The 72,089-nt window shown below is 36.5% G+C and overlaps 3 protein-coding genes across 4 annotated transcripts in view; 1 reads left to right on the top strand and 2 right to left on the bottom strand.

Moving 5' to 3' along the window:
- Nucleotides 1-5,109, top strand: part of LOC308684435 (uncharacterized protein) — a 6,557-nt gene extending 1,448 nt beyond the window's left edge. Inside the window, exons 1-3 of one of the 2 annotated variants that reach the window (XM_081355643.1) lie at nucleotides 654-723; nucleotides 984-1,036; nucleotides 3,944-5,109. In XM_081355643.1, the coding sequence (XP_081211769.1) occupies nucleotides 3,949-4,920 (972 nt within the window). In that variant the 5' untranslated portion in view covers nucleotides 654-723; nucleotides 984-1,036; nucleotides 3,944-3,948 and the 3' untranslated portion in view covers nucleotides 4,921-5,109. Of the gene's footprint in view, nucleotides 1-653; nucleotides 724-983; nucleotides 1,037-3,943 lie in introns of those variants that run through there. The other variant, XM_081355644.1, reaches the window with a different exon arrangement.
- On the bottom strand, nucleotides 3,977-5,488 carry LOC308684436 (phosphatidylinositol N-acetylglucosaminyltransferase subunit Y). The gene has a single exon (XM_081355645.1). It carries the CDS (start codon nucleotides 5,341-5,343, stop codon nucleotides 5,128-5,130), a length of 216 nt encoding a protein of 71 aa, XP_081211771.1. The 5' UTR covers nucleotides 5,344-5,488; the 3' UTR covers nucleotides 3,977-5,127.
- A 10,732-nt stretch (nucleotides 5,489-16,220) lies between these two features.
- Nucleotides 16,221-70,596, bottom strand: galnt18a (UDP-N-acetyl-alpha-D-galactosamine:polypeptide N-acetylgalactosaminyltransferase 18a). Its single transcript, XM_081356909.1, has 11 exons — nucleotides 70,263-70,596; nucleotides 45,172-45,364; nucleotides 44,582-44,748; nucleotides 41,959-42,142; nucleotides 40,058-40,255; nucleotides 39,133-39,247; nucleotides 34,786-34,971; nucleotides 32,040-32,177; nucleotides 29,170-29,265; nucleotides 20,828-20,992; nucleotides 16,221-18,039 (listed from the first exon to the last, which is right to left on the bottom strand). The coding sequence occupies exons 1-11, from the start codon at nucleotides 70,501-70,503 to the stop codon at nucleotides 17,893-17,895; spliced, it is 1,830 nt and encodes a 609-aa protein (XP_081213035.1). The 5' UTR covers nucleotides 70,504-70,596; the 3' UTR covers nucleotides 16,221-17,892.
- Nucleotides 70,597-72,089: the final 1,493 nt, after the last annotated feature.

Below are 72,089 nucleotides of genomic sequence, written 5' to 3'. Positions count from 1 at the left end.
CATATAAAAATCACAATAAATAAATACATTAAAAAAAGAAAAGTAAATGTATTTTCAAAAATTCTGCGAATAACCGAATCCAAATTTATGTCGTTTCTTATGCGAATAAACCTTGAACTTTGTGACCTTTTCTAAAGAAGTGACGCTGACTGAGTCAACCTTACTTGCCTTAAGACGTTAGTAGCGCATTTAATGCACGTTCACATGAGATATTGCCATTGGACCGTAAAAAGACTGGCAGTAAAAATCATTTTAGCTGCTGTTTGATGACGCCATAGACCACGGAAGCCATTTCTTACAAGAAAAGCTACAAAAAGCGCCCTTTATGTGAGAAAGGGATTTCTCCAGCAGTGAAAATAGTTGCCTGACAGGCCGAGTGACGCACAGAGAAGTGATGATTATTCATGAATGGACTCAAGATATAAAGGTTACGTAGCTCTTCGTCTCACAGCAACGGTGTGATTTATGAAATGGCACATTTTCAGGACACACTACTGTGAACAGTTTTTTATGTCTTTCTTCTTCAGTGTTTTTCATACGTCGTTTTTACAAAATAGATTATTATGTTTAACGATAATTTTGTTGAGTTTTTCGAATTTATTTAATAAAATAGCAGCATGCTGTTGATAGTCGATGCTTACTGAGCATGCGCAGTGGCGCACTGCACTGAAGCAGTAATTGGCGGAAAAATATGAGAGCGTATTTTGTTAATTGACAAAACAGGTAAGTACATGACAGTTTTCCTGTTGATTTTGGGCCAAAACAAAAAAGTACATTAAATACTTTTTAAATTTACTGCAATGTCAAATATTTAGTCGCTAAGGAGGAGACGTTGAACAAGTTGCTTCCTGCATCAATGTTGCCGAAAATCTGTGGAAAATGACGTCGCGTTACATTGTAGAAGTCAACTTTAGCTACAGTGTTTCTCATGTTTTACAGATGTTTTACAAATGTAAACTCAATAATGCCCTTGTACTTTTAAGGTCCATTTCTCTGAGAGAAAAGGTGACCAGCTGAATCCTCAGAAGCCTGTCAGGTAAGAGGTATACACGGTTTGGCACAAAGTAAAATTGGATTTCATACAATTTAATTAAATGCATATCATAACATCAACAGATGTTATTGGGGGGAAACAGGACAAATAGGACACATTAGAGGTATACACGGTTTGGCACATAGTAAAATTGGATTACATACAATTTAATTAAATGCATATAACATCAACAGATGTTATTGGGGGGAAACAGGACAAATAGGACACATTACTTTAATGAAGCATGTGAGTATTCACTAACAATTATACTAAAACTTGGTAGAGCATTCATGTTTTTACATCAGGTTACATGGTGGTTTATGGTTACACTTTACAATAAGGTCAAATCGTTGGTTATTGCATTAACTAACATGAAATAACAATGATAAATACATTGGTTATAGCATTTATTAATCTGTTAACGTCAGTTGAAAATACAACTGTTCATTTTTCATATTAACTCAGGTCCATTTACTAATATTAACAGATACATATTTTGATTTTAATAATGTTTTGGTTATTGCAGAGGTGTGAATACTACCTGAAAACCATACTTGAGTAAAAATACAGATACCTTACAGCAAAAATTCCAATACTACTTGAGTAAAAGTAAGGATTAAGCCAGGATTAGTTTAATTAAGTAAGTAGCTTTTAAAAAACAGTCCTTAGAAAATAACATTACCGGTGTGCATCTTGAGACAAAACAAAGTTGCTTTCAGTTAAAACAGCTCAAACATGCAATTTAGTCTGGGACTAGGCTTAAGCCTTGTCTGTGAAATCGGGGGTTAATGTTTCTGATTTTAACAGTACTTAAGAATTTTACTCGTACTGAATGTAGGCTCAAAGATTCACTGCAATATTGCAATAAAACAAGGTTGACACAACAGCTTCTTAAGGGATTGTTCACCCCAAAAATAAACATGTTGTCATTATTTACTCACCCTCAAGTTGTTCCAAACCTGTATGAATTTCTGTCTTTTGTTGAACACAAAAGAAGATATTTTAAAGAATGCTAGTAATCAAACAGTTGACGAAAGCCATTGACTACCATAGTATGAAAAACATACTATGGAAGTTAATGGGGTCCATCAACTGTCTGGTTACCAACATTCTTCAAAATACCTTCTTTTGTGTTAAACAGAAGAAAGAAACTCATACAGGTTTGGAACAAATGTCTACTGAAACTTAAGTCTCAGTTTAGCTCAAGTGCTCAAAAAGGGCATAAGTAAACCAATATTCTTACAAAAGATCTCTTCTATATAATGGGTAAATAAAATAATGTTAAGTAAAGTTAAATAGTGAAAGCCTACTTGCTCTGGACGTGCTGGTTTCAGCCTCATCACCAGCTGCAGCCATGTCCTCATCTCCAATGAAACATCTGCGATTCACATACCTGCTAATGCACTCATAATCATGTAAAGTACTTGCCTTGTTGACAAGTTTGTGCGAGTAAGCGCAAAATACATATGGTGAGATCACTTATTTTTTAGCAGAAATAAACTGCTGCAGAAAACGTAAGGTGTAACAAGTCATTGCATTACTCGTCACAAATGTTTTGGAATAAAGAGTGCATATACTTATAAAGAGTGCATATACTTATTCAAAAATGTAGTCAAGTAGAGAGAAAAAGTTGCTAATATCTTTGATACTCAGTAAAACTACAAAGTACCCAAAAAAGATACTTAATTACAGTTACAAATTACATTTACTCAAATACTTTAAACTACTGAGTAAATGCTGAAATTAACATTAGTATTTTTCATTGTTAGTTCATGGTAACAAATGGAACCTGATTGTAAAGTGTTGCACCAGGCATATAGAGCATGTATGTATATAGATATAGATATGTATTATGTAATTACATATTTATATTTATACAGTTATTCACATCTGTACATAGGGATTCTATGGATTCCCTAAAGGGACATGGTGGTGATAAAAATCTGGGATGGACGAAAAACGAGAGTTTTTTGAGTTCTCTAGTAAAACTTTTGCGTTCCCTCGCTAAGATATTTGCGTTCTCTCGCAAAACCTGTTTTGAGCTTGGACAAACACTTCCTGTTTAATGTCCCACTGGCAGTGTGTCAGACAGCTCCGTACGTTAAATATCCGGACTCAAATATAAAGAAATGCGGTCAGTGCTTAGTTGTGCTCGCATTGATGTGCCATCCTGGATGAGCTGCACTACCTGAGCCACTTGTGTGGGTTGTAGACTCCGTCTCATGCTACCACTAGAGTGAAAGCACCGCCAGCATTCAAAAGTGACCAAAACATCAGCCAGGAAGCATAGGAACTGAGAAGTGGTCTGTGGTCACCACCTGCAGAACCACTCCTTTATTGGGGGTGTCTTGCTAATTGCCTATAATTTCCACCTGTTGTCTATTCCATTTGCACAACAGCATTTGAAATTGATTGTCAATCAGTGTTGCTTCCTAAGTGGACAGTTTGATTTCACATAAGTGTGATAGACTTGGAGTTGCATTGTGTTGTTTAAGTGTTCGCTTTATTTTTTTGAGCAGTGTATAAAGCTCGTTTTGAGGAAATTAACAATGTTTAGCTCACGAGTTATTAATCCGGGAAGTTTGAATCTGTGAATATATTGCCAACTTTACGGAACTCCTTAAATGAAGAAAACAGGAAGTATTTGTCCGAGCTCACAACTGATTTTGCGAGAGAACGCAAACATTTTGAGAGGGAACGCAAAAGATTTGAAAAATATTTCTTCCTCCCATCCCAATTTTTGTCCCTTTAGGGGCTCCGTAGGATTCTGCTTAATCTCTAGATGTGTATTTCTTCAATTTTCTACAATTTCTTTGTGTGTTTGTGCACACTTCTAAATCTAATTCTGATACTTTGCATCTTTCAAAATTTTGGTCCCCTATTCATTATTGTCACTCTCTGATTTTGTAGAGGAGATGGCTTCGTTCCCAACAAAGAGGATTTTTCCCATTGTTGAAAATGCTTTTAAAGCATCCAAGAAGCATAAAAACAAGAAAGTGAAGAAAGAAAAAAAGGATAAGAGCAAAACCAAGTGTGCGCCCAGCTTCTTGTTGCATGATGGCTGCTGTGAGACGGATTTTCCTCAAACGCAAGAGACTAAGAAAAGAAAAAAGGCCAAGAAGAAAAACAAACGTGAGGAAGACTTCCAGAAACCTAAAATCAAAAAACAGCCCAACAAACCTGAAGATACGCAACAAATTCAGCCCATTATCTTCATCTCCCCTGATCAGGAGACAAAACGACAACATTCAACTGAGAACGATTGTCACAGAAGAGTGAAAGAGACAGGGAAGATTAAAAAGAGAGTCATCTTCAACTTGCCAACTGAGACAAACCAACCTGCAAGGACAAATGAACTCGGAAAGAAGCAGTTTGTGGGCGAAAGCAGCTTGGAATCCAGTACGGCCGAAGAAATGAACAGCCAAGATCTGTTTATCACACAGAAATCCTTCTTGGATCCATACGTGGAGATCTCCAGCAGCTCGAGCTGCAATGAAGCCACTATTGTGAAGGGTTCACCAGAGAAGAGTTCACGTAGGTCAACAGCTGAAGCGACCACTCAAACCGAGAACTTCTTCACCTTCCCAGCGCTCTCCAGCTCTCTCAGGTTTCAGCAGCAGCAGAACACGGCCATGTGCTCGGAGGAACCGGTGGACCTGAGCTTGCCGAACAGAACGAGACGAACGTGCAGGTCCGCGAACCCAGACACGTCGAGCGAAGATGGTGATGCGGGATCCAAGAGCAAAGGTGATCTGCTGCAGCTGAAAGTCGTTCAGACTCGCTTGAACGAGTCTTTCTTTTTTAAGGTGAAGGGCGAGGATTCACCAAAGCCCATGTGCCCTTTGATGAGGTTCACGGAAAGTGTTGAGAAAAGAGGGAAGAAGTGAAATCGGTTACAGATTCGTGAGTTCTGTGCACATTCAAACTAAGACACAAAGCTTTGGTATTTGCAGTTTTATTCGATATTTTTACATTGTTCGCAAGTTAAATGTTCCTGAATCTTCAATGTCTATCGTTTACAAGCAAACATTGTTCACAAAAATGCATAACATTAAAATAGTCTCATGTTGTGTGGGAAAAAAGGAAACTACAGTCTAATTGTGTCTAAATAATTTGATTCCCATCCACTTCCAAAGGTGAAAGAAAACATAAACGGGAATAGTTACTGGCAGCAGGAGGCTGTAGAAACACACACTGCTTGCACTCGTGCAGCCTTGCGGGAAATTTTCATCCACTGTCGCCGAGTAAAACAGTCCAGTCAAGGATATCAGCGGCACAAGAACAGTTACAGTAGACAGGGAGAAAAACATTGTGGCAGAAAGCTAATATTTGCTTTATAAACTCAAGAATCAGTGGGTTTTTCAGTCGTATGGATCATTCGTGCATCCTGTGGGATCATGTTAGGAATACCATCAATGATAGGATATGCGATGCCGAGCTCTTCGTTTATTAATTCATTGCTCCTTTCGTCATACCTTGAAAAAAAAAACAATAAGAAGAAAATACATGTATTAGTATTACAGATAATGATAATATGAACATCCCTTTTAAAAATTTACCACGTTAAAAGAAGGTAATGACAAAATACAGTTATTATAAAAGCATACTTAATAATGGGATCTCCATATAAAGGAGATTATATTATACAAAAATATAAAATATTTGTCTCTATTTTGGAAGTTGCGATTAATTAAAATGACAAATTAATTGTAAAATAAATGATAAATATTTAAATTACGCTTATTTGAACAAAACAGTCATTATAACATGATATTTGTTAGTCGCAAGGAAAATTATACATCAACACAGCTATTAAACTCCTATGATAACTAGCATTACATGCTGTAATACTATTATGCATGATAAACAATCATACCTCAAGGGGTTTTTGGACAGTGGACACACAAGAAACTCGAGGAGGGACACGTCAAACGCCTGACTCTCACTGTCCTTCACTCCATCACTCCGACTCCTCTGTTGTCCTCGGGCCTTCACAAGACGCAAGAGTGGCTGGGCGCTTACAGATCTCTGCACGCTAAAAACTCCAGTGGCAAGTGTCCTTAATGCATGAGACATATCCTAAGAGAGATGAATGTCTGGAAAACTAAACTTGTTTCACCCTATGGTTTCACCCACTTGACAGATGTCAACAATGAACCGGAAGCGCTAAACTTCGCGCGCCTGTAAACGTGTCCCCTGATCTTTTGCATTCGTGAGAGGTTCCGACGACGAAATGATGCACAAATTAGTTTTTTAAAAATGTCATACATGCAAGATAATAATCGTATATGTGGTTTCACGGCACAAAGAACATCCTTTATTTATTATAATAAAATATATGGATATTAGTAATAATAATAATTCAGTCGGCATTGAGCCATTAATCTAGATTTAGAACAGACATAATTTCCAATAATTGTGAAATAATGCCATTGTTATACAACTTTTTCTTTTGCATCACTATTATTATTATTAACTGCACTGATCAAAGTAATAGTAAAAAAGTCAAATTTGGCAAATACGATAAATGTAAATTAATAATCTAAACTACTACTACTACTACTACTAATAGTTGCCAGTGAGCTATTAATTTAGATTTAAGGTAGAGTATTTCACAATAATTGTGAAATAAAGCCACTATTACATATTTTTTTCTTTTGAAGAACGTGTATTTTATTATTATTATTATTTACATTGATCAAAGTAATAATAAAAAGTAGATGTAATAGTATCATATATGTAAATTAATAATCTAAACTAATAACAAGACTAATCATAAAAATCATAATCAAAATAATTTCGATTTTATTCAAAGAAAAAATAAAAATATTGTGCAATAGTGGCATTATGTCAAATTAAATTAAAGGCTCATTGCAGACTGAATTAAATATAAATTCTATCAGAAACAAATCTAGAATGATAGAAATAACGTGTTGGTTCCAAGAAATCATAGTGAGGGGAATGATTGGGAAAATTGATTTATTGGATAGAATTGTGACATTTTATGCCTCATTAAACAAAATAATTTCATGAAACCAGTTTGTGGCGCTCTTGCCTAACGCAATACAAAACAGAACCCCAACACGTGACACTGAAGAGATTTCTCATGACCAGCAGATGTCGCCAGTGAACCGTTTGTGAAACATCACGCACTCTTGCAGCAGTGAAGAAACTTGATTTTTAAGAGCTTGTTGTGAAAAGAGCGGTGACTTAAATCCTTGGCAGAAGCTTCCAGGGGGGTATTGCACAAAAGCAAGATAAGGGATTAAGCTGGGATTTTCCAGTTATCCTGGCTGAATTTAGCCCTGACTCGGTTGCATGAAGGGAGGTTAAATTAATCTACATTAAGTTACTATGGAGATTTACACTTTGCAGCTAGCCTGCTCCGGAGCAGGCTAACAACCAGGCTAAATTTAATCCTGGTGATTTATCGGCTAGTTCCTCCCTAAATCCTACTAGATATTAATGTGTTTTAGTCACTTCATGGTCCTGCATTAAAATACTAGATATACTGTCATTCATCCAAGTATGCGTACTGTTATTTTAGTTATTATTGAAAACCGCTGTTCATTTCAATGTCAGAGGTTTGATGAATAGCCTATTATTCGAGATTTAAAGCATTTATTGTCATACACCCAGTGAGGAAAGCAGATTTTCCTGAGGAATTATTACTTTACTGTCCACAATGAATGCCAACACAGTGCAAAAGAACTATACAATACAATATGAGAAATAGAATATAGTATATTAGTATATTAGTACTATATATGCAAGTATAGAGTAGAAATGTACTGTTGAATGAGAAAAAATATCAATATATTATTTTATTGCAGTTGATGAGATACACTGCTATGCATAAGTTTAGACACCCATGCTAAAGTTGACTAAAAAGAGGAATAAAAAAATCATCTTTTGGAAATTGAACTTAATGCCTTAATTCGCCTTATTCACCTCGAACGTTCCACCGAGCCTGAGGGGTACACTGACCACTTCCGGGAGTTCTCACAACGCGATTTATCTCAGTGCAATGGCGCCTCACGGCTGTGTTCCCCAATGTAAAAAAAATATATTGCATTACAATAAGTGTGTTGGGATTGTCAAAACATTTTTAGTAACTAAACTGAATTTTATTAGGTTTAGTGACAACATGTTACAATGTTTACATGGTAGCCTACAATTTCTGGTAAGCTACGCTTTTTTATTATTTCAATTCAATTAGTGTGATTTGATTTAATATTGACTCATTTGGATAAATATTAGGTATTCAAGATAGGCATTACATTTTCTAAAGAAAAAAACAACTCCCCTAATGCTGTAAACATACAGCTGGCAGTATTATTTAAGGTTAAAATAACTCAAATTAAATATAATGCGTTTTTTTATTATAATAACAACTTTATTTAATGATATAAGTACAAATATAATAAATATGTAATATAGTAGGCCTACACATATTTAGCAAAATACTCTCTATAGCTCTTTTTTTCTAGCCAACTAACGTGCTATAGCCTCGACAATGGATAATACACATCAGAAGGCATCCTGGTCGTAATTTTAAGGTTAGTTTTATTATATGTCTGGAGCTGCTGAATCTTCCATAGAAGATCGTATGCGTCGGAGTCAAACTTCCGGGTTTGTGTACCCCTCAACGGCGTTCGAGTTTTCAAAATGGCCGCCAGGTGAATAAGGCGAATAGGCTCTATGCACGATCGCTTCCGCGTTTTGTCTCTGCCCGCCCAGTTACATCCGGTGCTGCGTCAGAAGCCGTTTTTGCATTAGGTGGAGATAATGGCAAATTACACTCTCTGTTTACTAGAACTTCCAGCGGTTAACGTGAATGATGTTAACAATATTGTGAGGCAGTTAACTGTCACAAATATGAGTAAGGAAGAGAAGTTCTTTAAATTAAAAATTTCGAGCTACATCGTCAACTTTAAGGGTGAGTATTCTCTCATATCACGCGAAATTCGACTAGCGAATCAGTTTCTAAAATCGTTGTCTCCGTTTCTGAGAAAATGAATTTTATTAAAGTGAATTGTCCTATAGAATGCGCTATGCGGAAGTAAAGACGCCGGCTGAGATCCTACCGGAAATATGTCAGCAGCGTTCGTGCATAGAGCCTAGTAAAAAAAATAGGAAAAATCCAACCTTTAAGGACACCAATTTTCTTTGTGAATGAATAATGTATCGTAAATAAATGTTCTTCCTTAAAATACAGGGTGCATAAGTCTGGACAACCCTATGTTAAATTCCCATAGAGCCAGGCAGATTTTTATTTTTAAAGGCCAGTTACTTCATGGAGCCAGGATACTATTCATCCTGATAAAGTTCCCTTGGCCTTTGGAATTAAAATTGCCGCACATCATCACATAGCCTTCACCATACCTAGAGATTGGCATGGTTTTATTACAGTTAGCCTAATGATTTGAATTGAGAGATGATCTTATGGAAAGAACTCCATGCCAATCTCTAGGCAGGGTTCTCAAGTCTCACGCATTGGCCGTGAGACACACGCAATTCAACCAGTTCACACGCTCACACGCCACACCTTGTATTTCTCACGCTGAAAAGGCAATGCCAACCAAGTTGTCCTACAAGCTTTATATATAACGTTGTATAGGAGGCGCGGGCACACAAAGTGAAGGTTTCTGCCGCCAGCACGTATCTCGGCCAGATTGCGTTCGTTAATAGGCAACATAGATGCGCGAACTCACGGAAGTTGACGGAACATTCTCGGCCACCGTACGTTCGTTACTAGGTAACCAACAACATCGCGCGAACACACGTCGTGATGATGGAGAAGGTAAGTTGGAAGAAAGCTCGTCTAACATTTTAAGGCTAGAACATTTAATATATAGCCCATCGTTTACCTTATTATTGATGCAGTCAAAAACTCTACAGCTACTTTGCAACCAGGCCAGAAGCTTTGGCTCAGTTTGGCTAGCTTACGTTATCTGAAACTAAGGGAAATGTTTGTGGGTATGGGAAGGAATGAAGATGTATTTCTTTTTATTTCATTTTATTTTAAATAAATTTAAATGTATTTATTTTATTTTATTTTAAATTATATATTATACTGTATTAATAGTATTTCTAGTTACATTAAGGCTACATACGTATTAAAGCAGAGTGCTCTGGGTAATATATATCCTGTCAAAACATACATTAATCATTGCCATTGCATTTGTATTTTTCAAACACTTACAACACAAAACACATTTCATAAGCTGGAGTGTGTACTCTTGTGTACACACACACACACACACACACACACACACCTTAATAATACACTAATATGTCATTTGTTCACAATGTCCCACCACACAATAAATCATTATGCCGTTTCAACTAGACACATTCAAAATGCAAAAATATTTGTTTTTCCAAACTGTTTGGAGCAATTTGTTAACTTATTTGTAATTTTGAAATATAACATTAAAGAGTATATTTGATGTGATGAATTGCTCTGTCATTTATAAGATTTACTAATTGTTATAATTTCAATTTGTGCTGGTTAATTATGAACAATGGGTAAAATTGGGGGGCGGGGACAGGTGGGGGCGGGACTCCATTAGGCTCCTCCCCCAACCACATGTGATCTCACTCCAAGCTTTTGATAAAACTTGAGAACCCTGCTCTAGGTATGGTGAAGGCTATGTGATGATGTGGGGATATTAGATGGATAAAAATAGAGCAAATTATCTGATTATAGATTACATCAAATCAATTAGAAACAAAACCTACATACAAATTGATAAGAGTAAAAAGATTAAACAGATTATTGACATAAAATAAATTAAATAGATCAAATAAATACACATAGTGGGTAGGTGTTTGCAATTATTCTACATGTTAAATGCATGTCCACTGGTCACATTTAAGGCAAAGTTTACAATTATTTTTGAAAATGACAAGTAGGGCCTAACTCCTTGAATTGTAATTATGAGGGTTTCAGTGGAGCACTGGTTATTTGGACTAGGCCCTACTTATGCATTCAATCGGTCCGCTATCGTTTGCCAAGCATTCTCTCTTTGCTTTATTACAGCAGCTGTATTGCCTTTTTTTACATATTATATGTTTCACTTCTTCATACGTTTCCATAAGAAGCTGTTGCTCATTAGTCGAAAAGTGCCACACGGGGTTTGTCCATTTTTGCATCGGTGATTCTGTGATCGATTTCGTGATCTTTTTAAGAATACCGTGAACGCGCATTTATCCAAACTATATACACCCGGCTTGACATATCCGCGCGTTCTCATCCTGGCTCAGCAAACGTGCAACAGATTAAGCCAGAATGCACTGATTAAACTAGGTCAAGCCGCGACTGTTCTGTTATCCTGGCTTTCTTAATTCTACTTTTGTGCAATACCCCTCAGGAGTACATTTAAAAGTAATACCAAATATAGTATACAAAAATATTGTATATTGGCCATTTGACTGAGCTCTCAGAAGCCTTACTCACACAAACAACAGCCTCAAGCAAAAGTCAAGCGTTTGACCAACCTCTTGATTTCTAGAGGTGACCAGAACCTCATAAAGCTTTTATGAGCTACTCTCTTGTAGAGCTGTGGTTCTCTCGCCTATCAATCCTGTTTGTTTTCTCAAGACTCGACCAGGTTTTTATCAGCCAAGCCCATTCATCTTTTTGCATGTGTTGTTGAGGCAGACCTCTTGCGGCTCGAGGCAGATTAGGTGTGCTCGATGATACGGAGGAGGCCCTGTTGACCATGTTTGCCAATTGCATGGATTTCCATGACCACTGTAAACATCAATGGTACACACTCCCCCCAATATCCCTAAATATCAAAGCCGTTCCTTGTCAATATTTCTGCTGTTTTGAGCTGATGGTGGAGCAAGAGGCTCAGGAGCTCCACAGAGCTCAGTTCACCGACCTGCCAAGCATGTCAAATGAAACAAACCCGCTCAAGGACAGACTGGCGCATTCTTTGTTGCATTGAATGAATCGATTGCCTCTGCTATGTGAAATCTCACTAGGCCTTTACTCTCTCGCTCTTCCGAAGATGTTTACTTCTGTGTCTGAGAAACAAATATAGGCTATAGGCTAAAAAAATATATAACATTTTCCTTGTGTAGGTTGGTGCTTAATTACTGCTAAAGTAAGATATTCCTTGTTAAAAATGTCCTCGATGGTTTGGAAAAATGTTTTGAAAGTATGAAAACCTAAAGTCAGTAATGCAAATGTCTGTGTAAGCTGAAAGGTTCTTGCCTTTGGCTGGGATTTTTTATCTCCATATTAAACTGTGTCAGTGATGTCTGCTTGTAATTCTCTGGTGAGGTCTTTTCAACTAAAACAGTTTGTTCTTCATCAACCGATGACAATTAGACAATTTCTCTATTGCCTTCTGTAATGATTTCCTGCCAGCAACCTTCACAAACGGTTTCACAGTTGCTAGTGAAACCATTTAATCAAGCTTGAACTCTTTTTTGCTCCATTATCCACCACAGCAGGAACGCTGAGCAACATATGATTGCATGTACTGTCATTATTTCCTTTCTTTTCGGTTTCCGTTAATGCAGATGGTGCCAATAGCAAGATTTACGATTGAACAGCAATATGCTTCTCAAAATGTGCGAGTGGGCCAGCACACACCAGATGGGACTGGCTAATTTCTCGCACACCAAAGAATTAAAAACCATACGCTTTTACCTCATTTAATTCAGCTGAATTTAAGGATTCTTGTTTTTTAAATAGGAAACATCTTCATTTATACACATTAAGGTTACACATTTAAACACAGTGATAACACACATACCTAATAACACATTAAAAACTTAAGGTATATTAAAAGTGATCTCAATTGTTTTAATATTTTGGCATTTGGAATGAAATGAACATTTGCTAATGATCCATTAAGCAACATAAGGTAATATATTAGCTAATGTTCTTAATCTTAATCTTAATTAAAGTTATTATAAAGTGATACTGAGAAAGTCTTGTTTTTTTATAGGAATTTTTAATAGTGGTCCATGGACTGATAGTGGAGCGGCTAAGTTCTTATGTTTGGCAGAATCGTTCAGTTTAGGATACAAGCGTGAAAATTGGCATGAGCAGTCTCCATGGGTCACTTGACAAGAAAATTGTCCGAGCCACTTGAAATTTCAAGATGGTGGCCATTTTTCAAGATGGCCGACACCTTAGTGGAGCAGTTAAGTGATATAGTGGTTTATTTGGTGATACAAACATGAAAATTGGCATGAGCAGTCTCTGATGGTCACTAGACAATAAGCCACCCACAGCTACTTGAAATTTCAAGATGGCGGCCATTTTTCAAGATGGCTGACACCTTAGTGGAGCAGTTATTGCCATGAGCCTAATTGCTCCACTAAGGTGGTGGCCATCTTGAAAAATGGCCGCCATCTTGAAATTTCAAGTGGCTCGGACAATTTTCGATTGTCTCGGCTTATTGTCTAGTGACCATCAGAGACTGCTCATGCCAATTGTCATGCTTGTATCACCAAATAAACCACGATATCACTTAACTGCTCCACTAAGGTGTCGGCCATCTTGAAAAATGAAAAATCTTGAAATTTCAAGTGGCTCAGACAATTTTCTTGTCAAGTGACCCATGGAGACTGCTCATGCCAATTTTCACGCTTGTATCATAAACTGAACGATTTTTTTGTCTGGAGTTTTTTTTTTTTTTTTTTTTGTCTAGGCCTACTGAAACTACCGAAAAATATTTTCACAGTGTTTCATCAGCAGAACAATCCAAAACATTAAATAACAGTACAACGCACTGAAGAATATGTCTATCCCTCACAGCCTTGCTTTCATTCCCGTAAAAAAGAAGAAAGAAAAAAAATTCAAAGATGGCGCTGCTGTGAAAAAGGTCTATTGCCGTGATCTCATAAAATTCAAAGATGGCGCTGCTGTGAATAAGGTCAGAGACAAGGTCTATTGCCGTGATCTCATGCGAGTGACAGGTTGTCCTGCCCTCACGCCAGTACACACATCTTCAGAGAAGATAAAAGATGTCTCTGTAAGAAGAGGGAGGGGGGAGAATGCGAAAATAAAAGCGAGGCTGACATCTCTTCAGTGTAGGCTACTGTTGTTTTTGGATTGTCCTGCCGTTCTACATAGATTTTTTCTTGTTTGAGAAGCCGTTAATTTCCCTCGGATATAGGCTACTGTACGTCACAATAGTGAAGAAAAGTCGATTGTAACTTCCATTTCATGCCTTCTGTTTATGTGGTGTGATGTAACTGGCAAAAAATAAAAAATTCCCTGTTCATTATAAGGTTGAGATAAACAAAATTTCTCCATGTTCAGTATTCTATTGTTTGCCCCATTTGAACAACACTTGCAGAAGCACTATAGCAGATAGTGGAAGTTTCCTTATGGGAGAATAGAGTAGGCCTAATTGAATAAACTCAGAGGGTTTGGCTTCTCAGCCTGTGGGATTAAGAAGTTCAGAAGTGCTAACCCCACACTTTTAAGACCTGATAACAAGCTCTTGAAATGCTCTGGGCTTCTCACACTTCTAATACTCTCATCAATGAGACAGTGAAGCGGGGACAGTTCTGCCTTAATACCTTTGATTAATGACCATGCTCAGAATTTATACTGCTAAATTAATTCTTCTGGTTACTCAGCAGTAAAATACCGCAGGGGAAGGAGAGGGTTTATCATCAAAGCCAAATTTATGGATGTATTACACCATTCACTACAGACTACGATGTTATTACATTAGTTTTACAGTCTAAAAAAATGTTGAATAACACAAATAGCAAATCCTACCTTCCTTCACAAATGTGCTGAAATATTTTTACCAAACTGCATTCACTCAGTCTCAGATATACATTTTTGACATCATCGTCTTCCATTTCCATTCCAGGCCAAACAGATCTTGTAAAGAACTTTTGTGTACAGCCATTGTGTTTCCAGACATAAATGTTCATTTTCCCGCCTCAGAAGGTCAGTCGGAATAGGAGTTTTATCATCTTAGGAGGCAAACTGACAGGTCTGGAAGTGCAGAGAGAAATAGAAAGAAGATGAGAAATTGTTTCATATGATCGTCTCAGTGTTGATGCGTGTCTTTTTTTCCCTTCTTTTAAAAAAAAATCAATACAGACTATTTCAAGGATGCAGGTATATTTGAGACTTCCTGACAAATGCACTTCTAAAACTAGATTTCCTATCTCAGGGGATGTAGGAGATTCATTCAAGTTGCTTTACCAAAAGATTGTCACAAGAATGTTGAGACACTTCTGTGGCTTAAATATAGCAAGCCATGATCTTCAGTTCCAACCCGATCTCACGAGAAGACATTATTTTACAAGATCGCAATTTCACATGAAATTGCCTGTAAACGTGTGGTTTTTAGAACGAGCATTTTTAGAAAAAGCATGATGGCCCACTCCAAACCACTAAACCTGTGTCAGTGTCAGTGGGGCGTTAGCAGATTGAATGAATGAGATTGTGCAAATTCATGCAAATTAGCCACCAAGTCACCAAAATGTAAAATAGTCGCATTTTCATATAAATGTGTTTGATTGTTAGGAAAAATAGTAAGCATGAAGGTCCACCAAGTCACCAAACAGAACGACTCGTGAAACTGTTGTTCCTTGTTAAAGCAACGTGTGTGTCTGCGCTTTAGAGATTTGAGGGATTTGGATAGCTCAGAGCTCAAGTGAGTTTGTCAAGTGTTCCTGACTTTGATTAAATGGGTTTTGTCCCATGGTAGTAGATGGTAAGACAGAAAATAAAAGTTTTTCTCAAAAGCAGAAACTGTGAATGTGGAAATGTAATTTCTGTGAATGCCAGAACTCTCTTTAAATGAATAGAAAACCATATGAATAGAGATTTCTGCTTAAACCTAAATTAAGTTTTTATGCCATAGCATACGCCATTTTTTCACCATAGTTACTTTGAAGCTTTAGGTGGTTAGATGGTCTCCAAGAAGGTTAGACTTGTGTTTTAGAGGTTAAAAACACTGAGGCTAAACCAGCTTAAACCAGGAAAAACGTTTGTTTCATATGTAAAACTCAAGCATGAAGAGTTAAAAGTTTTTAATATTATTTATAAAGATTATTTACATTTATAAAATATCCTTTTCCACATCAAATAATCACAACCATCATTCACAAACTTGAGAAAAAGAAAAACACTTTAAATCAGTGCTACACAGTAGCAAAATAACTAAATGCTTAAAGACACAAGCGCCAATCATACAGAAGAACATCTGAACAAATTTCTGTCATTATTAACTCATCATTAAACCCTCATGTCAATCCAAACCTGTATGCCATACTTTCCTCTGCAGAACACAGTATTTTTAGTGTCATTTTTGTTTCTCCATTCAATGAAAGTCAATGGTCAAAACTGTTGTTTACCAAAATGATTCGAAATGTCTCCTTTTTTTTGGTTTGCAGAAGAAGGAAGTCATGTAACGTTGTAACTTGCTGCTTAACCACCATAGTACGGTACATTGTTGAAGAAATTAACTAGCCAGTTTCCCGAAACTATATTGTCACAAAATGTGTCCTTCAACCACGTTGGTTAATGATGTCACGCAGGTGGTGGAGTAATAACTTCTTTTAATTAATCAGTTTGAGATCGAATTAATGCCAATTTTTGCCATAAAGTATAGCCTGGTTAAAACCAGACGATTCTCAGTAGTAACTGAGTTATGGTCTGGCAAAGCTTCATTAATAACTCATTTCCAAAGGGGCGTCACCAACGGACGTCGCTCAAATGCCTCTGGGCGCAATTGGATAGACCTAAAACCAATCAGAGCGATCGTCATCGTGTAAAGCCATATGCTGCGTCCCAATTCGCCTTAAGTTACACTATACCATAAAAGTATGTACTCTTTTTGTGAAGAAAAGGTTTTTACTTTTGAATGTGTAGCAAAAAAAGTAGGCAAGCTTTGGGACATACTACTTCGTCATCTTTATCGGACGGATCTGTCGCTTGCATCCTGTCACGTAAACTGCCCTGTCAATCATCTTGTCACAGTTAAAATCTTCTATTAAATCTAATTTAATTTCCTACCGTTTCGGAGAGAAATGTAGTAGCACGTTCATCTGCCAGTGGGTCTTTCATGGAGACTGTCCTCATGTGTTTGCAATTTGAATATAATAATGCATTTAAAAGTTGCTGCGCTTCACCAACGGACGTCGCTCTATGGGCGCAATTGGATAGACCTAAAACCAATCAGAGCGATCGTCATTGTGTAAAGCCCGCCCCAACGTTTCTGATTGGTGCCGCGATTTCGACGGATTAGAAATGGGCTTGAATGAGCTCTTTGCCAGACTACTTGCAGAGCAAATCTAAATTTGCCGGAAGTTGTCTGGGTTTTCCCAGGCTACATAAAGTATGGACATGGCATCATGGCACATGCACACTCTTCAAAAACACACTTTAAATCTCTTGACAAACTAAAAGACGTAAATGAAATTTGCATATATTCGAAATGAAAGATAGATTGTATTGAATGTCAGCATGTTTATTTTACACAACTTTGCGATGCTGTTTGTGAATGCTCGTTGGAACTATGGTTTCAGGAAACACAGACTCGCTGAACTATGCTGATAGCAACGGAACTTGCGACCATGGTTGGCTAACAACGGTTTTGGGAAATGCGCCCCAGGTTTGGAACAACATGAGTAAATGATAAAAGAATTTTAATTTTTGGAGAACTATCCCTTTAAGCATCAGTGTTTCTAAACCAACAATCTCTTTTGGTCAAAATGAAATTCAGGAGACGTTCCATGAAGTCTTTGAGGTCCGGCACAAGACATGAAGATGTTTACAGTGTTAAATAACAGAGAACAGCACCCTGTCCTCCAGCTGATGACACAGCATATCCAGTGATATGTCCCTTAAGACACTATGCCTATAGAACTTTCCCAGGCAATATGTTGGTAATTGTCCATTTTTGATTGCTGCACTTCTGAAGGGCCAGCTGAAATCCATGATCCACTTCCACGCTTTCCACCAATTCCAAACATCGATTCGACTTCGTATTCTGAATGGAGCCTCCCTGCAAGACACAATACACATCAAAATGAGTGAACAATGACAAAGTTGTTTCAGGACCAAATAGGATGTTGATTTAGGAACATTAAGCAGGATACTTCTCAGAAAAAAACTGGTTATATGATTCATGAATTCTTAAATCCCTCAGACTTAAAAGCATTGCAGAATCCAAGTGACTCTTAGGTGAGAAATCAAAGCTACATTTACACCTGAAGAAGCATTCTTCTTTTAGCCAGTAAACACAGTATGAAACGCAACACTAAAGCCCAAAGCCTTTTAGAACAATGTCAAAAGGAAAGTGATGTTCCTAAAGTGGTTGCATCTGAAGAAGAGCCTCAAGGATTCGGAGTCTTACAGTGTTGAAGGAGGCTCCGGAGACAGCTGAAACATGAAAGAGGACGCCGTGGGCAAAGTGTTGGCCTCGTCCAATCATCTGCTACCGTATGAAATCCAACTCAGACAAGTTGAATAAAACGCCAAATGTCTCGCTTCACAGGTTAAATCACATTATTGAAGATACACAGTTGGGATATTTGGTTCTTTTGTGCCGCTTTATTAAGTTATGGAAGTTTGCCATGGTAAACATTTTGAACAATTTAGCCGGTAGAGTACAAAGTGCATAAATATGTCCAACTTTAGACACACTATAACAAAAAAAACCTATATACTATTGAAACTATTGAAAGTAGTATAACAAATTCACGTAGATTATAAACCAGGCATTATTAAGACGGCTGTAATTATAAAAGAATCTGGCATTCATCATTTAACAGGTGTGCGTCACCGATAGGGACCACTACATCTGCTTCAATTATGTCCCTGAAATAATAATATCACTGTTTTTGCCTTGACTTCTGGTGGTGCCAAATGCCCTAAAGAGCTAAATGATATATTTCAGCTGGGTACATGTGTCAGGTAAGCTTAGCGGCGCATTAATTCACGACCTGCCAAGCGGTATCCTGGATACAGACAGATTGTCAACAGACAATGTGAGTCGATAAAGACTTAATTAAAGCCATTTCTGATGCTCTCCAATGAGCCAAAAGCCAGTTCACTCTTTCACTGGCTTTGTCATCAATTATTCATCACATCTAAAAGGCCACAATGGATTTGGTGCACCTGATTCCATTTTAAGAAACTCCTGGGGAAAAAAAAGGTGGCCGCCATAAAGCCTTTATCCCACCGAGCTCATCTGAGACATAAAACCACGTCCCGAGGGTTTGTGTGAGAATTGATACCGTTCATACTCTTACACTTTTCTCTATAGCGCGTTTGTTCATCTACTTCGACATCTCTCCCAAGGGGTTAGCATTACCCTTTCCTAATAACCTGTTCTGACATTTCCATCACACTTCAGCTTAAACCTTTTAGATGACACTGCCTGCTGTGACATATATTAATTCATCCACCTTTTAATAGAGACGCATTCATTACGCGGACCGTGTGCAGATGAAATCAAGATGTCTGCTACAATTCAGAATGATGCTTGAACTGAATTAGGAGAGCTTTACAGCACACACACACACACACAACTCACACCTCTGAATTATTAATGCTCAATATCCAGAAAGCGTCCATTGCAGTCACACAGCCGGAGGGCTAACAGATGCTGCAAATTGACAGCGAATTTTAAGGGAAAGTTTTGGACTAGTACTTAAATGTTCACAGAACTTGATAAAAACAGTTTTGACATAGGCTTTAAAGAGGACCTATTATGCTTTTTTACATGTTCAACTTTCTTTAGTCTGTAATGTTGCTGTTAATGTCCGCTCCAAAGGGAGTTATTCTCTATATTAGTAAGCATTGTTTCTGAACTCCCTGAAACACGAATGAACACATCAATATTCCTCATTTAAATAATTGTAGCATATGAAAAAATCTGCGGTCTGGTTGAGTTGGGTTAGTAGTGTAGTGTGTTGAAACTCATGGTTAAGGTAAGGCGGTGACATTTACAAAACACACTGAAAGCGGTTGACCAATCACAACACACTGGTCCAGCTGACCAATCAGAGCACATTGCGCTTTTCAGAAGGAGAGGCTTTATAGAGACAGGAACTAAACAGAACGTTACTGACAGACTGGAAGAGAGGTGCTGCAACAATGTCAAATACGTGAAAAATTATGTTTTCAAGTATGAAAGTCGACTCCAAATCAAGACTTAGAAAAGAGGCATAATAGGTCCCCTTTAGTTGTGCTGTGCAGTAAGGTCTATGTGCAATAAGCTTTGTGTAGAATGTAATGTCACACTATAAAAAAGGGAAGCTCTTAAAGGGATAGTTCCCCCAAAAATGAAAATTCTGTCATCATTTACTCTCCCTCAAGTTGTTCCAAACCTGTATGACTTTCTTTCTTCTGCTGAACACAAAAGAAGATATTTTGAAGAAAGTCGGTAATCAAACGACTGATGGACCCCATTGACTTCCATAGTAGGAAAAAAAAATACTATGGATGTCAATGGGGCCCAGCAACTGTTTAATTACCAACCGTCTTTAAAATATCTTCTTTTGTGTTTAGCAGAAGAAAGGAAATCATACAGGTTTGGAACTTGAGGGAGAGTAAATGATGACAGAATTTTCATTTTTGGGTGAACTATACCTTTAATGAAACTTCATTCAAAAACAGCACAAACTGACCATACTCATTTAGACTCATCTAGGCACCAACCAATAGTTAGCATAAAAGAGTAATTTATGTAATAATCATACAATTCATCTAGCATATTATTACTTTACAGAGCATGAGAATAAAAAAGTTTTTGAGCGTGTGATTCATTGTTTCCTCTGCATGTATACCTGAGTGAAGAGCCAGGAGAGCTTCATGTGCTTGTTGTTGGCGTAGCTGCATTCCAGCAGTCGCGGCCGGCCGTTCACGTCCACCAGGCACTTGTTGTCATCGTCGTCGATGGTCGGACTCAAGCCTCCGACATGCAACTGCTGAGAGCTTGAGTAGTACACATTCTGAAACAACAGAAGAGAAAAACAACTTTTAAATTATACATGTAATGTATAAAAGTGTATAGAAATATGTATTAGAAATATGCTAGGCTAATATATATATATATATAGCCAAAAGTTTCCATGTAAAATTTAATGGAAAAGTAAAATACAATGCTTTAGAATAACAGAAAATTCACAAATGGAAAGTATGGGAATTATACAACTTCAAAAGTTTGGGGTCAAAAATATATTTGAAAGAAATGGCTATTTTCTCAAATATTTTGAAATTTTGACAAAGATTTCTATTTCAAATAAATGCTGTTCTTTTGAGCTTTTTGTTCATCAAAGAGTCCTGAAAAAAAATCACGGCTTCTACAAAAATATTAAGCACAACTGTTTTCAACATTGCTAGCGTTCCATGATCCTTCAGAAATCATTCTAATATTATCAATGTTTTTATCCAGCTATTTTAATGTGCATTTTGGGATATCACATAAATGAAAATGGAAAAATGGAAACGCCAAGTTGCACATAAATTCCAAAAAAAAAAAAAAAACTTAAATTGAGGAGGATACATTTTTTATCCAATGAGAATACATGCGCATAAACTACGATAGAGACACATTTCCCAAATAAATCCCTCGATGCGCAACAAAACAAACTCATGACATTTTTTTATTACAGAAATTTTGCACCAATTTCCCAAAAAGTGACTATATTGTTCACATTGGATAGAAATGGTGCTTTATTTGCAAATGTTTTACGTGATATTCTAATTTTGCACACAAGTTAAATTTACAACTTTGGATGGAAACATAGCTATTGAAGACTGGCAACTGAAAAAATGGTAGTAATATTTCACAAAATTGCTGTTTTTACTATATTTTTGATCAAATAAATGCATATAGGACTTATTTTAACAACATTATAAAATCATACCAATCCCAAACTTTTAAAAGGTAGTGTATGGCATCAGTTTCAATTGTTTGTACAATTAACATTTTATAAAAGAAAGTTGTGTAAAAAAAAATTACACATGAACACTTTTGTCAACAAAATTTTAAAATGTTATTTTATTAAAAGCATAGGCCTGAATCGCATTAAGAAAGTTGTAATGCCATGACATGTTTCACCATTTGATTAATTCATTTGGGCCGTCTGAATGTCTGTTTGTAAATCAAGCGCTATTCAGCTCTGTATTACACAGGCAATAGAATGAATTATTCATGTTTGTTAATGGTGTCTTTCCTGTGAAATCTCTAAGACGGTGTGGCTCAGTTCCAAATCCCAGTGTTGAAACCTAGTATTGCATCTTAATGGGCTCAATAGGGAAGAATAACTTTTTTTAAATCAAAAGACTCTCATTTGTTAATTTCATACACCGTTCAAACATGGGCTGAATGCCAAATGGCCACTTCTACAAAGCACTTAAAGTGTGTGTACATCACTGGCATGTAGAAAGAAAATCTGCAAGTAATGTGACATTTTACTATTGCGCCTTGATAGCACAAACCTCTTTGGCATGTTCTGTTTGCACTTCTACCTAAGTATTAACACTAGATAAATACATTTCTTAACTAAAATGAACTTTTACTTTTGGGTTTATACATTTAAAACTCCTCTTTGGTAGTGCAAGGGTTTGTATTAGCTAACATTAGCAAAAAGCATGCACCGACGCATTCTTCACAAGTGCACTAGAAAAAATACACCACCTTTAGCAAGCTATTTTCATCATAAGATGATTTGGTATCCACTAATCTCAATAATATTATAAAATATGGAAATTATTCAGCCCTGATTTTTCACTCTAGCTTATTTTCATTTATTTTTACCTACAGCAGGTAACTGACGTTCTGACGTATTGTGAAAATAAATGTTCTACTTACAGAAACATTACATTCACAATTTTTTTAAATGAATTTATTCACGTTTACATCACTGTTTGATGGCATGTGGGGCAAATGGAAAGAACTCAGACAAGCAAAGTCCCTGATTTGAATAACTAATGCACATTTTGTTGGAGCAAGTCCTAAATCAATAGCCCTGATACTGAAAAAACAAGCATTTTCAGAAAGAATTCATTTCATGCAACATGCCCACAATTTTTCTTCAGGGTTTGGATGGATTGATATTTCACTTCAAAAGCCAGAGCTTGGAGAAGTGCTAACAATATTATTGATTAGATATCTCATGCAGTGCATCAAAGAAATGCATACTTTTCTCAAAATCTGAGTGTGAATTGGTTGTTTACCATCTAGAGCGATTTTGGTAATCCAAACTTGTCAGTTCTAGAATATCAGATGCAGAACTAGGCATTTTCCTCTTCTCTTCAACGGTCTCTTGGTATTTTTATGAGAGCTACCATTGCTTTGTGTGTGTCGATACTTTTTTCTCTCTCTTATTTTTCTGTAGTACACCTGAGCCTACAGTAAAATGAAATCAAGTTGTTTGACTTTGGAACGGCACCAATGCAAAACGGCTCAAACTTTTGTGAGGCACCTTGAAATGAAAATCTCTGTGAACACAAAGGCTGAACAGGCAGCAAGTGCATCTCCACGGACATGTAAAACAACTAATCATTCATTCACAATGGAAACAATGCATATCCTTCGGGATCCTTTGATGAGCACTGGAACTGTGACGGGATGGAATGGAGGGCTACAATGGGACGGGGAATAATGTAAGAGAGATGAAAAATAAGGACTCAACTTGCAAGGGACCCATTTAGCACTGTTTCTGCTTGAAAAACCTTGCTTTTTACTGCTTGGAAGATTTATGGCTGTTGTATGGGAACAATGTTCCTTTTGCTGAATGAATGGGAGATAACGCACTGAAAGAAAGAGTAAGCATGTCTATGCTCCATTTCCAACATGCTCAAATCCCCGAGCAACTGCCACAGTGTTAATACGCTTAGCTGAGGTATTGTCTACCAGCCCATTAAAGATAAAACAAATCCAGCACCACAAGTACAGAGACGGTGATATCCTATCAGAATGCTTGAAATTAGTTTTAGTGTGCAAATAGACATGAGATGCACTGTAACTCAAGCAGAAATATTCTGGCTGGGGGAGAAGTTAAATGTGTATACTGTATGTATGTATACATGTGTACTGTATATACGCTGTCAAACATTTAAAGGGGTGGTTCACTGCCTTTTTTCTTTGCTTGATTGTGTTTATGGGCTGCAATATAACATGTCTTCGTGTTTCGTTTGTTAAAAAACGCCTTATTTTTCATAAATTTCACCTTTATTGTAAGCCGCTTCCTCCTCTGTCATTTGAACGACCGGTTGACTTCCTGATTCTATGAAACCACTCCCTCAGAAAGAGGCAATGAGCTCAGATTGGTTAGTTCGGCCGGTGTGTTGTAATTGGCTAAACTGCGTCCGGAATCTTCACGCCCATTACCTTTACGGGCGACAGTTGCATGTGCTCCGGTCAAATGTAATGGTGTCAATATTGCCTCATCAGTTTGAGCCAGAATCAGACCCAGAGAGCGGTGATGAAGAGAGTCAAGCAGAACCTCCGCAAACACGGCTCTTACTAAACGTTTCTGAATGGTAATTTATTTTATTTTATTATTATTCTCTCAAAGAATTTCCATACGCTGTTACTTGAAAATGCTACTGCTGTTTGTTAGCTTTTGAGATACGCTTTCCCCCTGATTAAACATTTAATATAACTGAATACATGACTGAGTAATACCGTTTTTTAAAGATATTGTTTTATTGATAGAATGAACAACCGTTTAACTATTCACAAAGCTTAGTTTACTCAGTTTGTCGTTTTCTTTAGGTGTACATGTGATAGCAGCTGAAGTTTGCTGTTGCGATAATTTTTTGAAGTTTGTACACGTTTGTCTTATACACACAAAATAGCATCGAACTAACTAGCTACTATAAACAAACAGCTTTGGCATTGGTTTGCGTTCTTGATCAAATCAAAAAATTACGTCATAAAGTATACATGGAAAATACGTTTACAAAATTTGTACATATTACAAATTCGGGTCCAAAATGTTTGTACGCGTTTGTCATATACTAAAGCCAGCGCTGGCATTTTTTTACATCCTTGATAAAACTAAAACATTACGTCTTAAATTATACAGGCAAATACATTTAAAATGATTAAACCTTACTTGCAGGTTGTGGCCTCTGGTTTTAAAGCTGTAACTGCTTCATGTTGGAGTAATAGTTTCTTGTTGAATCCGGCATTGAACTCGTGTAGATTCTGGAAGCTGTCTTCCGTTTAATGCGCAGCACAGAGAGCTAAACTACGATTGTAATTGTCAGGAACATAACCAAACTTAAATTTTAACCATTGTTGACGAACTACAGCGTCTGTAGGAAGCCTGAACACAGAAGACCTGACAGCTACAGCTCTCCACTATAACTCCTCCTCTTTGACAGCAGAACATGTTCCGGAGGGAGGGTGGATGTAAATGTATGGGTTAGTTACGTATAAAACCCGGGAAGTATCTCGTTGTAGTCCCATTCGAGACGTTTTTGTAGGCATTAAACTTACTGATTTTTAAAAGACAATATCTCCGCTTACGTTGAACTTTAAGCGCAGCAACTTTGCAGATACTGTTCATGCACCAACAGCAACATTACACAGTATTTAAAATGAAAAAAGTGAAATAGCAATCAACCACCCCTTTAATTTATTTAAAATAAGTTATGACAAATATTTGCTTATAGTGGAGCGGCTAAGTGCTTATGTTTGGCAGAATCGTTCAGTTTATGATACAAGCGTGAAAATTGGCATGAGCAGTTTCCATGGGTCACTTGACAAGAAAATTGTCCGAGCCACTTGAAATTTCAAGATGGCGGCCATTTTTCAAGATGGCCGACACCTTAGTGGAGCAGTTAAGTGATATAGTGGTTTATTTGGTGATACAAGCATGAAAATTGGCATGAGCAGTCTCTGTGGGTCACTTGACAATAAGCCACCTACAGCTACTTGAAATTTCAAGATGGCGGCCATTTTTCAAGATGGCCACCACCTTAGTGGAGCAATTAGGCTTAAGAAATCATTTAGTTGGTGATACAAGCATGAAAATTGCCATGAGCCTAATTGCTCCACTAAGGTGGTGGCCATCTTGAAATTTCAAGTAGCTGTGGGTGGCTTATTGTCTAGTGACCATCAGAGACTGCTCATGCCAATTTTCATGCTTGTATCACCAAATAAACCACTATATCACTTAACTGCTCCACTAAGGTGTCGGCCATCTTGAAAAATGGCCGCCATCTTGAAATTTCAAGTAGCTGTGGGTGGCTTATTGTCTAGTGACCATCAGAGACTGCTCATGCCAATTTTCATGCTTGTATCACCAAATAAACCACTATATCACTTAACCGCTCCACTAAGGTGTCGGCCATCTTGAAAAATGAAAAATCTTGAAATTTCAAGTGGCTCAGACAATTTTCTTGTCAAGTGACCCATGGAGACTGCTCATGCCAATTTTCACGCTTGTATCATAAACTGAACGATTATATCACTTAGCCGCTCCACTATTATAAGTTATACACAGTTCAACTTAATGTAATTTAAGTTCAAATGACTTTAGCATCCAAGTTCATTGTACTTAAAAATTTAAGCCAGCAACTTTTTTTTTAATTAAACTGACTTCAAGCATTCTGATAGCATGTGACCAGTACATATATACATATATAATTTATTTTATTGTAATTTTAACAATATATACATATAAAAATAATTATTTTTAGAACAATTATATAAAAAACATCCATTCTCCAAATTGCTTATCCTCTGTAGGGTCGTGGGAATTATATAAAATATTTTATATTATTATTAATAATAATGTTATTATTTAAAATATTTGATATATATACATTATATATGCATTATTGTCACAGTGGCTGTAATGATGCGCATGACGAAGGAGTAGACAAACAAAAAACTTCAAAATCAATAAATCCTTAGTAAGCGCAACCACTTCTAATATAGACAATACCAGACAATGAAACACAGGAAACTGAGGGCTTAAGTACACAGAGGATGATTGACTGAAACAAAACATGAGTTATCTAATTAAGAACCAAGGAGATTAACCGGGAACTAAGGAAAACAGGAACAGTATATTATATTATATTACGTATATTATATTATAACATTGTACAATAATAGCCGTGGAGCCACTAAAATGTCCTATAATTAGCAATAGTGTAATTTTGATTTCCTCAACAGATTCTAGAAAGTTTTGAATCAGCAAAAATAGAAACATTGCTGCATTTCTTGGCACCATTGTGTCGTTTCCAATAAATAAGGAGGAAGCACACACGGATATGATTTCAGCAGGTGTAAGAGGCCTAACTAAGTAGTTAAAATCATGCTGACTGTGCTGTTCTCTCTCTCCCTCCCTCCCTCCCTCCCTCCCTCCCTCCCTCTCACCCTCTCACTCTCTCTCATTTATATATCTCTGACACACATTCACATTCTACAATTCTTCCTCACCTAAATGATGCCTGTGGTGGTGAAACAACCCTCCCTGCTTGTGTTCCAAGTCATTGCTCTTTATTGAGATTCATTATAGTGACTATAGCCCTGGAATCTGTCTAAATCTGAAATCCCCCGGTGAGTCGATGCTTTATGGAGAAAGCTCCCTATTTTTACAGTATTTTTGCAGGATATCATTTGTTGTGGAACCTGGTGGTGTAATACACTAGGAATATGAAGAAAAAAAAATCCCAGACTGGATTGCCTCAAGCAGCCCAACTGCTCGAAAATTCATATTTCGGGCATCAGCACAAAATAATGAAGAGGTTTTATGCAATATAATGACTGTTTTATGGGTTGCAAAAAAAATTGACAGTCTATCACTGTGAAACTCTGAGCTCAGTTGTAACGGGAAGATGGGAAAGCACAAGCCAAGATGCCGAAGCCAAATCTTCATAAAAGAGAAATCTTCATAGAGGAAATGACTCACATTTTCACCATGAATTAAACAACTGAAGTGTGCAGAGCCTTTGTACAGTAGATGGGAATAAGGATGAATGTCTTTATATTTTCAGGCTTTTGATATCTCAATATTTATGTATTCCCTCTGAAATGGTTTAAGATATTATTTTTTTCAACAGCCGTTGTTGTCAAATAGATTCAAAGTTTTTAACCCAAGAGCTAAAATACGGTGAAAATGTGTTAAAATGAATCAAGACACTATTTTCACAAAATAAACTGAAGGAAGAATCTTTTTAAATATTTATATGTAAATTTGGTAACACTTTAAGTTCCATTAATGTTAGCTAATGCACTAACTAACAATAAGTAATACATTTGTTGCAGTATTTATTATGTTAACATTAGTTAATAATAATTTTAGTTCATGTTAGCTCAGGTCCATTAAATAATATTAACGGATACAAATTTTGACTAAGATTAAAAAATGTTTTACAAGTGTTTTTCATTGTTAATTCATGTGAACTAATACAAATGGAACCTTATTGTAAAGTGTTCCTGAACATTTTAATGAACACTTTTTGATTTAAATTTTCATTCGATTCATTGGAATGGACAGTTTTAACTGACCCACATAAATTAATTCTTTATATTTGAAATCCGATAACCGATATATTGGCTGATAAATCTAAATCCAAATTTTTATATAATTTTTGAGAGCGTGATTACAAAAACAAAAGTCTCACCATTAAAAGCCATGTCCCTAGCACACATTTATAATGTTCTCATTGTAATTTTATGTAGCCTATATGACTAGACTTCTGCACTGCACATGAAGCACTTAACTGTATTTTCCTTTTTGAAGTGATTCCAATCATATTTCAAGCAATTCAAAGCCATCATGTAGAACAGCGTGCATCTGAAGTGTCTCAGCTCCAAGTAATAATACATTATTTATTGGCTTTAATATATTGACCAACTTTTCTTATCGGGCCAATAACGATAACATTAAAAATGAACATGTATCGGCCGATACCGATATGGTCAACTTGTTACATTTCCTGATCCTGTTTAACACATTATTTCCTGTTCTGGATCTCTAGGCCAAAAATAAGATCTTAAAGATGTTTCATTTCACATACTGTGCTGACATAGTGAGAAACATGGAATGACAGAACAGGAGACTGATGGAGTCAGACATGAGCACTTATAAATGAATTACACACACTCTGAGGGCTGAAAAGTACGAAAGCCAGAAGGTGCAGTGGACTGGACACTAACCTGAGGCGTCAGGCCGTGGCAGATGTACAGGATGGGAATGTTGTCGGAGTCTGGACCTTGATCCACACACAGATCCGGCCTCAGGCTGTTCCTCAGCTACATGCGAATACACACACACACACACACACACACACACACACACAACAAAGATGAATTAAATGGACCGCAAAAACCGCAGAGGAAAAGATGAATTAAGATCACAAAAACCATCTTTCTTCCTCTGTCTGCTAATGGCCAATGTGTGTGAAAATGGCCTGGAGCTCAGCTTTCTTTTATCTTCACAATGGAGCTGTTAATTATGCTATTCCACAAAAGAATGCCAATTAGGAAAACCACTCTGTTGGCCTCGCATTGTGATAAATGATGAAACAGCAGGCCATGATAAAGAAAAATAATACTCAGTACAAACTATTTCTATAACTCAATATTATGAGAAACAACGCCATCTATCAGATATAGTGATGTCATGTCTCTAAGTGCTAATAAACTGCATTGTGTTGTGTCAAGCTAAATGAATAAATTTGACTATGTTGTTATATAATTATGCCGTCAGAGCGGTAACCGAGTTTTACAGTTTAATTTGACATTACAAGCCTCGTGAAATGACAAGATGTCTCTTAGAAAAATAATTTAATGCTTATATTTATACAAATATCTACCCTATGTAAAATTATGGTAATATTTTTGTAGATATCGTATAACCCCCCCTAAGATATAAAGATAAAATATTAGTGAGACTTGTCTTAAAGTAACTGTATTCTATTTTAATATATTTTAAAGGGGTGGTTGATTGCTATTTCACTTTTTTAATTTTAAATACTGTGTAATGTTGCTGTTGGTGCATGAACAGTATCTGCAAAGTTGCTGCGCTGAAAGTTCAACGTAAGCAGAGATATTGTCTTTTAAAAATCAGGAAGTTTAATGCCTACAAAAACGACTCGAATGGGACTACAACGAGATACTTCCCGGGTTTTATACGTAACTAACCCATACATTTACATCAACCCTCCCTCCGGAACATGTTCTGCTGTCGAAGAGGAGGAGTTATAGTGGAGAGCTGTAGCTGTCAGGTCTTCTGTGTTCAGGCTTCCTACAGACGCTGTAGTTCGTCAACAATGGTTAAAATTTAAGTTTGATTATGTTCCTGACAATTACAATCGTAGTTTAGCTCTCTGTGCTGCGCATTTTACGGAAGACAGCTTCCAGAATCTACACGAGTTCAATGTCGGATTCAACAAGAAACTATTACTCCAACATGAAGCAGTTACAGCTTTAAAACCAGAGGCCACAACCTGCAAGTAAGATTTAATCATTTTAAACAAATTTTCCTGTATAATTTAAGACGTACGTTTTAGTTTTATCAAGGATGTAAAAAAATGCCAGCGCTGGCTTTAGTATATGACAGATTCGTATAAACATTTTGGACCCGAATTTGTATATGTACAAATTTTGTAAACGTATTTTCCATGTATACTTTATGACGTAATTTTTTGATTTGATCAAGAACGCAAACCAATGCCAAAGCTGTTTGGTTATAGTAGCTAGTTAGTTCGATGTTATTTTGTGTGTATAAGAAACGTGTACAAACTTCAAAAAATTATCGCAACAGCGAACTTCAGCTGCTGTTATCACATGTAGCTGCTACACCTAAAGAAAACGACAAACTGAGTAAACTACCGGTAAGTTTTGTGAATAGTTAAACGGTTGTTCATTCTATCAATAAAACAATATCTTTAAAAAACGGTATTACTCAGTCATGTATTCAGTTATATTAAATGTTTAATCAGGGGGAAAGCGTATCTCAAAAGCTAACAAACAGCAGTAGCATTTTCAAGTAACAGCGTATGGGAATTCTTTGAGAAAATAATAATAATTAAAAAAAAATACCATTCAGAAACGTTTAGTAAGAGCCGTGTTTGCGGAGGTTCTGCTTGACTCTCTTCATCACCGCTCTCTGGGTCTGATTCTGGCTCAAACTGATGAGGCAATATTGACACCATTACATTTGACCGGGTCCGGAGCACATGCAACTGTCGCCCGTAAAGGTAATGGGCGTGAAGATTCCGGACGCAGTTTAGCCAATTACAACACACCGGCCGAACTAACCAATCTGAGCTCATTGCCTCTTTCTGAGGGAGTGGTTTCATAGAATCAGGAAGTCAACCGGTCGTTCGAATGACAGAGGAGGAAGCGGCTTACAATAAAGGTGAAATTTATGAAAAATAAGGCGTTTTTTAACAAACGAAACACGAAGACATGTTATATTGCAGCCCATAAACATAATCAAGCTAAGAAAAAAGGCAGTAAACCACCCCTTTAATTATATGTAATGGTAAATCTGAATTTTCAGCATCATTACTCCAGTCTTAAGTGTCACATGATCCTTCAGAAATCATTCTAATATTTTGATTTGCTGCTAAAGAAACATTTCTTATTATTATCAATGTTGAAAACAGTTGTGCTGCTTAATATATTTGTGGAAACTTTTTTCTGGATTTTTTTATGAATTCAAAGTTCAAAAGAACAGCATTTATTTGAAATAGAAATCTTCTTTCATAAATGTTTTTACTGTCACTTTTGATCAGTTAGAAACATCCTTGATAAAAGTATTAAACTTCTTCAAAAACAAAATCTGATCAAAATATGCATTTTTGCAAATACAGCAAAGGTAAGTAGGAAACACAATTCAATGAATATATTCTAAAATTATAAATATAAAATGAAAATAAAAAAATAATGTATTTTTGTTGATATGTTTAGAAAATTGCCATCATCTATTCATTGGGTAATATTTAAACATACAGTATATACGAGGGACACAAATGACACCGGTTTTGATGACTACTATTAGAAAAGAAGTGAATACATACTACACCAAAAGCGATGGTGTCTGTGTAGGTTCTCATCTCAGAATAAATATTCTTCAGGAACCAGCTGAAGGGTTTACAGCGGAGTCTCTCTCTGAGAGCTTTTCGGTCTCTGATATCACCAATATCGATCCCTGAGTCCTGCACACACAAACACATGCAATCGTGAACATACAAGAATTCATTTATAGAGTTCAGAATCGAATTGCTGCTAGAACATGAACTCTCATGGATATCTATCTCAGCCCTTCAGGTTCAGGCACTTACGCTAACTTTAGTGAAGTGATTCTATATGAAGCTGCATTTCAATGCGTCATGTACAGCTCAGAAGTGAGAGCTCATTAAAAAGCCTTAACGCCTACTCTGGCTTAAATTATTCACGGTCATTACATCACAACCCATTACATCTTAACTCAAAATGACAAACCAGCATGTGTCCTTTAACATTCATCACATTCATGTGCTGATATAGAACTGTAAGCCACTCAAGGCCGTGTGTCTCCGAAACTCTGCCATGGTTAATGTGTGTTGTTAGGAGCACAGGCGCAGAGTGCCTAAATAATCCCCTTTAACCATAGTAAATATCAAAGTATAGTCTTTTCTTTGAAGAGGCCTTTTCTTTTAATAAAACAGTGACTAATGAAATATGATAAAAACAATGTGCAATGGATAATTACATGTAACTGCATGCTATGTATGGTTGTAAAGCAATTTAGCATATTAATAATATACAATATACAGCAAGTGGAAATTGTTCTATCCTGCATTTTCCTATTTTATATACTACTATTCACAAGTAGTATTCACTTCTATACTATTTTTTACTTTTAATAAATTAATACTAGTGCTATAAAATCGATTAATCGCATCTAACATAAGTGTTTGTAAATATATATATATATATATATATATATATATATATTATATATATATATATATAATTATTAAATGCTGTTAATTGAAAAGTGCATATTGGTTTCCACAAAAATATGAACCAGCACAATGGTTTTCAACACTGATAATAATAAGAAATGTTTCTTGAGCAGCAAATCAGTGTATTAGAATCCTATTATGCTCTTTTAGGAAGTCTTGATTTTGTTTTTGGGGTGTACTAGAATTTGTTTCATGCTTGATTGTTCAAAAAATAAATTATTTTTCACATATTTTACATTATTACTGCTCCTCTCTCCCCAGTCTGGTTCGAACACATCGATTTCGATGAAGCCCCTCCTTCCGAAATACCAAATGTGCTGTGATTGGTTAAATGGGCCAGTGTGTTGTGATTGGCAGCACTTAGCGCGTGTGTTCGGGAAATGTCCCGCCCCTCCATGTCTGCGAGGTCTTCTCTAGTGTAAATATGAATAAGGATGGCGTCAATTTCAAACCAATTCAGACCCTGACAATGTTATCAAACGAGGATCATGCAAAACGGATTTCATGCACAGACTTTGCAAGTACGGATTTCACAGGACGTATCAGAGTGGAATGTTTTTTTTTAATTTTCTTATACATTATAGATACAACGTTATTCACCATTTAATTGTGATATTTGTCGGAAAAACAAAGGTAATACAAACAGTAATCGATTACAAAAGCTACAGAAAACAGGTTGTTCTCCTTAAAATGTGCAGCGCACAGATAAGCGTTGGGATTATAATGATCAGAAACAATGTTTAAAATATGTTTTAAAAGATATTCAGGGCTTTGTCCCTTTTTTGCATATTCCGTAGGTGGGGATTATTTAAATGAGTAACATTGTGACTTTATAAGATCTGGAAAAAAACGCATTGTAGTCCAAACGAGTCATTCGTTGTAGTTCTTAAAGGAACACTCCACCGTTTTTTTCATATTTAACTATGGTATTCCCTTAACTAGGACGAGTTGATACATATCTCTCTCGTCTCAGTGCGTGCACTCAATCGCTCTGGCGCGCGGCGACACTTTGATAGGACTTAGCTTAGCCCAGTTCATTCATTAGGGACCAAACAGAGATGAAGTTAGAAGCGACCAAACACCTCCACGTTTTCCCTATTTAAATACAGTTAAACGAGTAGTTACACGACCAAGTATGGTGACACAAAATAAAACGTGGCGCTTTTCTAAGCGGGTAAAAAGGATAACTATAATGTATGGCGGAATAGCACTTGGGAGCACTTAGACTCGGCGCAGTAAAAAGTCACGTTGGTTCTAATGACAGAACGTGAGAGGGAGAGGGGGAGAGGATTTTTCAGGAGTGATGATATTACTCGGAGTCGAAGTGCTCCCAAGTGCTATTCCGCCATACATTATCCTTTTTACCCTCTTAGAAAAGCGCCACGTTTTATTTTGTGTCACCATACTTGGTATGTATCAACTCATCTCATCTTAGTTAAGGGAATAACATAGTTTAATATGAAAAAACGGTGGCGTGTTCCTTTAAAAAGTGGATTCTTTTAAATTAAAAAAATCTCCCTTAGGAGTGGACTTTGAGATTTGTAACCTTGCAGATATTTTTTATGCTCAAACAGCAATATTACACACTAACTAAAGTTGAAAAAGTGGAAAAGAATAATAGGACCCCCTTTTTTTTGGATTAGTGATTGCAGACTCTTAAATAGTTCTTGTACATTTTATATAATATGGTTTCTTTTAATTCACTTCTAAAAACGATTAGTTTATTTGATATTTATTTTATCAGTTTATTTTAAATCCCAGATTTTCAAATTCTTTAAACGTGGCCCATCCAGTCAACTATTCATAGGTTTAGTACCTGTTGTGGAACGTTCCAGGCCATGTAAACGTGGCTCTTGAACTCGTCCATCCAAACCTCGGCCACTCTCAGAGCGTTCCTGCGTACGTGAGTTGCCAGGTCCTCCGTGTAGGGCTTGTGGGCGCGCTCGATATGAGCTATTCTGGAACAGGGCATGACCTCCACACTTCCTCCGCACAGCCATACCTGATTACACACACATGAATGGAAGGACGAAGAAAAATTAGCTCTGTAAAATGCCCTTTAACATCCATTAGGCACTCTACAAAAACAAATACGCCAAGTTCTTAAGATTCATTATGTGAGTCCATTTAGCAGAATAATCCAAATTACTGAAAAACCCCCCCACATAAATCAAACTCCACAAGGAACAAAAAGCACTTTTGTATTTAATTAGAAAATTTAAAAAGGGCTTGTAGAAAAAATAAGCTACAGTAAACAATACACTTCAAATCAAGGATGCTCATCTCCTACAATTATCATCTAAAGGTTACTCATTTCCACACAGCGGAGCTCTTTGTTCAAACTAAACTCACTAAACTGCTCTTCAGTTAAAAAACAATATAGAGGCTTTCTATCGAAAAAAACCTTTGAAAGCTCAAACAGACCATTTCATTTGTTATAATTGAACATATTTCCCTGACATGCTACTGACATTGACACAGTGCAGTAACCGCCTGTTGTGTCAGTAAAGATGGGAGAAAAACCACAAACCGCTGCTGTTTTCCTGGAGTGCTTTCATATACAGTGATAAACATTTGTTCAATGATTTACCCTCAATGAGTGCGTGTTATGCAGCTGAAAATGGAGAGTGGCAGCTTATTTGTGTGCGTTGGTTTGATTCCCTGTTTTTTTGCACCCACTGCACTCACGCAGAGCTTCTAAACCGGGAGCATCTCTCTGTGCTTTGTACATCTCTCTAGTAAATCTTCACTCGGGATTATATAGGCCACATGCCAGCATGCTGCACTTCATTCAGACATTCACACCCAAACACTTGCATTCAGGCCCGGTTTGGTGAAATATGAAGTGCAACATCTGGCTGGCACATATGTCAGGGTCGTTTCAGTGCAGCAAGCTATTTGAACACGTGTTGCGTATATTTAAATTCATCTAATTTGCATCAAACAAAAAGTTGGTTTATCAAGAGACCCTGGTGCCGTATTTTGAATATGATTATTTGTTTTAAAAGGAAGGGGGGTATCACATTTGCTCTGCCTGATCTGCTTGTTTGGCAGGCTTTTAACGCCAAGACTGATTGGGTGGGATTCAACAGGAAGTGGACAGATGTGTGTTGTTCCTATTTGCCAGGAGAATGATTTATATGCATAATCATTGACAACAATCCCAATGATCCATGACTGAGCCGTCTGTTCTCCCAAAGCATTAAAAAATAATTTCTCACATTTGCATACAATACCTGCTGCAGACGGAGATATTCAGACCGTAATCGCACTGAGGCAAATTTTGAAAGCATGAAATGAGAATCAAACCGGCTTTATATTGTCTGGGAGACATTTAAGACTTGGTCTCTTTCCCAAATTTGTTTTACCAAGAGTGATCTAAAACGAAGAAGAAAAAAAGAAGCTAAAATGTATATTTAATATTCTTGTTTTATTCTTTTTTTAGACTAAAAATATAATAATTATTCTTTTCAAAAATAATCTAAATCAACACTGGGTTAAAAACTGTACATAACTGATAACATTTTTTATAATAATATTATTGTTTAAATAACAACAACAATAAAAATTAACACTAGGTGAAAAAAACTTATTTCATGATATAACCTATTCTCTGAAAAAAATATATATATATTAATATAATAATAATAATAATAATAATAATAAAATAAAAATAAAAATCAACACTGGGTTAAAATACTTATTTCATTATATATTTTCCAGGAATTCATCATCATCAACAACACTGGGTGAAAACCTTATTTCATAATAAATTCTCTGAAAATATATTATATTATTAATACAAAAATGATGATAATGTTTAAATAATAACAACAACAAATCAACACTGGGTGAAAAACTGTATATAACTGAAAAAATGTAAAATAATAATAATAATCAAAAATAGTAAAATCAACACTGGGTTAAATAGCTTATTTCATCATATATTTTCTGAAAAAGAAATATAATAATAATAATAATAATAATAATAATAATGTTTTAATAATAGTAATAACAATATTCATCATCACTGGGTGAAAAAAATTTCATGATATAGAAAATATTATATTATTAATATAATAATAATAATCATTTATATTTATTTTTTTAAGGACATTTACATATTTTGTAACTGAAAAACAAAATATTACGATTTTTTTGTTGCATATTTTCATGATGCATGAATATTGAAATTACCTTGTATGTGTTCAACGCTCCTCTACCTTGACTGAATTAACCATCAATAAACATGTCGCCCAAGGGACATTATTGACAAAGTCATTACTCTTTACCTGGAACAAAACTGACATGCTGTGGCAACAGATTGCAAATAAAACTATGCTGACGTCTAACATGATCAAAGACAGTATTCATTCTCCATGCCTGATAAACAGAGCCCTTTAGCGAGGGCTAAGAATAGAAGAGCACAGATGAGTTGACCTTTTATTGAGTGTGCACCCTCTTCCAAAGCGCAAAATAACTCCCGTCAACACAATGTCAATGAGGGTCAGCAAAACGGGACATTTTCTTTTGCTTCAGACAGCGCCAGCTTGAGTTTGACTGACAGGGTGAAAAAAAAGTAACATCATCTTCAGAATCATTGTGTTCTTAATCATAAGATTATTTCTTCTTCATTTAAGCATAAAATAAAAACTTTTTTTTCAATTTTTTTTACCAATGTTATAAGAAAAATAGACATAACTCAAGTTAACTATTCCTAATTTGTAAGTCGCTTTGGATAAAAGCATTTTCTAAATTAATAAATGTAAAAATATTTAAAATTTAAAAAAAAAATTCAAGATGCTTCTCAATTAATTTTATCTTGTATTTTATGTATTTAGGGAAGAGGCTTCTCAATTAATTTGATTGTGTTTTTAGGTATTTTCACTGTAAAACAAGATAAAAATACAGATTAGAAATGTATTTTTTTGCAGTGTATAAAGCATCTGTTGATCTAAATAGACTAAAAATGCAAGTCCCACATTAAAAAAACACATATTTTGTTTTGCTTTTTTATTTGTGGCAAAATATCTAAGAAATAAGATTTACTTGGAAAATTTTAATTTATTGTTTTAAGAATTTAAACTAAATAATTTTCTAAATAATATATTTTCAGAGTTTAATGAAAGATTACCAGATTTACCAGAGAAAGATTTTTTTGGGGATTGACTTGCATGGATGAATTGTTCACTACAACGAAGTAAATAGAGTAATAATAATACATTCAATTTTTAGGTATTTTCGCTATAAAACATGATGAAAATACTGATTTAAATGAATTTTTTGCAGTCCATATAGCATTTGTTGATCTAAATAGACTAAAAATGCAACTGAATGACAATAAAAATTTATCTCAATATCATTCCTTTTGGGAAAGTCTGCAGGACTGCAACATTTGTGCAATGTTGCATTTGGAGATTCGGAGGCACAAAGGAGCTTAAAAGATGAGAGTGAGGAATTAGGTTGTAGATACACAGCTGTATGAACAGATGTTGAGAGCCATTATCCGAATCCCGCCGCACACATGGTGCCTGTGTCTTCCTGAGACATTTCCATTTCCTCTCTGCTCACTGAGGCCCTTAGTGATGAAACCAGGAAAAAAAGAGGAAAAAAATCATAATAGATGTCTGTGCGTGTAATGGGGGGGTTTGATCCGCTCTGTATTGTGAAGGTGCACCCCGCGTGGATTGATTGCAACTTTGCTAGGCCAAATCACAGTAAGAGCAAGTGGCTGCGTGTCCGCTGGCGAGCTCCATTCACAGCCTGGGCTTGGATTCTGGCTGCGGAGGCAAATTACAGTGCCGCTGGGTTTGATGGGAGTCGGCAGAGGTCTCAATGGGACTCTGTACATGTGTAATACTGAGAGGTTAGGACCCCGCCATTTTGGAGCAAAACGTCTGTATGGCAGGTTATCATTAGCAAGCTGCAGAGAGCTTCACTTTAATTGTGTGTGATGATACACACTAGGGCTGCACAATGTTGGAAAAAACATTTCTCGCACACAGACACACACCAGAGGCTGCAAACCCCCACATATTCATCTGCCCTCAAAGAACAACCCGTATCAAGCATCTTTTCATCAAATGAAACAGCATTATTCATTGGCATGCGTCTACTTGTCTACTCAAACTCCAGACATCCCGGCAGTCTGAATAGCTCTTACCCTGATCCCCAGCTCCACGTTTTCCCCTCCATAAACTTCCATCCCTTCATCCAGCAGACCAATCTCCTCAAAATACTCCCTATCGACTACAAAGCAACCGATCAGAGCGGGACTCCTGCAGAGAGAGGAAATGCACACGGCAACAATGAACTCAAATGAGTTATGAAAACATATTTTACTACATTAAGGGTATATAGTAATTTGGAATTGGCCATTAAAAGTCACTATTTAACAGAAAACAGGTTGTTAAGAGGGCAAGGAGAGTGATTTAAAAAAAATGAGTGCTGTCAAATCGATTAATCGTGATTAATCGCATCTAACATAAAAGTTTGTTTACATTATGTATGTGTATACATATAAAATTTATATATTTTGTATAAATGTCTGTGTGTGGATACTCTAGTCGGAATGTCCGGTTCGCTGTCAAATGATTCTTAAGAATTCAGTCAAAACTAAAGTGTTCATGAATCCATTTTAAACTTACTTATGAGTTTGAATAGGATTGACTCAGAAAGTGAATCAGAGCCATTACTGAGTGACTCCTTCACTGAACTATGAGCCAGTTTGTGTCTTAATGGAAATGAACCAGGAACCATTACTCTGAAATTTAACGTTATATTTTAGTTTAGGACTTGCATAAGTCTATCTACTGGCTGGTTGCTATAATATTCCAACATTAAAGATATATATTCAAATCTGATAATCTAGTAATCTAAAAAAGCATTCAGATTATATTTGACAAAATTGACAGGTTATTGATTAGCTGTAAGGTAACCTAAACAGTAATTCTGTAATTTGTCAAAAAAGGTCCTAAATGTTTTTTTTGTTTAAAGGCCTGTCTTAAAACAAATACTAGTTATAGATAGATCAGAACCTGTCTTTGTAGAACCATTGAGCTGACACTGATTGTATCTTGCTTGAATACCTGATTGGTGCAGTTTGATTCTTCTGTATCCACCAGGATTTGGGAGGGTTTAGATAGCGACACCAAAGCTCCCAGTCGAATCCTTGAGCCGAGAGGGGATATTCTTCGATCTCAAACGTGTCGTATTTGATGTTGTCGAATGATGGCGAGATGACCCGGGTTCTGTCCTCTTTGATTCTGTGAAGGATTGGTTCAGCCCTTAGATCAACAGAAATAGAACATGCTTTAAGTTCAAGGGCAGTAAGTTTTTGATGGATCTATCTAATTTTGTCTCTTGGAGCTCAGAAATCGTAGAATATAATGTTTAATGAATCCCCTTTAATGCCACTGAATCTGAAAGGTGATTTCACACTTGTAGTTTCCAGAACCCATCGATCTAAAACTTAAAATGTCATTGTTGGAGATAATGGTACTTTAAAAGACCATCTCAAAAGTTGTGAAGACAGGCATTAGCGCTGCATTTAAACTCAGAGAATAGCCTCAGGCAAGCTAAAAGCTGTACTATCCACTCTATAAAAACCACATTGAACCCCAGAGAAAGTTCCAGATGCATCCATGGACTGATGGAACGCAGCATGAATTTCGAGCAGGAATAAGCTGACATCCATAAGATAGATTTTGGACGCTATCTAAGCCCTTTAAGAGGGTTTTTTTCGACATGTTTCACTGAGAATAATTAACAGGTATGTGAGTTGACAGCTGTGCCTAGAACAGTAATTGCAGTAGACAGGCACTTCTGCTAATATTCCTGGCCTCACACCCACAGGGAACTCACGCCGCACAGGAAGAACAGCATTTCCATCCACATACTGTTGGTCTCCATCTACATTTGAACAGTTACACTGACTTAACGTGATTTGTTAAGCAAGCAATTATTTGAATTCACTCGTATCGGGGGGTCAAAAGAGCAATGAGGGTTACAAGTTACGACGCTCTATACAAACAATGATCAAAAACAACATTATGCAGAAGGCCTTTTCACACCAAATCTGAATTCTCAGCATGAAAATGCCTGCACGACTAGATTTTAAATTAAACTGCATGTCTATGAATTTCCTGCGGTAATAGTTTTTTTTTTTTTTTTTGTAGGAGGATAGATTGATTTTCTATTTGTTTGAATGCCAAACAGAGAATGGCATTCTCAGAGAAAACTGTGCAAATAGTTTTGTTGCAAAACTTTATGAATATTTTGTACTTTCATGCTGTTTAGTCATATCAGACTGGGTACAAATAGGCTGTAACAGAAAACTGGACGTGAAAATGAGATTTATTCAGAACCTTTTGACCTCTTTCATGAAACATGCAAATGTTACATATGTTGCCTTCATCAATTCAGTGTGGCAATTTCCATAATAATGGTTTTATGAACAATTTTCACTGATTAGAATTTTGTTTAGCATTTTTGTTCATAGCCCACCACATCCTACTAAAACTCTGCCATCATTTGGTATAATAAAAATGAATATGTACCAACAGTATCATTAAAATATTTACATCAAGAAAAATGTGATCATAATATGCTAAGTAACAGTGTTTGGTCATGTTTTGGTCTAAATCAGTTTTACTGAACCATTTTGATCAGTAGATAAAACTATATAAGGAAATATAAATTTAAATACTTTAAAAATCAAATCTTTCAATTCAGTCATACTACTTTTATTTCATAAGTGGTGATAAAATTACACCTATATCATATATATATTTATTTATATATATATATATATATATATATATAGATAGATAGATATAGATAATATTTAACATGTAAATTGTTTATAACTTTTATATTATATGAACTCTCAATCATATTTTGAATACATAAGAAAAAGAAAAAAAAAAACTTTTAGCATTTTCATGCTAAGTTCTGGCAGAAAATAACCTAAAAATCAAGTTTCACTGACCATCCGATGTTGAACTCCACGTGAGCATCAAACAGGGCCACGATGGGGGCGGTCGCAGCTCTCCAGCCACTGACCCGAGAGCGAATCAAGCCCTCCTGTTTCTCATGCCGAACCACTTTGATGAAGTCGGGACGCTGCTGGTTGGTCTCATCCACAAACCTCTGCAGGTTTTCCGACAGTTCAGCTTTGAGTCAATGGAAGGGAAAGAGGGATTAGTTGAAAAACCTGCAATATAAACACTCATACCTGCGGTTTACTAAATCACCCTTGTGGCCTCTGAGAAGGTTTCAGTACTTGCGAGAAATGAAGCGGGAAGACCCTAGTGACACCTGCACCTGACTTTATTACATTCTAATCAAAATTCGTTTATATAGACTCCCCCCTCGATCTCTCAGGGAATTACGAACATGTACTGAAGCGCTGCAAACATCAGACACTAATATTTGCCATGGGTCTGTGATATTTGGAGTCTTCACCGCTGTCTGCTGGTGATTACTCCCCTCCCATCTGTCTCCCGTGCTGTTTGTTTTTATTAGAGAGAAAGCCATCATCCTGTCTCACCATGGCAACCAGATGGTGTGACGTGGGGCCACTGCCAATCTGTGAGAGAATGAAATGTCCGAACCTCTGTACCTCACGTTAACCCCCCCTGCCCCCTCGCTATACCCCACACACGCAGAGTAAAAGGTCACTGTAGCATAACCACTGTGAAGCCATTATTCTGGAAAAAAAACAAATACTCTAGAGGTGACTGGGAGCAAATAAAAAGCTTTACTTTCTGATGTGCCTGAGATAAACCCACCTCAGTGGTGTACTTTAGCCCACAACACAGCAGTTATCTTCAGAAAATAATCATTCTTAAGCCAGTAGTCTACACCAGGGGTTTTCCAACATTTTAATGTGAAGGAAAAACAAATCATTGATCCCCTTGCTAAAATATAAAAGCATATATATATATATATATATATATATATATATAGATATATAGATATATAGATATATAGATATATAGATATATGCAATACTAGCCTAGAAATCTAGACGCACCCTAGCGGCAGCAAAATGTATTTCGCAGCCAGGTACGTCTAGCAACTCTCAATAAACCTTCTCGCTGCAAAAACCCAGATTGGGTCAGGCCAATCACGTTGTGTATAGAGTAGGCGGGGGCGGTCTTAACATACACTACAGAGTTGCGACGGTTACCTGGCTGCTGCTACTTGAAAACAAAGAATGGCGGCTGCTGATGGAGAACAACGGTCTTTCGAATCGGCTTTGGCCGCGACTCTGGAGGACTTGGAGTTAAGTTTTTCTTTGAGAAAAGAGCAAAGAACGGCACTTAAGTCATTCTTAAAAAAAGGAAGATGTGTTCGTCGTTTTGCCGGCCAGATATGGCAAAAGTTGAATCTATCAACTAAGCTCCGCTGTTGGGAAAACGCTCTGGTTGGTTGAAGCGCTGTCCTATTGCGTGCAGAGGGAATTTGAAAGACAGCCGTTTATCCCGCCCCTCGGATTGAGCCGTGACTATGGTGAGTTTCCAGACCTAACATCTTGATGTAGGTCTGGCTTGCCAGGCTAATGCAATACTATATGTAGATATCTGTTTTATTTTTTGAAATGTTTTAAATACTTAATATATATATATATATATATATATATATATATATATATATATATATATATATATATATATATATATATATATATATATATATATATATATATATATATATTTTTTTTTACTTATATTATATTGACAGTGTATCTTATATTTAATAATATTATAAAATATTAAAATATTGGCTGTAAAATATGAATATTATTAACAATAATTATTATTAATATCTTATAAAAAAATACTCTTAGGTCACTGTCTCGTATATATTTTATATGATGATTATGCAATATTAAAATATGATCTCTGAAATATTAATTATTATTGACAATTGCCATTTACATTTACATTCACATTTACATTTATGCATTTGGCAGACGCTTTTATTTATTATTAATTATTTTATTAAGTTGACGGCATATATTTTTCCACCACCATTAATGTGAACAGAAAATGATTTGTATAAAGCATCTTATTTGCTAAAGCAGCTTTACAGAAAATGTGCAAGTAAAATGTAAACATAGTGAGGAGAAACTTTTATTATATATAATAATAAAACATTATTTTTCCTGATGGGTAGCTATGCATTTTTATGTATACAAACCCATTTATACTGTATGTGCTTTTATAATGTCCTTGCAGGTTAATAAAAGCTACTTAAATGTCCTAATCAAACTAAGGCCTTGCTTATTCTAAGCCCTGTCTGTGAAACCAGGCCATAATGTGCAAGTTGGCACACTGCCTTAAATAAAAGATTTTACTTGATTAAACTGGTCGCTTCAAGACCAGAACATTTGTGAGAAAAAAGTCTCGCTTCAGACGGCAAAGCTGCAGCCCATAATCCCCTAGTCTTATCATGTTACAGACCTCAGATATCCTTTCCACATGAATCCACATTCATATGCATTATTCATCGTAATCTGTCATACAAGAATCAATCCCCACTGAAGGAGTCCCTGTCTGCCTCTGGCAAATCAAAAAAGCAGCGCTGAGGCAGCAACAGGCCCTCACCGTTGTTGCTGTTGTCATCCACGAGGATTATCTCCTTGAGCAAGTGAGAGGGCGTACGATGGATCACCGAATGAACGGAACGCAGGATGACCGACAGCGCCTCATTCATAAAGATGAAGATGATGCTGACTTGGGGTAGACTGGAGGGGTATGAGATGTTTCTGCACCTGCAGGAGGATAAAAACAAACATAAATAGAGGATCACACACCTGGAAGAGAAGTCTTTCCATGAATAAATATCTTATTTTTCTCCATAAAAATGTACGTTACAATTTATATACATACTGTTTCATATAGTTTTCTGTATTGTCTATGACAACTGCCTGATATAAAATATATAAATTAAAATTATGAACTATTTTATTGTTTAACTTTCGATTTGGTTTGACCGAACTGTGACCAGGAAACTATTTATTTCATTTTTAAAAAAGGTCCGATGATTTATGAGGAAATCTGCATATCTTCACTTCTTCTAAGTGATTTCTTTGTTTTGTTCACCAGGACCAAAATGATACAGGAAAATCAATGTTTGCAAAAGAACAAAGGGTGAGTGCATTTACAGTATATGCTAATAAGAGTGATTCATTCACCCGTCTGGCCTGAGGTCTGGGATGGCTCTGTCTAGAGAAAGCCTGTCGCTGAGGTAGCTGTTGTAACCGTAGTACTGGAACTTCTTCAGGGCCACCTTGCGGCTCTCTGGGCCGAGGTCGTGACCCCAGCGTGCAAAAAGAGAGTCTGAGAGGGACATGTCGGCTGTGTCGTCTGCATCTTTTAAAGGTTTCTCTAGAAGTTCAGAAAAAAAGAACAGTGTTAGCAGTGTAAGCCCAAAGGCTTCTGGGTAAGGGTGGTCAACACCCACTCACAAAGTCTTTAACATTAACTCATGTTCACTCATGATGCATCAAATAATGTACAATCTGCAAATAATTCATAAACTACAATAACAATAATTTATTTAAAAAACAATAACAATATTATTAATTTTCAACATTTTATGTTTTAATATTTTAATTATTTTATTATTAGAATTAGTATTATTATTGCTCTGTTAAATAATCATTCAAATATTTACAAAGTATTATTATTATTATTATTAATACATATTTAAATATTTGTTTTTATATAACTATTTAAATTATTATTATTTTATTATTATTCAATAACACAATAATAATAGTATAAATTATAATAACAACCGAAATAGTAATAATAATTGACATATTCAATAACAATAAATATTATTAATATTAATGCATAAATATTAACAATGCCATAAAACAATACATTCTAATATAATTAAACATATTACACACAGACAAATCAATCAATCAATCAATCAATCATTTATTTATAAAGCACATTTAAAAAAAAAAACAAAGTTGACCAAAGTGTTGTACAATGAATTAATGAATAAATAAATAAATAAATAAATAAATAAATAAATAAATAAATAAATAAATAAATAAATAAATAAATAGTATGAGGAACACAATGAAAAAAAAATACTATGTTTTTTTAAACATGATACTATAAGGTAACATCATGTGTTTTTACTATGTACCATGGTAAATACATATTTTTTGGACATGTGACAATATCATACCTGGGAGTACTATATACAACGGCATAATTTAATACTATGGTATTATGGTACGATAACACCATAGTACTTTACAATGGAAGACAGCCAGTTGCAGTTTGGAAACTATTGCCACGAAAAATTATGATTCATTACTTCTGTAACTTCCATTCATCAACTTGGAGATCCCATCAAGGTCTTGAGGAAAGCTAATTCTTCTTGCAGAAACTCTCCATCGAGCTGCACAGACAGCAAATATCTACCTTCCACAACATCAAATTCAAAAACTAAGAAAATATGACAGGTTGTAGAAATATGACTGCTGAGTATGCAGACAGAACAGAGGGAAAGAGCCCTGGCAATGCTCAAAGAATGATGAAAGGCCAATGGAGGTAATTAAGGAATGCTAATTAACAGCAGAGGTTATTTAATTACAGCCACTGCATAGAGCTGGTCTGGTGAGAATCATTCATCTTTGCAGACACTGACAGTTTGAAACCAACTTCACAGCAGAAGACAGCTTTCACAAACTATAAACGCCTTTTAAGGGGCTGTCGTGTAAACATTCAATTTTAGGCTGCCGTTCCTTTATATTTACATCCGAAATCATAAATAATAATAATTTTAAAAAATCAGTCCTTGATGGTAATCTTTACACTTTTTATTTCTAGCTTACTTTGTGACCATTATCTTTTTTTCAATTATTTCCAAACAGCATCAGCGATCTCAACATAGGACTGTGGCTCGATTTTAGTACAATAGAAGGCTAGGCATTCGCCTTGAGAGTCACTTTTACAGTAAAATAGAGCTTAGCCTCGTTCCAGATCTATTCAGCATAGTAGCCTACATTCAAATAGAGCCAACAAAAAACAGGCCACAACGTTTTACTGGCTGGGAATCAAGCTGCAAGATGAATAACAGTATTTATGGTCCAAAAAGCCTCCATTATTGTGTTTAGAAGTTCAGTTCACCATGTAATTCAGGTAGTCTCAACATGACCACACTGATATGCAGAGTAAATACTCGCTTAAAATGACTTTAGATTCAGACGATAATCAATGCAGTTTCAATGACACTGTTGTTTTGTATCATGCTAAGAAAAGAGGAGAGAGTCAAACAGAGACTGAACTAACTGTAGAACCTGACAGATCAGTGGGAGTAGGTTGGAAAAAAGGGATATTTTCTTCATATGATGTGAACAAAAGGAAGAACACTTTAAAGTTTGCTTATATAGTACCTACTGTGATATTCATTTAGTCTTCTGGACAGCAGTAGGTATATGGAAATCACACTGATAATAATTAAATTACATACAGAGATGCTAAGCAACAAGCCAACTAAAGTTAGGGACTAAACATGCTAAAATTAACTAATTTTCTTTAAAGGGGTGGTATAATGCACTTTTCACAAGATGTAAAATAAGTCTTTGATGTCCACATGTGAAGTTTTAGTTTTAGCCCACAGATATTTTTATATAGCATGTTAAAGTTGTCACTTTTTGAGGGTGAAAAACACACCGTTTTGTGTCTGTTCCTTTAAATGCAAATGAGCTGCTGCTCCCGGCACAGAGGGCGGAGCTTCAAGAGCTCGTGTCCTTTTACCTCACACAGACATGAACTGAAAATTTCAAAAACTTTTAGCCTTTTATGTTCAAACCGGAGTCAGAAAGATGGAGAGACTCAAGAAGAAGTGACAACATGTAGACAACATTTCTGAATGGTTAGTTGATGAATTTATGTAGCTTATGTGTAGTTATCTTCTAGTCATTGATTAGCATATTCTGTCTTTATAATCTATAAATCACGTTCCGGGGGGTGGGGTTTATGTACATTTTAGGGTTTGTGACATCACTAACCCGGGAGGAAGCTTGTGTAGTCCCTACCAGCCGTTTGTCCTTAAAACACGATTTCTTATCTCCCTTTGCTTTGAACTTAGAGCGTCGTAACTTTTCAGATGTTGTTTGTGCTCAAACAGCAACATTACACACTAACTCAAGTTAGAAAAGTGAAATCATATTCAACCACCCCTTTAAATCATCACCCTTTCTGACATTTTGTTCTTATTTTTGTTTGGAATAAATACAGGTTAAAAATGTATACTTGTGACAATCAAATGTTATGGATAGGTTCCAACTGGGCTCATTACCTATTATTCTATATTTTATCACAATAGCTCCTCTAACCCAACAGACAAAAGCCACTCTAGTTGCCTTTATATTATCATCATCATCAAATAAAAAAAAAAAAAAATCATTATCATAGACTTTGCACACAGAAATACAATAATATAAAACATATCAAATAAATATATAATACATAAAATAATTATAAAACAAAAACAATCCTTCAAATTAACATAACTTTACAACCTCCAGCAGAAACACCAAAAAATGTTTTTTAATGCAATAACCATTTTCAAACTACTTTGTCAAAGCAGTATGAAATAAATTGTATAGATAAAGTAGTACTAAGATGGTCTTTACTCACCAAATATCGAGCTAATTATAATCAAGTCCACAAAAATTAATACATATTTTTTCCACCATCAATTTATTTATGATTTGACACCATCAGCAGCAATGGCTATATTCATGGCAAAATCAACATTCTTTCAATTCTAAAAAAACTATTATGATTACAATATAATTTTTTTAATAATATTAAATTCTTATTTTTCTTGATCACACAATTTGCACCCAGCAAAACAATATAAAATCAAAAATATTTAAATAGCAACATTTAAAAGACATATAGCTTTGCAACGACCTCATGCAGTGACAAAAATGCAATTGTTTTTAATGCAATATCCATTTTCAAACTACTGTTAAAAAGTAAAGACTTATTCAATGCAGTATGAAATGAGTGACTAATAAAAATATTCATGCTTGCCGAAGAAGTACTAACATGGCCTTTACTCAGCAAATAGAGCCAGTCCACAAAAACTATAAGCTCATTTTACAAGGTTGTTTGAAATCAATTATTATAATCCTTAACCGCTGTGCTCAGTAAAGTTGATGAGACAAACCCCTGCACTACACACCATGTATGTACTTACAGCCCCGATTGTTAATAGATTAAGTTCTCACTGCTAAGTAAATTACTTTTTCATCTCTTTGGCTATCAACAATATAAAAAAACACTAAGATTATATATTTAAAAAAGGGTAGCAGAATCAGGCAGTATTTCCATTAAAAATATCTCTTTACTACCAAAACCTGGCTTTCTTTTTTATCTGTGGAATACAAGAGAAATTTTTGAAGGCCAATCTTTTCAATATAATGAAAAACAACGAGGACTGGGACTGTGAAGCTTCAAAATGACAGAAAAGCACCATTAAAGCATCATAACAGTGGTGCACCATATTACAAGTCTTCCGAAGTCATATGCTATATAGCTTTGAGAGAGAACTATTCCTTTAAAACACAGCTAGAAGAAAGGATTGATATTGTGAGAGAAATATAGTAGGAAGGATCCAATCCAAAAGAAAGTAGTTTCTCCTTTTAAAATGCAAAGCCTGGGGAGGGGTTGCGTCACAACGGACGGCTAGCATTTCTGACCTCGTCTGTGGCATGCCGTCTGACTGTCAGTGCCAGCTCTATGGAGCGGATGTAAAACAAGACACCCAGCATGTAACCCAAACTATTGAAGAGCGCATGCAAACAGCCTGCAAATGCAAAAACATCATGTCCTTCTGACATTTCGGAGAATCTCTTTGCCACAAATGAAGGGTTCATATGAGCGCACATGTCACTTGTGGTTTGTGTGCATGTGTATTTTTCTGAAGCGGTCTGAGGATGACTCTGACTCACAGACCCAAGACGACATCGAAAGCCAAAATATGAGAGCATTCACATGACCCTAATGAGTTACATAGCTGACCTAATGTTTTGCTGTCAAATCCATACAGACTGATGAGACACTAAATCTTTAAACCTGTCTGGGAAGCTTTATTCAATGCTTTCATTTATTTTTGCACTTTTCAAATATGCTTTATGTAAAGATTTGTATTGTTTTATTGTTTTAAGATCCAGATTTTCGACCATTAAAAGTGAAATTTCATTTTATGAATTTTTTTTTTTTTTTAAAACAACAACAAACAGACGTGGTGTCGTTTTCATCATGACAAACTTCTTTTATTTTTCAAAAAGTTAGCGTACTTGCTTACCAAGAAGACAAAAGACAAGTGTAAAATAATGCATGCTTGAGATGCATTAAGGTAAGGTATAAAGGTATTATTTTAGTAAACGATACACAATGACAAGTGGAAATATTGGTTAAATGCAGTCATATATGTTTGAACCAGAAACTGATTCAGAAGAGTGAATCATACAGGGTCGTCTAAAAGTCGATGTATCAAAATAACGCATTTATGTTTCGCTCTCTACAACGTAGGATACATAACGGTAATTAATATGATTAGCCTTTGGCTTGACTTCGTTCTCTCTCAAACAGCTAATAATGTGTTACATTTACCATGTTCCCCTGTTCGCATCTCAGAGTCAGACATTGAGTTAGAAACGCTTTGAACAGAACGTCAGTGAAGATAGGCATATAGTTCATCATAACATCGTAATATACATAATTTACATAATTCACCTGCTATATTGTTACATGTACTCGATTTTACCTGTCCCTTCTTAAAGGTGTTCTTGCGTTCACCGTGGAAAAGTCCCAGCCTGCACGTTGACGGGATTGGTTACATGTTTGTGACATCAGAAACACATGATTTCAAACCATGTTTTTGAGACTCTTTAGATCAATTCAGTTTTAAGGAGAAAATACTCAGCAATGGTGTTGACTGACTAATTTGCACATGGTTTGTCTTAAAGCATATTAAAAACACCACATAGATATATAAACAACATTAAAAACTCTTTAAAATTAAAAATAAAAATAGTATAATAAATACTTTGATAGTAATTAACAACACTGCTGTACCATGTTATCAGATATATTAATAAATATTTAAATATCATTAAATATAAATGATTTATTTTCTAATCCATTTCATTTTTTAGTAGACAAATGAAATCAGTTAAACAAAGAGTGAAAAGTGCATTTTAAAAGAGTTATTTCAGAAAGTACACAGGACCAAAGTTACCTAGTTATCCCCATAGAACACCCGCATTAATAATGCATGTTTTCCACCTGCACCTCCTAAGATACATTAATTATGTGAAGATGCAACAATAGTTTTAAAGCTCTGACGTCATTAACTTGCTGTAAGAAAAGAAGTGCATGACTAAGAGGTAACAGGATACTCTACTTGATTAAATTAGCCAGTAGTGCACGGCTCTAAGTGAGGTGAGACAACGATTTTTTCACATTGTCTAAAGTTTTTGAATATACCGTGAATAAATGGTGCCATTCTACATGCACAGTCCACTGTCTTGAAAATTTCATGCAGCAATTTAGACCATCGGACAATGTAAACAGCTCTAAACACACTTCTGTTTATTGTTTGTAGCACCACAGACCAATTTCGTTCAAGTTATTATGCCAGTGCAAATATTTGGCACAGACATGATCATAAAACAGTTTATTGCTTTCTGTCAATGCAGTGTATCTTAATCCAAATAGCTCTTGTATTTCAACACATCTGAAAGTCTCTCTTGCTGTTTTGCACATATTTCAGAGCCGGATCGTCTCTCTGCACACTAACAGCGTCATTATACATTCAGGCCGGTCAAGAGCTGCTAGAAAAGCTTCACATTGCAGAACAAAATGACCAGATGCCCAAAGCCATTTCCACAAGCTGTACTACACAGCAAGAGCATCTGTAACCATGACTGATAGTGCTGTGAATGGCTCTGAAATGCTCCATCAATTCTGGTATTACTCGTTGCATAAGGGGTCTTTTAGACAGCATTCTTGGATATATTATTCCATACACATCTTAATATTTTGTAAAGCCTTAGTTATTCCACGACCATCATACCTTCAACGTTATTAACGGATTTGTATATTTATATCACTTTTGTATTATACTTGTACTTTTTTTATATTACTTATATTTCATTTCATATATCTTTTGCTGTAGTGTGTCAGTAGGAAATATAAAAGTTTACATTTCCAAACATCCTTTTTGCCATTAGTTATAATAATTCAGTGAGATTTTTGTCTGACAACAGCCGTTATGATCTGATCTCACCATCATCGAGTCCATTGTGTAAATAACCAGCTTAAAACCCTTTTTTTCACTGAAAATACTAACGTGCCTAAGATTTTTCCACAGTACTGTATATATGCAGACTCCTGCTATCTAATATGTTCATGCCACTTTGCGTTTCCTGGATCTCATAGACCTGTTATCTGGCTTCCTCCCTTTTCATTACACAGTTTTCAAAGTAGACTAATTGTACTGATATGGGTCAGACCGACCTTATTCCCCTCAAAGCAATTAGGCCTATATTAAGCACATATTTCTGATGAAAGACATGAGAAGTTAGCGAGCACTCAGCGAAATTCATGTTTCCGATATGTTTGTAATTACTTCTGCCCTTTCCAAAAGAGCAAGAGTGAATCACATTTATTGTTGATTTCTTTTGCATATTTCTTACACAACTGCCACTGGAATATTTTTGAGCTTCCCTTGCTGAAAATTGTAAAAAATACACAATTCTTCTATCATAATAATTAAACTAATGTTATTTCCAAGCAAGTAGAAACCTGCATGCATTAATATAGGATATTAGTGGTGTAACGATACCCTCATGTCACGATTCGATACATATCACGATACTGAACTCACGATACGATATTATTGCGATGCTCTAAGACATATGGTGAAAGGTTAACAAAAAATGTACTGTTGATTAAAATGGTTAAATTTGGTATTACATTGTGGGTGTAAATGAATAGGTTTGGACTTGGTGCTGGTAACCCAATGCACAGGACAATGTTGACAACAGAATGAAAATATTCATGATTCTGAAGCTGAAAATACAGAATTATTTTAGATGAATTGCACTCTGTCACTGACTAGATATATTTAAAATAATGTAGGCTACTTTTTACTGGTAACATAAGATATTTGGCATTATCAGGACTAATATTCCTCCATTGCATTATTATACATTATATTCAACATTATATATAGTAGTTTAATATCATACTACTGACACTAAATCTCTGAAAACTTGAATTTTTTCCTCACACAGTAATTTTAATTTTGGGTGAACTATTCACAATACATATTGTCACTAGTATCCACGATACATATTGTTGCATTTTGGTATTGCCATATATTGTGACATGATATTGTTACAACCCTATAGAATATGCAATATTAGGTAATTTTAATATTATTAGTAATTTTAACGATTTAAATGCAGCTGATTCACTTTATTTATTAAGATTAATATTTCCAGAAAAACTCATGGGGGTTTTTGGGGGTCAGTGAGTTGTTGTTTTTTTTTTTTAAAGTGACAGTAAAGACGTTTATGATGTTAGAAAACATTTATATTGAATAAATGCTGTTCTTTTGAACTTTCTGTTTATCAAAGAATCCTAAAAAAAGCAGCACAACTGTTTTCAACACTGATAATACATGTTTATTGAGCACCAAATATTAGAATGATTTCTGAAGGATCATGCGACACTGAAGACTGTGATGCTGAAAATTCAGCTTTGCATCACAGGAATAAATTACATTTTGAAATACATTAAAATAGAAAACTGATTTTAAATTTCACAATATTATTAGCAAACTGTTTTTACTGTATTTTTGATCAGTAAATGCAGCCTTGATGAGCATAAGAGACTGTAAGAGGACTAGAGAGGAAAAAGGAAGAAAAACAGTGGGGAAAAGGGGGCTTGGTCTTTAAAAACCCAGATATTCATATCTATCTTCCCTGACCATTAATGCCAGACCATAACTGCCAAGCAGCATTTTTATTTATTTATTTTTCTGAGTATAGGACATGAATCCCTTGAAAGTAGGATGGCTACAGGGCTAATGTCCCATCCACCGTCATTAAACAATATTGTGTCCTGAGAGAGGGCAACCCAAGACCACAGAATGGAGAAACAGAAGGTACATGTCCTGACAGTTTAAACGTTCCATCTGCACACATTCGCCTTCCCCTCCATCACACTCTGTGCAGCTTATGGAACAGGACAGCTTGCTGGCAAACCCAGGAAATATATTTTATTCAATTTCTCTGAGAGTTTTTGCAGCCTTCAGGGGATGGTGACATAGAGAGCAAGTGAGGCTGGATTCAATGACCTGGCTCAGCCTGGAGCCAGAGCCGGTCCTGAGGAGAGCGAACCAGAACGTGATCCGCCATCCAGGCCGGCCATCTGTCTGAACACAGGAGAGGCAGAAAATGGGCCACCATTGAGCAATTGCATTGCTAAAGGGTTAGTTCACCCAAAAATGAAAATTCTGTCAGTAATTACTCACCCTCATGTTATTCCAACCCCTTAAGACTACCATATTTTTGATGAAATCTGAGAGCTCACTCCTTCATAGGCTTCTATGTAATCGATATCTGCCTGATATCAAGCGACGAGAATTTTTTTTGTTTTTCTTGCGTACAAAAAGTATTCTCGTAAACTGGCAAGTTTTAAAGGGATAGTTCACTTTGAAATTAAATTTTGGTATGTTTTAACTTACCTCAAGGGCATCCAAGATGTAGGTGTCTTTGTTTCCACAGTAGTTTCAATTTTGATATTTTTAGGTCAAACCGTTCTCGTCTGTCAGTCATATAATGCAGGTCTATGGTCACTGTCTGAAAGAGCATGCACAGAGTCCAAATTAAGCAATTCAACATCGTAAATACACATTGATGGCCTAAGACACGAAACAAGCGGTTTGTGTGAGAAAACGAACAGTATTTATATCGTTTTTACCTCTTGTATACAACCACATCCAAGTGCTCTGTGGGCGCGCGCGCTTCCGGCGCTTTCTTCTTCTTGTTTTTTTATGGCGGATCGCAAACAAATATGTGCATTACCGCCACCTATCTCAGAAATGGACCATTGACACTTTCCTATACTTCTTTAACCTATCAACCGACATAAATTCGCCCTATTTACCCGCATAGAGGCTTCATAGAATTTCATCAAAAAAATTTACTCGAGTTATTGGTTTAGGAATTGGACCACACTATTTTTACAGTATGTTTTGGATTCACTAAAAAAAACTAGTTCACATGAGTAATTTGTTGAGAAGTCAGACTGTATGTTTTTGATTCACTAAAAACAACAGACTCATAAGACTCATTCGTTCAAGAGTCAGACAGCAGGCTGCGTAGTGTTTTTGATTCATTAAAAGAACCATTTAAAACAAATGAACCATCATTTTGGTTGCTCCATTTATTTTCTCAAAATACATGCCTTTGCAATATGTTCCTTTGCAAACAAAGTTTCAGAAAATTTCTTCCACAAATACAATGGACAGAAGACTGAAACCATCGTACACTGACCCCAATTAGGCACTGAATACAACTGACGACAAATGTACTACTGACATCCTGTTCCTTCAATTAATTGAATCCAAATGTCTACCTCTCAAAATGTCAGGCCTAATCAGATCACATAAAACTGTTAAGAGTGCATAGGTGTTATATTCACAACAGTGGAAATGACCAAGCTGCTAAGTGAACCACTCACTGGTGATGAATGCCATTTTGGCTGCTCTTCTCATTAAGAGCTGTTATGTAAGCATCTGCTGGGTTAAAATGTCCTGTCGGCGCCATGAGGACAGCAGATGAGACATTCAAGTTGACAGATCCTGTCGCCTTCTTTAAGGCACATTAAATACCCAACTGAAGCTACAAGACACATAAATTAATAGATCAGACAATGGCCGTGAATGTCCTGGCAACCAAATAATCAATGAATTTTTTATGATCTGCCGTGGGATATATTACACCCGAGTGCATGCTAAGTACCCCACTTGAGAGGAGCGTACCATTACGCAGCAACAAAGTCGGTTTCAATTGGCGTGTTACTATGAATATCCCATCTCCACAAATCTGAAGTGTGTCAGATGTTAGAAGCACTTGATGCCTCCAAGATGCCACTGATGTAACCAAAACGCAATGGTTTCAAACTTCACAGCGACACGTTTGAGCATGTGAATCATACATGTATGCCAAAGTAAGCCTTACTCAGAGACACACAGCTAAAACATCACAATCCAAACAGCCCCATTCTATCAGACTGATGATTTACAGTCATAGTCTGACAAGACAAGATCACAAATACTATAGAGACTTAAAAAGATAGTTCTGAGAAATTCTGTCATCAATTGCTCACCCTCATGTCATCAAACCTGTTTGACTTTCTTTCTTCAGTGGAACACAAAACAAGCTGTTCTTGGAGTATTCATGACAATTACTGATGAAGGAATCTGTTTTACAGAATGGATAACAACAGCATGACGGCCAAGTCAGCCTCCTCCTCCTTTAGCTCACGCCAGCGAGCGAACGCTGGACCAATATTGATCCTCGTCCGGCCTTTGATTTTGTCACTCTCCCTTTTTCTCTTCCTAGTCTCCTCCGACAAAACCTTTGCCTTCTTCGGTTTCGTTGCTGCTTCGGCCATGACAACAACATACACACGCTATACCAGCCGGCAAACAAACGCTAGTTGGGCTCTCACGTCCGAATTTGAGGAAATGGGGGGTGGGGGGTGGGGGGTGGTGGGGGAAGTGAGGTATGCCGTAAAGCAGTCAAATTTTGTAGTTCTTTTTGTGCTACAGGGTTACTACCCGAACCCCGAAGTTCCGTAGTGCCAGTAAAAGCGATACAGACCCTGTCAGGCTATGGCAGACGTGCCATTCAACCTATTGTAAGTCGATGTACCATCCCAAGGGTCTTGGAAATATATTATGAAGGTTGAAAAACTCCATGGTGTTGCTTTAACACGACACAATGATCCGGTCGGAGCATTAGTGAAGAATAATGACTTGGATTTCAGTATGTTCCTTACAGAAATTTTATGGTGCTTTTGCATCCTTTTTTGAGGTTTGAAAGCTTCAGTTTTTATTCATTATGTGTGCATTAAAAATAAAGCACGACCTTCCAAATTTCCACAGGAGAAAAAAGCCGTAGAGTTTTCAATCAACATTAAGGAGAGTTAAATGGTAACATGAAGTCATTAGGTTTTAAAACAGCATGAAGGAGAGTAAACTGGTTAGCTGACAAATTCAAAATATGCTTCTACCTACATTGTTGCAAACTCCAAAAACGTACCTATACATACAATACAGTTGTAAAGTTTCCAGCTGAAATTAACACTAGTGGCAGTAAAACTTTTATTCCTTTTCACACAAATTATGATAAAAAAAAGACTTTTCACGTAGTTCCTTACACTATTCTATGCTAAGATGACCTCAAAATACTTTGACCACAGTGCTTGATTTGTAGAGATGTGAATCTTCACTTGCCTCACGATTCGATACAATTCAGAGGGTAACGATAACGATTCGATTATAAAACGATTCTCAATCTTTTCCTCCAATTATTTTATTAATAATAATTAATAATCACATAGTTCTTTTGTTATTATATCTTTGTTATTAAAAATAAGAACAAAGATGCAAAAAAACTAACAGCAGAACAAATACAATCTAAGAATGAAAAATAAATTAACAGTACTTTACATTTTTTTCATTTAACAGAAGCATTCAGGTAAGAAATAATACAGAAATGTAATTATTAATCTAATGTAAAAATAATTAAATATGTATTAATTACAAATAAATTGATTATTATTAACACTGCAAAAGTTATTTCGTCAAGAGCAGTGAGTGATTCCCTCTTTCCTTTTGTTGCTTGATCAACATTAAAGGAGAACTCCGGTCAATTTTAACATTGAGCTCATTTTTTTGTACATTTGGAGTGCTGTCAATACAGAGAACAACGACAAAAATCGGTGTTGCCTACACCGAGTTATTCTATTTTTAAAATTTGCACCCTGTTGACTTCAATGGGGCAAGTACTAAACCTGCTTTTAGCCTCTTAACATCCTTGATGTGTCATTACAAGTGCACAGAAAATGTGAGTGATTCCTTCTGAGTGAACACGGGTGAATCTGACTGCAGTAGATGTGAAAGATATGTATAAAAATGATGTTATTTAAGCCAGCGCAAATACCTGTGTTTACATCCTGTTTTCGGTTGAAGTCCAAAGTAGTCGATTGCCGAGTTCACGCACATAGGTTTAGTTACCTATGATCACGCGCGTGAACTCGGCAATCGATTCTTTTGCTTTGATGCAACGATGCAGAATCACATCAGCATTGCGATGCATCATAAAAAAAATTATACTCCACACAGCTCTATTGATTTGTAAACTAATACATTTTGACATCAGATTAGCATCACATAACCTGCTCCATATGTTTGGTTTTTCTAACATAGCGTGGTAGTAAACTTACTCAGTGGCTCACGTGGCACAGCACTGCACTTGAGATGTGAAGCATCACTGCGGTCTGTGACAAGCGCTAGCTTGGTATCACGTACATTAGCCTCTTTAACTGGAGTGTGCTAACAGCCTTTCAAAGTGAAGCCGAAGCTGTCAAACGACACAGCTGCGAGTTCAAGCAACCCTGCAGAGTGTGAACTGGAGGCAGGTCTCACAATTATCAGTTATTCTGGGTAATTAAAACATTTGAGTCACTGGCGATACCTCTATGCTAGCTTGACATGTTAGCTATAGGCAAACTGCCATAATGTAAATGTATATGAAATGGTCTCTCTTCCTAGAGGTTTTCACTTATAGAATAGCCTACATCCCACTGTGCTTTCAGCAGAAATGACTTTAAAACTTTTTTGTTGCTAATAATTTGGTGGGCCTGCTGGTAAATGCTGGCCATGATGTGCACCACACTGAGCTCAATAATCATCTGTCAAAGCATTTCCTAACCCATTCAAAGAGCTTGTGAATAATCAAAATAACTAACAGGACTTTAAGACACTGTAGGGAAGATTGCTGTTCTGAATGGATTCCACACTCCGACACGGACAATTATTCTTTCATTGGCAAAAAGAAAATGGTGGTTCTTTGGGCGATTTTTAATATGTCTTGCTATTAATCCATGACATTGAGCAGTGAATTATTCACGAATTTCAGTTTTTCCACAATCACTTCCTCATTAAAGCAGAGTGCTAAAAGGAATGAATGTTACGCAGAACTGAGGTTTTTAAATGCTCAGGGTTGTTTCATAAGAAACCTTATCATGTGGGACTAAATTAAGTTAATAAAATTATTTCTTTGAGCATGTTTCACAAAGCTTTTAAAAGTCAAAAACTAAAGGCAAAAAGCTGACTGTTATAAAAATATAACTTATAATTTATTAATAACAATTGTTGTTATTAATGAAATAATGCTTATTCATATGAGCACAACAGAAATATTTATTTCGATGATGATAATAATTTTCTGTAAAGCTGCTTTGAAACTATGTATTTTGAAAAGCACTAAACAAAAAAACTTAATTATCATCAAAAAATTTTTTTTTTAACATTTATCATATTGTCAACCAATCTTGTTTATTTGCAGGTTTAAATTAAATTAATTAAAAGATTAATGGTCTGGCGTCGACTAATGAAAATCGCCGAGCTCGAGGGGCGTGCATTTGAAAATCTCGCTGCACGCAATTGGATAACACTACGACCAATCACAACAATAAACCCCAGCTACCAGCGGAGCTAACCTTATTAGACATTCTCTGATTATACTCTTACCGTATCCGGTCGGTGAAACCGCAAAAACTTCCTTCTTGCAAAGGAACGATTCGAGCGGCGTCTTCTCTTCCTGTTTTAGATAAAAAGCCAAGTCTAACTCGTTCATTGTAGCGGCCAAAGCCGTTTCAAACAACTGGTATTCATCCATAGGCATCTTGCAATGTTTACTAATGACTTTGACGTCACAGCGCTGTTGTCATCTGTTTAGCTCGCCTCTGGCCCGCCTATATCAGATAACCCGATGTGATTGGTGCAGCTCAGATCGAGGGGCATATTTAATGAGCATCATTACTGGACACCAGAGTAACTCGCTGAGCAAATTCAACTTGTGCTCTCGCGAGAACTCTGGATTACCAGGGTAGGTTTAAATTAGATAATTTAACAATAATAATAACCAGAACATAAAATTTAAACCTGGCATTTAAAGAAGAAGAATATTTTCAGGCACCCTCTTCCCACCCATAAGACCTTTGTAAATTTTAGCAACAGCTCTGTTCTAAAAATTAATTCAATTCATTTTATTGCACTCACAATCCTTGAATCATGTCAGAGTCTAACCAGTCAGATATCTTGTTTAGCCCTCTGTCCTTGACACCAGTATTACAAAAGGCCACAAAAGCCCATTTTCTTTTTGCTGCATCTTATTAGACTTCCTGTCACACTGATAACATTCACTGGCTTGTATTAAAAACTGTAGAAAATTGAAGGACTAGTAACAAAAAGATGCTCCAAGAAAATTGGGGTCTTTCGGTTGCTTTGAAACTGAGCTAGTTAATGCACGCCTTGCACGGCCTTTTGTTCACATGGCCGGCCGTGGGCTGTGCTAGTAATTGCATTAGCAGGTGACCTAGAAGTCGCCAGGACGTTCATACGAGTGAATGTGCAGCCCCGGATGGCCATGTTAATCGTCAGAAGTTCAGAACACCATTAGATACAGGCTACATGGCAGTGAATGTCCCTCAGGTGATATAATGCATTATTATACGTGGGCTCCAAATCTCAAATCTGTGTCTGAACCATTAACAGGCTTTGCATTAAGGCAAGAGTGTTTTTTTCCCCTCTAGAACAGAATGTTTGTTGATTTCCTTGCAAAATGAATGACTTTGGCCGCATAAATCAAACGTTACAGCTCATTGCCTCTAATTTCTACATCCAAAACACAATCCTGGAGAAAAAAAAATTATGATTACAGCCTCATCCAGCTTCGCCACTTCTGCCAAACAAATAAAAGCACAAGATGCTCTGGATGAAATTACTGTAGTGACCTTGCAGAAAACACAAAGTGCACTCAAAGGCCAATTAAGTGACATATTTCGACATAAATTGTTGTGACATTTTGTAGAACAGTGTATTCATGTTCCTAAAGGCCGCATTATATAAGAATAGCATAAATTAATAAGGACTGTAAATTTATTAAAATATTTAATTAAATCAAGTACACAATTTGTACATTTATCAGAATAACCTTCATTGTATATCAGCAATCACAAGAAAATTTACAGATTTTACAAATTTGTCAAAGGTTTCTATTTACAACATGTTTTTGCAGATTTGTAGCCAATCAGCAATGAACGCAACGGCTAATCAGATGTGTTTAAAGGGATACTTCAGGATTTAGCATTAAGCTTTGTATTAGTAGAAAACCTGTAGTATTTTTCGAATTACCGTGCTTTCCACCCTCATATCCCCCTGAGACGAGAGATTTATGTATCGATCGTCCAAAATGTCCGGGATTCAGCTTTTGCGTTCTGCGGTCGCCATTCATTGTTTACATGCACACCTTTTGTTTCAATCTAACTGAATTCATTCCGATTGGTGAATCTGAATGTAGTGTTTACATGAACGCTAAACAAGTGATCGGTTGATGTGCGTTTTAACATTGCTAAGAAAATTCCCGCTCCTCCGTGAGAGATACGAGACCGGTGCGTCTCAGTAATGACGCCACCGGCCTCGCGTTGTTCTCCCGCGGCCCTCAGCCTCGTCCTGCTCGCCACAGTGAACATAATGAATGGCGACTGTAGAACGCAAAAGCCGAATCCCGGACATTTTGGGCGATCTCGAAATCCCGGGCAAACTCGTCACGGAGTCTCACTAGTAGCCTAGCCTTGTTGTTTTCAACTGTGCTCTCTTACTGGTAGGCGTGGCTTGGGAGTGGCCTCGTAGGGCAGCGAAGCAAGTGCATTCTGGGAGTTGTTGTCTTTCATCCACATAAGCCAAAAATACATTTTCTGAATTTTCTCAGTCTAGAAAGCTCCAAATTCAAAAATAATTTCACATTTCTTCTACATAAATGACCTATTTTAAATACACATTCATCTTTCCAGAGGTGAAGTATCCCTTAAAGTTAGTCAGAATCTACTCAACAGAGTTTTTGTTCAGCGCGAGTTCTGCATGCTCACGAATCCTTTCATTACAACAAAGTATAAATACAATGTCAATAAGAGATTCATTTGCAAAGCTTCATTGATTACGGGGAGTTTCCGCAAGAGCGCAGCTTTGTTTACCTTGCGTTGTAATTGATAGCTTCAGTGATCATAATGGCAGCGATCTTTGCTCGCTTTCTGTATATAATATTTTTCATGCTGCTAACTACACATTGCAAAGTTTCTGGATTGGCAACCTTATTTAAATGCACGATTGAATCCGATTGACAGCGATAAGCATAGCAATGGACAGAGCATTTTTAGGTGCATGGAGCAAGTTGCTTTTTTAAAGTGTAACTGAAATAATTCATCAATTACAAGCTCTCCCTCACTCTTAATGTCAGTTCATTAACAGGTGGCCTAATACATCATGACAGCCCAGCACATTAAAAAAGTCCACACTCCACAATCTGTGATTCTGTTGAGCTACTTATTTATTTAAATAAAAACATGTTACATAAATGCCAGACCAGAGAGTGAAATGTAACAGAAAAATAACTCCTAGGGGCCATGTTTACACAGTGTCTGCCGAGTACTGACTTACAATACATTTTCCAGTCACAAACATGACAAATACGACCGACCAGAACTCATATGCATGTCATTTACACCAATTTTGCCATGGTTTATTTTGTCCCTACCAATTTCTATAAAATAGCTTGCAGCTGGGATGTGTCTAATACAAAGGAACATCTCTATTGTTGAGCAGAACAGAAGTCATAATTTATATTTAGATCCATAAAAAAAACTATAAAACCAGAGACAATATAAGAATATAAAACAAATAAAGTTATAAAACTGAATAAGAACTCAGTGCAGGATGTGGTTTGATAGTTCAGTTAAAATTAAGTGCATGAATTTGAGATTCCAGCTCTAAAATGTAAGCTGGAAGCATAAAAAAATTTAATTGTGTCTTTTTATTTCACAATTCAGGGTTCTTTTCCTCACAATTGCAATTTTATATCTCACTTTTTTTATAGTGAGAAATAAAGTCAGAATTGTGAGATAAAAAGTACCTTTTTATATTGTGAGTTTGTAAGACTTTTTTTCAATTCTGACTTTTTTCTCACAATTGTGAGATATAAACTTGCAACTGTGAGTTATAAAGTTACAAATTTTTTATTCCAATGCCGAAACAAGCTTCCATAAAAATCTGATTGAGCCACGTATGTTTCTGTTAAATGGCCTTATCCAAACATGATGTGAAGAAACATCTATTTTTGTGTAAGCAAGCCGCATGACACATCAACTTTTCCAAATGCATCAAGACAGCCATACAGGTCTTTTTGCAGACACAATGGCTCTCCAGCTTTAGCACCATGATAACAAGAGACAGCTCCACTGATCTGTTTTCTGCTTCTGTTCAGGAAGCATTATTGTCCTGATGCACACAACTTGAGCACAATTGCCAGGATGCTGTGTGGCGCATATGTGATTAGAGTTTTAAGATGCAGCTCCTGCTGTGGGCGATATACTCTTGCACTCTCTAACCAGTGCAAAGGTTAATAAAGTCACAGTGAGACATTTGAATTCAGTCCCTCAGGTGCGCCCACTAGGCGAGCCACGGCCCAGTCTCTATGAAATCCTCATGGGTCAGTGTATGAGATGTCCAGCTATGACAGACAGTCGCCATGGTTTGTTTTCAGCTCTATGACGAACCTAAAGGCTCTTTCATTGTTTTAGTTGAGTAGCCAGTGTTTGCTCTTTTCATTATGTATGCATAATTACAATTATATCTAAAAGCATACACAATAATAATGTAAAACGTTTCAAACAAAATCAATAGTTCGTGGTCGGTAAGATTTTTTGATGTTTTATGCTCACCAAGGCTATATTTATTTATAAATACAGTGAAAAAAATAAGAATTTTAATATATTTTAAAAAGTAATTTATTTCTGCGATGCAAAGCTGAATTTTCAGCATCATTACTCCAGTCTTCAGTGTCACATGATCCTTCAGAAATCATTCTCTGCTCAAGAAACATTTCTTATTATTATCAATGTTGAAAAAAAGCATTTAAAGAATAGCATTTATTTGAAATAGAAATCTTTTGTAATATTATAAATGCTTACACTTGAAATCAATTGAATGCATCCTTGAATAAAATGTGTATGTATATGTATATAATACAATCAACAGACGTTATATAAGCTTTATAAGTTATAAGCTTTGCATCAGGGTTTATTTAGCTAAAATTACCAAGGAAAAAAGTGTCAATTTCTCCAAGCAAGACAAATAAACAAGTTTAAATAATTCTCTAATAGTCTCATTTTATTTGTTGCCGCCAAGTAATAGCTAGAAAAGCCTCAGGAGACTTAACATTCTACAGGTTCTTTGAGATATTCAGGAAACTGTCATTCATTCAAGCAAGGACATCTCAGCCGCACACAGTATTTGGTCTTGCTCGGTTAGTCAAGGGCAGTTGATTCAGTTTTTCACCCTGGGTCATTGGCTCAGTGAGTGTTTCTGCAGTCGAATGTTTGCTTGGCTAACGGCATACAACAAACGAACATAGAGGACAATGAATCAACTAAGGTGATTCTTTCTAACGGATCAGATCACTGGACTGAATCACAAGTCACCTCACTGTAAGTTTGTATCTGCATCTGTTGTCAGATTTCAGTAGATGCAATCATAAAGACATAACTTTGTCATTCATTCCAACCTCCTCCCTCAGCTCACATCTCTGACTGGACGGCGGAATAAAGCTGAATGGTTTCTCTGAGGATTACTGAAGCTCTAGCTTGATTACGGGCTGTTCTCCGAATGACAGACATACGTGAGACAAGCTGACAAATCAGTGCAGTCGGATGCACCCTAAATGGAGCTCACTGACAGAGGGGAAGAAACGTGTTTATCAGGAGCTGACCTCATCACGACAGGCAAACAAAAGCCACAAAAAACTGAATCAAATGGAAATGCCTCCCACGCATTAAGATTAACCATAATCTTGACCCCAAACATGACTTAAGGGCACTTTACACGCTTAGCTTGTGATATTGACTCCTTTAGTGTACAGGCGTTTTCTGTTGAGCGAACACAACGACGCCTGCTTCAGCTCAAAGCATGTTGCACAAGATGATTAGTATAAATAATGCATTCTGTGTTGCATGTAAGTGATAGCTAATATAATTAACTCTAATATGTAACCTTTAGCCAATCTCAAAATGAAGATCTATTTTTTTATACTGTACGTTATAATGTTGTGATGCCTAAATTCACTTGTAGCATTCATTTTTTCAATTCAGACAAATTAGAATTTTAATATCTGCTAAATGCATAAATGTAAATGTAATCCACCATGACATGAAAATAATTACTGGCTTAATGTTAAAGTCGCCCTCAAACACTGCAGTTGTAGCTGAGGCCTGAAAGAGTTTGGTTCATGCTGTCAACATGTCGAGAAGACTCTGCGCTGTGAAAGCAAATTCACTTTGCACGCACTTCCAAAGGATGAGGACTCAAACTGATACAGTAAATCCGGTGTCATAGTTACTGTCCATATCACTGTGTATCCAATTGCTGAGGAAGCCTTCGATATTTAAAGGTCCCTTGTAGTGAAAATCCAGTTTTTAATGATGTTTATATGTCTATGTGGTGTTTTTAATATGCTTTAAGACAAACCATGTCAACACCATTGCTGAGTCTTTTCTACTTAAATCTGCAGTGAAAAAAAGAGAGAGAGAGAGAGAAATCGCCACGGTTTGGTGTTTCTGATGTCACAAACTACATTGTAACCAATCACGTCAATGTGCTGGTGGCTTTAGCATATCATTAACTGCTGGGAAGCAGGGGAGTCTCAAGAGAAGCCAGGTTGTCCCAGTATATTTTTCTGATGATATGAAAAGTTGGGTACATTTAGCCATATAGTGGGTGAATTATGTATACGATGTATATTATGATGAACAATATGCCTTTCTCCACTGACGTTCTAAATTGTTCCAAACATTTCTAAGGATGCTGATTTTTAGAAAGAGTACGGAGATGGCGAACAGGTTTATGTAACATTAGCTCATTATTACCGTTATGTGTCCGACGTTGTAGAGAGCGATACATAAAACGCATTACCATTCTGATAAATCGACTTGTATACGACCCTGTATGAGTGAGTGGAGGCGGGGCTCATTTTCATATTCATGGATTCATGTATACTACATGAACCAAGGGTGTAGAGTTACTTTTACGCTATTTTAAAGGGATAGTTCACTTTGAAATTAAATTTTGGTATGTTTTAGCTTACCTCAAGGGCATCCAAGATGTAGGTGTCTTTTTTTCCGCAGTAGTTTCAATTTTGATATTTATAGGTCAAACCGTTCTTGTCTGACAGTCATATCATGCAGGTCTATGGTCACTGTCTCAAAGAGCATGCACAGAGTCCAAATTAAAACAATTCCCCACACCCATAGATATATACACTAGATTCCGCCTTGGCTACGGCAGTTCATTGGAACGAATGTCTTTAATGCGACATCTGGTGTATATATCTATGCACCAGTCTGCGCACACGTCACACAGCAGGAAGCGCCCGCGCCCTCAGATCACTTGGACGTGGCTGTGTTACAAGAGGTAAAAACGATTTAATACTGTTCGTTTTCTCACACAATGTGTACTTACGATGGGGAATTGTTTAATTTGGACGATGGGGAATTGTTTTAATTTGGACTCTGTGCATGCTCTTTGAGACAGTGACCATAGACCTGCATTATACGACTGACAGACAAGAACGGTTTGACCTAAAAATATCAAAATTGAAACTACTGCGGAAAAAAAGACACCTACATCTTGGATGCCCTTGAGGTAAGCTAAAACATACCAAAATTTTATTTCAAAGTGAACTATCCCTTTAAGGCATGAGTAAAAAAAAATATCACAGGAAAAAAACGTTTAAATTTGTAATCTTGGTGATCAAAGATGAGTTTTAAGGGATAAAAGTATTGACTACAGGGGGACTTTAAATTCAGATATAGTTTTGTTTCCGACACATGCTATAAGCTGTAGACAATCACAACAGACTGGTTCATCTAACCAATCAGAGCAGAGTAGAATCTCTGACAGGAGGGGTTTAGAGAGACCGAATCCTTGATCGAATCATTTCAGACACTGTGAGAAAAGAGGGGATGCTGCAATGTATATTATGAGGAATGTGTTGATCTTGGATGCATGTAAAAAAAGAAAAATTGTAGGAGACCTCCAAAACAAAAATTGGAACCTTTAAAATAGTATAATGGGGGCACAAGATACATTCAGAAAATAGATAGGGTGAATTTCCATTTCGTAGATCTTAATATTGGTGCATTTCATAGATATTTAATATCTGTGCATCCCTACTTTTATCTTGCTTGCAGTTGTGTACAACAAATCCATGTACCCTGATCATAAAAAAAAAAATAGTTTTTTCACAGCAAGACTGCAGTAAATGAACTGCTGGTAATACATTTTCACTGTCTAGACTGAGAACGCCTTGCCACCACAGAGACAACTCATTTAATTATCAAAATCTGATTGGTGTCTCAGCAATTACTCGCCTTTAATTAAATACGACACATTTAAAGAGCCAATCAAGACATTCTGAATCAAATTACAGACTGAGGAATCAACTTTCCACAGCGAAGTCTAAATGCTCCTTGTGACCTCAATGTTATCAAGTATCCTCTTCCCACTTCAGTCCTTCCCTTTGGCATTTCTCCTTCATTTCCCATCAGCAAATGAAGCGTAGTGTTAAAACGAGCCCTTGTGTGTCCTATCCTTTAATGAGAGAACCGTGGACAAAAACACCTTTGATAACGATAACAATCTCAGGTGGTATTTAACAGAGGCGCTACGACAGAACAACACATGCCTGCGGGGTGTGCATGCAAAAACATCCAGCGTTAATTGTCAGGCAAGCGCACCGTAATGAGACAGTCCAAAATAAATTGGCGGGGTAACACTCGGCTCGAAAGTGTGACTCGTGAACTTATGAACTTGTGAACAGGCACGGAGAAGAGAAGACAATAGTATGAAGATGGTATTTTTATAGCTCTCAGACACCCTGCTGATCTCTAGTGCAGAGCTGTGTGAAGAACGAGTAAGTTACAGCACTGCTGTTCTGCAGATGTACAGAAAAACTCAGCAGCTGTTTGTACAGCAATCACCCATGAGCAATCCAACAAGACATACTGTACTCACCATAAACTGGATCCAGTTCTTGGCCATGCTTTTGAAGGCTTTAAAGAGGAGGGAAGCATGTTCAATTGGCCAAGAGCAGGTGGAAACTCACATTTTAAGCACTGATTTTGGGTGGGAAATCTGTGGAATGGATTTTATTGTGGAAAGTGTGTCAAATGAAGCTGTACTACATTTAAAAATTAAATTAAAATTGCATTACCAAATTGTCAAGCAGGTTTCTCATACACGCTCCTTGCTCATCCAATTTGGTAAAAAAGCCATGTAATAAACATGGTATTTCCACAGTGACCTTCCACTAACCAAAGTTCACATTTGCTAATTGAAACTGTTACAAGGGAAGAATTGGCTACATTTCTTTCTCTCAGTAAGACGGCACATCAACACTGTTGCTCATGCCAACCCAAACTGAAGGTCTGTTTTCAGTCTCTGCCAATGACAATGCAATCAGACAGTTCAGATGGGCGTGAAAACCGGACTCTTCCCTTTTAATGGATTTTGGAGAAATAAGACTCTCTGGCACGAGCCACTGACTCAGTTATCGTAAAACTAGAGAAGACTGCAAGCAAATCAGAGGCGCCTTGATTACTTATGACTTATGTCTTTGACTTATAGTACAGAGGAGCAGTTTGTGAATTGGGAGTTTGAATACATTGAAGATTAAATGTGTAATTTCACTTCCCAAAGGGATTCTCCAACTTTTTGGTCAGCCCTTTGAACTAAAATATAAATATAAGTAGCCCCCGAGATTTTAAAGGGTTAGTTCACCAAAAATAGAAAATTCTGTCATTAATTACTCACCCTCAGGTCGTTCCAAACCTGTTGTCGGGCTAAGGCTCAACCAAATAGCACAACATTTTGACAGGACCAAAGAAGAGCCACAATGTTTACACTTTTTAAGGAAATCAGACTATGAATGGCTATGGTTTTCTTTGTATAGCGTTTTAAAATCCAAAAAACACATTTCACTTAAAATAAAATACTTAACGTCAAGCTAGGAAGGCATCACAATGTGATATGTAGCACGTAGCATGACACACTCAATTGCTTAAGTGTCTTACCGTGTAGGTGTGCAGGGTATATTTTGATTGACATTTATGGCTTCACTGTGACTGCTCTGCAAGCAAGCTTTAAGACCTTGAGCTCAGCACAGGAGCTGTATATAGTACATGCCAACATATCCCATAAATCCAGTCAAATGCTTCTCAACAAGATTAATGCATGCATTAATACATTACAGAAATACAATTCCTCACACAAAGCCTGTTAAGGCATATATGTGAGTTTATTTAAGACACAACACCCTCTTATTTTAATTCCAAGGCCAGAATTTATAACACTACTGAATCAGATTCACATCAACAGTACACTAATGATGATTAATCATCCAGGATGAGAGGCTGTTCAAACTCTTGCAGGATATCATCACTCCCCAGCTGTCCTGTTTGAGTCCAGCAAAGCAACATGATGGCACCAGCCGCAGGACTGATGTTTACGTGAGGACTTTGCCAAGTGCTAAATTTATGCCCCCCTCTCTAGCTACAATAAACCTGAGCTTACACTGCACCAGCTGAATACAGAGATCTGTTAGGAGATGAATTAGTCCAGATAGAGGTGCTATAGAAGTATCTCAAGCTATTTGCATCTCCACAAAAATGTGATTCATGCATATGGATGTATAGAAACAGAGCCATAAAAGAGGCTCATCAGCATCTGAAGTGAAAGCCCCTTTAAACCTGTATTGATTTTCATGTCTACTGTAAAGAGAGAACATGCAATTATTATAAATCATAGGATGCCATATACAAACATCATTACCTTGTATGTGTTGGTTAACAACACTCTCCAGCCTGTCCAGTCTCTCAATAATCCTAAGGGTTTCTCCTCTGTTGTCATCATCAAACTTTTTCTCATGCGTCCTCCCTGCAACTTTGACGTTGCCGTTATTAGACACATAATTGGTGATCCATCCGACGTAGAGCAGACACAAAATATTGGTCATGCCGCTTAAAATCACGCACGTGGACACCAAAGTTTTGGTTCTCCTCGTGCATGCCATCGCAACATCCCCACGTGCGCAGCGCGCAGAAACAGGCACAAATCCTTTACGCGTTTGTCGGCGGTTTTGCTCTCATACAGCCCGGCGGAATGATCTCCCGTATAACGTTACGGCTTTGCGTGTCCAGGACATCTTATGTGACAGGAAGCGGCAGCTGTTCGGATAGGCGCTGGTGTCTCTCGCGCTCGTCCGCACTGTTTGACAGCGGGTTTACAGCTCGGCAACACGCGCACGGTTTGCTTGCTTGACGGCGTCATGAGCCAGGGGTACACGCGCACCATGTAGCAGCGCGCGCTGCTGTTGACAGCCAATGAAGTTCAGCAGCAGTAATGGAACTGGTTTTTACTCAGATTTTACATTGGACATACAGTGAGAAATAATACCAAATTGTTTACTAGGCAAAAATGTCGTTGGTCAAACATTGAAATGTATGTTGTTATGCTATTTTTTATTTGCCTAATTTGGCTAGCTTCCAAGCGCCAAGACGATTGGACGCACGGCCTTTGACTGACAACAAATATGGAACAACAAAAGGAACGTTTTCTTCTCTTTAAAAAAAAAAACGGTAATTTTTTGTTTTGTAATCCTTATCCTACCAATATTCATGATGAAATTGTATATTCATATTTTCTTTCAGTTTGATAGTAAGTAAGTAAGTAAAATTTATTTATAAAGCGCTTTTCGCAGATAAAATCACAAAGTGCTGTACAAAAACATAAGAAAAACAAACAAATATAAAACATTTACATATGTAAAAATTTTTGTGAGACTAATGAAAACCCATCAACCAAAAGCTTGCCTAAATAAACATGTTTTCAGATTAATTTTAAAAGAGGTAATAGAGTCTAACATGCGTATGGATAGGGGTAAAGCATTCCACAATCTGGGAGCAACAGACTCAAAGGACAGGTCCCCTCGTGTCTTATAACGAGTCTTAGGGACAACAAGCAGGTTCTGGCCAGAGGACCGAAGAGTCCGGCCAGCAGAATAGGGCTTCAAAAGGTCCAGAATGTACTGTGGGGCTTGCCCCTTTAAGGCTCTGAAAGTCAGTACTAAAATCTTAAAATCGATCCTGAATTTTACAGGGAGCCAATGGAGAGCCGACAGGACTGGAGTGATATGAGACCTTCGAGAGGCACCTGTTAAAAGTCTAGCAGCAGAATTTTGAACAGTTTGTAGTTTGTTTAGAGCAGACTTATTTAGACAGGTAAAAACAGAGTTGCAGTAGTCCAGTCTTGTTGATATGAAAGCGTGAATTATCATTTCCAGATCATTTTTCGACACCATTTTACGAATTTTAGATATATTTCTAAGGTGATGAAAGCAATTTCGTACAAGCTGTTTAGAGTGTGTCTCCAAAGACATTTCCTGGTCAAACACAACCCCCAGGTTTCTGAGGCTGGACTTGACCAAGGGGCCTAGAGAGCCGAGGTGCTGTTTGATCAGCGAGGTCTTATGGTCTGGGGCGAATATTAGCGTTTCTGTCTTGTTTGAGTTTACCTGCAAGTAGTTAGTGGCCAGCCAGTCTTTAATGGAGGACACACACTCTAAAAACAGGGACAGGCGGTGGAACTCAGCATCATTAA

This window comes from Scardinius erythrophthalmus (assembly GCF_964197995.2).
Source record: "Scardinius erythrophthalmus genome assembly, chromosome: 24".
NCBI lineage: Eukaryota > Metazoa > Chordata > Actinopteri > Cypriniformes > Leuciscidae > Scardinius > Scardinius erythrophthalmus.
Note: the sequence above shows the minus strand (reverse complement) of the source record. Positions and strands in the feature narration are given on the sequence as shown.

Excerpts from the sequence above, each read along its gene's own strand:
- LOC308684436 (XM_081355645.1), bottom strand. The coding sequence starts at position 5,343 with ATGTTTTTCTCCCTGTCTACTGTAACTGTTCTTGTGCCGCTGATATCC.
- galnt18a (XM_081356909.1), bottom strand. The coding sequence starts at position 70,503 with ATGGCATGCACGAGGAGAACCAAAACTTTGGTGTCCACGTGCGTGATT. Across the intron at positions 34,972-39,132 it reads ACGTGGAGCTGGGGATCAGG|GTATGGCTGTGCGGAGGAAG; the intron begins GTAAGAGCTATT and ends GTGTGTAATCAG. Across the intron at positions 32,178-34,785 it reads CCTGGAACGTTCCACAACAG|GACTCAGGGATCGATATTGG; the intron begins GTACTAAACCTA and ends TTGTGTGTGCAG.